Source organism: Salvia splendens, chromosome 11 (genome assembly GCF_004379255.2).
Source record: "Salvia splendens isolate huo1 chromosome 11, SspV2, whole genome shotgun sequence".
In the NCBI taxonomy this organism is placed as follows: domain Eukaryota; kingdom Viridiplantae; phylum Streptophyta; class Magnoliopsida; order Lamiales; family Lamiaceae; genus Salvia; species Salvia splendens.
Genome location: NC_056042.1, coordinates 14,102,314 through 14,169,960, shown reverse-complemented (window position 1 = coordinate 14,169,960; position 67,647 = coordinate 14,102,314). Strand labels below are relative to the sequence as shown.

The 67,647-nt window shown below is 36.4% G+C and overlaps 3 protein-coding genes, 2 long non-coding RNA genes and 1 pseudogene across 6 annotated transcripts; 3 read left to right on the top strand and 3 right to left on the bottom strand.

The window, feature by feature from the left end:
- Positions 1–7,057: 7,057 nt before the first annotated feature.
- Positions 7,058–9,682, top strand: LOC121754899 (protein IQ-DOMAIN 25-like). Its single transcript, XM_042150189.1, has 3 exons — positions 7,058–7,431; positions 8,415–8,603; positions 8,869–9,682. The coding sequence occupies exons 1-3, from the start codon at positions 7,093–7,095 to the stop codon at positions 9,508–9,510; spliced, it is 1,170 nt and encodes a 389-aa protein (XP_042006123.1). The 5' UTR covers positions 7,058–7,092; the 3' UTR covers positions 9,511–9,682.
- Positions 9,683–10,953: 1,271 nt separating this feature from the next.
- Positions 10,954–12,527, bottom strand: LOC121753661 (60S ribosomal protein L24-like). Its single transcript, XM_042148898.1, has 5 exons — positions 12,406–12,527; positions 11,790–11,865; positions 11,590–11,691; positions 11,362–11,510; positions 10,954–11,276 (listed from the first exon to the last, which is right to left on the bottom strand). Exons 1-5 carry the CDS (start codon positions 12,414–12,416, stop codon positions 11,123–11,125), a joined length of 492 nt encoding a protein of 163 aa, XP_042004832.1. The 5' UTR covers positions 12,417–12,527; the 3' UTR covers positions 10,954–11,122.
- A 4,240-nt stretch (positions 12,528–16,767) lies between these two features.
- LOC121756419 (replication factor C subunit 2-like) lies at positions 16,768–19,541 on the bottom strand. The gene is made up of 7 exons (XM_042151969.1): positions 19,201–19,541; positions 18,763–18,869; positions 18,564–18,665; positions 18,104–18,299; positions 17,599–17,727; positions 17,325–17,519; positions 16,768–17,149 (listed from the first exon to the last, which is right to left on the bottom strand). Exons 1-7 carry the CDS (start codon positions 19,453–19,455, stop codon positions 17,039–17,041), a joined length of 1,095 nt encoding a protein of 364 aa, XP_042007903.1. The 5' UTR covers positions 19,456–19,541; the 3' UTR covers positions 16,768–17,038.
- A 5,622-nt stretch (positions 19,542–25,163) lies between these two features.
- LOC121754472 lies at positions 25,164–30,163 on the bottom strand (annotated as a pseudogene).
- Positions 30,164–49,310: 19,147 nt separating this feature from the next.
- LOC121754930 lies at positions 49,311–52,351 on the top strand. Its single transcript, XR_006040588.1, has 3 exons — positions 49,311–49,625; positions 50,620–50,716; positions 52,183–52,351. It is a non-coding gene; the product is annotated as an uncharacterized LOC121754930 (long non-coding RNA).
- A 3,268-nt stretch (positions 52,352–55,619) lies between these two features.
- Positions 55,620–59,445, top strand: LOC121754890. 2 transcript variants are annotated; one of them, XR_006040580.1, is made up of 4 exons: positions 55,620–55,729; positions 56,724–56,820; positions 58,288–58,417; positions 58,587–59,445. It is a non-coding gene; the product is annotated as an uncharacterized LOC121754890 (long non-coding RNA). The 2 variants fall into 2 exon arrangements; XR_006040579.1 differs by lacking the exon at positions 58,587–59,445 and having other exon boundaries at positions 58,288–58,456.
- The last annotated feature ends 8,202 nt before the right edge of the window (positions 59,446–67,647 follow it).

Sequence of the window (67,647 nt, the reverse complement as noted above, 5' to 3'; positions counted from 1 at the left end):
CACCAAGCACATTTTATTTCTCCACAACTTGATCTTTCGATCCAAATAGATCGGGGTCTCTCCTCGTAGCTCAAGTCTGGATTCACGCGACCTCTCAAACGGATCACTGCTTTTGGGTCGAACATGTTTTTTCCGTACTGCGACACATGGAAACGTTGTGCACAATTTTCAAGGTTTGTTGGTAGCACAATCGATATGCAACCAGGGGCCACTCCTTCGAGATTTGTACGGTTCCGATAATAGCGGCTTTCAATTTCCCCTTGACTCCAATCGGGTTATCCATTTTGACGGGGATACTTTCAGGAAAACTTTGTCGCCAGCTTGGAATTGTAAGTCAGTTCATCGGACATCCGCGTATGATTTTTTTCCGTCTCGAGGTTCTTTTATCCTTTCACGAATTTGCCGAACGATTCCACCATTTCCTCAACTGCATCAGGTCCAAGTATTCTTCTCTCGCCAACTTCGTCCCAGTAGAGCGGCGATCTACACTTTCTTCCGTATAATGCCTCATACGGCGCCATGTTTATCGTTGCATGAAAGCTATTGTCGTAGGCGAACTCAATTAGTGGTAGTGCTGCCTCCCAACTTCCTCCTCGGTCGAGCACCACGGCTCTCAACATATCCTCGAGAGTTTGGATCGTTCTCTCGGACTGTCCATCGGTTTGTGGGTGAAACGCTGTACTGAAGTTCAATTTGGTTCCAAGCTCTTTTGTAGAGTTAATTTTAGTTAATTTAAACATTATAGTAATTGATATTAATATACATATTAGTATTATATTATAAGTAATTAAAAAAATTAATGTTAGTTTTAAATTATGAGTAACCAAAATACCCTATGTATATACAATTAACTTTGTCATCGAAATAAATTAGAGGTTCTGGTGCGATTGAAAATAAATATGAAAGAATTTGAAGGATTAAGTGTGAAATGGGAAGCCCTCAAAAAAAGGAATTCGATATTTGATAGGATATCAATCAACATGAGTCACATGACCAAATATTTGGAAAAGTTGTCTAAGACCATCATCTACACCCCATTGGAACTAAAGCCAATGGGTAACTTGGGTGAAATTTGAATCATTATTGAGAAATACTCCTATAATTATCAAAATCTCTTCATGCTAAAGCTCCCTCCTATTCAGTTCAGGGGATTGATTGATTCGAGGATGCTACTAGTGTGCATGAGATTTCCATTTCAAAAATTGTGTAAAGTGACAAAAGTATAGAATTAGTATAAACTGAAAAAACTGCTATTGTTCATCAATGATCATATTTAACTTTCTAACTTTAGGGTCTGGCAAACGTTATAGGGGAAAACTCTCCACAAAGCGAGCATCGTGTCAACTTCAAGAAGAAGTTCACCGGTGAGACGATAAAGAACAAAATGTGGGGAATTGTAGCTTCGACCACTGAAGAGCAATACTTGCAGCGCATGGATGACATGAAAGTCTATAACCTGCCCACGTGCCAGTATCTACTTGGTGTTGTACCGAAAGAGCATTGGGTAACAACTTATTTCTCTGAGCACACTAAGTGTGATATACTTCTGAACAACATGTGTGAGACATTCAATTCGATGATTGCTGAGTCCCATGAGAAGGCCATAATATCCATGCTAGAGGAGATTAGAACTGATCAAATGCAGCGGATCGAGTACTGTGGACAATGGATAAGGACGTAACCAGTCATTAAGGAAACCATTAAGTTGGAGTCCGGACATGTCTCTTCTTGGCGAGCAATATTGAACGGTGCCGAATCATTTCAGGTGTCGGATCCCGTCGGTCAATTTTTAGTCAATCTGAGACAGAAAAAATGCTCTTGCAGATTGTGGCAAATTAGGGGCATCCCGTGTGTGCATGCTATTGCGTGTATAATCAAAGACAATCAAGAGGTCGTCGATTATGTGGCCCCATGTTACTCGAGGGAGATGATGGTTAAACTCTACAAGAATGTGTTGTACCCAGTCAACGGAATGGAGAATTGGCCTCGAAGTACGGAGGTAACATTTGACATGCAGCCGCCTTGGACAAGAAGGCAACCTGGTAGGGTACTGATTGTGATATTTGATATATCTATCAGGCAAGATTTTAATGTTACCAACAAACAACAAACAACCACCTACATTAAATAGAGTATACATATATAGGCATATACCCTCCCTCAATCTCCCAAAAAAAGATTCTTGGTGTAGTAAGGGTAAACTTTCAAAGGAAAAACTTGAAAGCATTTTTGCGAGATTGAAAATCCAGATCATCTAAACAAATGGGGTGATTGTACGTGCAACAAGTGTACGAAGAAGGCACCAAAAAAACAACGTATGGAAAAGTGCTCCGCTAGCAAATTCCTTACAATGACAACCTCATTTGTTCACAAGAGGGCTAGAAATGGAGAAAAACGACAGCGAAAATACAAAATCAGAGTTGATAGCAACTGCAACGAAAGAGGATATTTGCACTGTTGATTTAAGCGATGACAACGGAGATACAAAAATGGAGTTGATGGCAACTGCGACTGCAATGAAAGAGGAGATCTGCACTGTTCATTTAAGCGACGACAATGAAGATACAAAATCAGAGTTGATGGCAACTGCGACTGCAACGAAATAAGAGATATGCAATGTTGATTTAGGCGATGACAACGACAATCAATTCATCATGAAATATGTATGTTTTATTTGTGTTGTTCAATGTACTGTGTTATGTGTGCTTTTCGCACTTACTACTTTGTGTGTTTTAACATTCTGATGTTTTGGAAAGCAGAATGTACTACTCAACCCACGAAGAGTAATGAAACAACAACCAACTATAAATTGCAAATTGGACTAACATTTCATTCAAAACATAGAATACAACAACGAACAACCCAATGTCGTCTATCGCTTAGTGTTGCCCACGGTTCCAAAACCGGCGGTTCCGGTTTATAGGAATTCGGAACCGGACCGTGAGGCTATTTCACGGTTCCGGTTCCGGTTTGAAAACCGGCGGTTTCACGGTTCGGTTTTTTTTCTATGTAATTTGAAATTTGGACTTATACAATAAATTAGAACAAGACAACGGATAATTTAAATTGAAATAAGACGAATAAGGTGAAAATGATATCAATTTTATTGAATTTGAGTTGTAACGGATAACTATACATTACAATTTACAATACATATACAAGTATACAACATACAACAATGTAATACAATTTACAAGTGTCGTCGGAATGTAAATAAATAAAACATGAAATGGGGGGATAATGGATGAATCTGAATTCAAAATCAAAATTAAAAAAAAAATGAATTTTGGAAAACCGTCGGAACCGCCGGTTTCACCACCAAAACTGCCGATTCGGTCAACAAACCTTCTGCCTCGTGTTCCGCACCGGAACCGAAAACCACTGGTTTTTGCGGTTAACCGCTGTTTTCGCGGTTAACCGCCGGTTTCCGGTCCAAAAACCGCCGGTTTTAGCCGACAAAATCGGCTGAAAAAGCTGCCCCCGCTGCCGCCTCGGTTTTCTCACCGGAACCGTGAAACCGCCGGTTAACCGGCGGTTCGGTGATGGTTCCGGTTCGAAAAATCTTGAACCAGAACCGGACCGCGATTCCAAATGCGACGGTTCCGATTCGAAAAAATTGACACGGATCCGGTTCGGTGGTTAACCGCCGGAACCGAAACCGGTGGGCATCTCTACTATCGCTGCCTACTTATTTAGAGTAACCAAAATTGCCAAAGTTGAAAAAATGAAAGAACAACAGCAAAAGAGGACAACAAATCTATTTTTCATACCACTGTTATCTTCCCGAAACTGCTCTTTTCCATTGTCTCCTAAAATTGCAGCGTTTTTTCTTCGTCGTTCGGCAAATTTCTTGCTTAACCCCTAGTAATAGGGTAGCACCAGCGGAAAAATGAGCACCCACCATTCTTTCGTTTTTCTCGCAAACAAAATACAACATTCCGTGCGACTGCCTCCTTGAATCCTTGACGATTTTAAGGGCTGCTCTTTCACGACATAAAAAAATTCACATATTCAATGCGTAACCAGTGACATCCATTTGTAGAAGCGGTAGACATGCTGAAAATATGCAAAAAATTTTGAAGAGAATAGAGGAAAAAGAATGGGGGGAACTGAAAATGTGTGAAAAGGAGTGAGATGAATGAATAAATAGAGGAAGTAACTCTCTTTTTCTCATCGGTAATAAACCTGCGAAAGTATATCCAATCACCCAAAAAGATTACCTAATTACAGCAGGCACAGACCCTTTCTTTTACATAATTGACCGAATTGCCCTTCAAGTGCTGGAGGGTAATTCCGGATGAAAAATATTGGCAATAGCAAAAAAATACTTGTTTATATATTAAGGCATTGTTTACGGACTTCAAAAGATATTATGAAATGTTATAGACCAAATTTGTTCATTTAGCATAGTTGGTGTACCAAAAAAAGATGTTCCTTGCTATTTAAGGGATTAATTGGTTTGAGGATGCTGTTAGGTTTGGTATACTGAAAAGCATGTTTCGAGCACGAATAGAATCTTGCTTGTATACGGAAAACTCTAAAATCCACTTTTAACCCGATTCAGTATTATTCGAGCAGTTCGCACGAATAGAATCACTATTATTATTACATTGTGTTTGCTTGTGCATTTATAAGATGTTTTATAAATATTTAAATGCATAAGAAGCAAACAAAGTCTAAGTCTTTTGCTTAGTAGACTGGTTGTGGGCGTCGTCTACTTTAAGGTAACAGGGTCAGTTCTATGCAATGCTTTGCAAAAGAGAAAGAAGAATTTCACAACCTAGATAGGCTTTGGCTACCTATCGTGAAATGTTGCAATGTCAGTCCGCATGTTTCTAAGCCTTACTGAAATAAGATGACATTGGTGTGGTATAGCACTGAACGAATCTAACAGCAAGACATGTCTATATGCTATCTACTGAAAGACGAGGTCTTGATAAATATTTATATCTTAATCAATGTATGTTAGCATTGAGCATACGATATTGATTATGCACTACTTTGACTTATCAAATGGTGCGGGTTTTTCGCAACCCAATAATCCTGATATATTGGGTAGATGTGATTAATGTCTAGCGGTGCTAGGATTGCTATTATGTTGAATCTCGCGCCTGGTGAGTCTGGCTTGATAAGGTCCTCAAGAGGAGCTCGAACAATGTTTTATTATTCGGGAAACTGGCCAGTTGGAATTTAATTATTCCATGAATAATAAATAATCGTTTCTTGCTAAGTCCACTCTTGAAATTAATAAGATGTTAATTAATTAAGTCCATAGCAGAAATTAATTAATTAATGGCATTTATATCTTAAGCGCGAGAAATAATCATTTAAACGAGGAAGCCCGGATTACTTATAATTTCGGATTTGGATGGGCAGTGCAATATTATTTCTGTAGTGGTTACTAATAATATTCAAATATAAGTTTGCATTAAATTGTGGGTTCAGTGTACTTAGTAAAAAGCTAATTGGGGAAGGCCATATCCAAAACCTTCCATAAATCCCTAATCTGGCCCATCATAACTCTATATAAAGGAGACTAGACATAAGACATAATTATTGTGGGACATGCCTACGCGGAGTTGGTGGCGGCCGCCCCAACCGGTGGACGTTGTTGGACACGCACCACGCCCTCATGCAGTGCGAGGACCCTGGCAAAGCCGAACACCTCAAGTGGATGATCGATGATCTGCGCCGCAAGTTGGGAATGAAGGATTAGTAATGTAGGATTTAGTGAACTTATTTTTTTTCTAACTTTTTGTAAAAAAAAATTAATTAGTAATGTAGGATTTGCCTTTAATCGTAGTGTTTTTTTTATAATTTTGCATGACATATTTGAAAACATAAAAAATTAATTAACAAAATAGTAGTGAAAACTATAGGGCGGACTTTAGGGCGTCCCACTGCAGGTAGAATGGTAGGAGGATGAATGTTGATGTGGCGGAGCATATGGCGCCCTATAAGGCGGACTTTAGGGCGCCCCATCGTGGATGCTCTAATAGTAACTTTCAAAAGCAATGTATTAAATCAAACATTTGTCAATAGATAATTGTCCTATTCAATTAAAATTTTGATGAAATATAAACTTGAAACTTGTATTAAATCAAACATTTGTCAATAGATAATTGTCCTATTCAATTAAAATTTTGATGAAATATAAACTTGAAACTTTTGGTCATAAAGTGCTTTTGAAAATTTTATATTTGCTTGAACAACTGATCTCAATATAACACAATATTGGATGTGGGTCACGATATGAAAAAAAAATACCACTACTTATTTTTCGGGAAAATAATGCACTCATTGAAAAATGAATTATACTGAAAAAAACTAAAACTGATTCATCCAAGAGCACTTCTTTTATTAATTAATCAAATCAATTCATTAGGAGTAAATTGGACATCTAACATAAAACGTGACTATTGTTTCATACTACTCCCCGGTACACAAAAATATATTCTTATATTTCATTTTGTTCATCCTTTAAAATTAGTCTTATGCTAAAATAAAAAGTTACTTTTAATTTATTACTAACTTTATCCAGAATTTTTCTCTATTTTATTTATTTTATCTTTTTTCTCTCATATTTATCAATTTTACATTAAAATTTGTATTGTCCACCGATAAAATTATTTTTAATGAAAGCATATTTTTTATAATAATCGTTACTTAGTCATCTTCATTTGAATAGATTTATATTAAAAACAACTTGCCCATTATATATAAATTTTAATAGTTTAATTAAGGACAGAATAATGGGAGGCAGGTAGAATAACTCAGTTTCTTATTTACATGATTAATAAACTTAAACTTTAATTATTTTAAAAACGAGTACTAATATTTATGCTATATCATTAATTTAATTTGATACAAACATTTACTAAGAGGTAATTAAAAAGGAGTAAGCAATAGCTGTAACAATACTAAAATATGAAAAGTAGTTAAAAATAATAAATAGAGGTAATCATTCCTAATTAGGTACAAACTTCCACAGCACCCAACAATAACTTATTTTCCTAATCCCATGTTTAGTAGTTATATCAATCCTTGACCATTTCACTTCACTCTTCCTCTCTCTCTCTCTAAAACTGCTCCATGCTTCACCCTTCACTCATCTCCAACACAATGGGCAAAGCTATCAAATGGTTTAGAGGTATGTGGGGCTTGAATAAGCCCGACCCGAACGGCGGCCCGCCCCCGAAGAAGAGATGGAGCTTTCCCAAGGGAAAACTCCGCCGTCGATCCCATGCGATCGACGACGAAGCGACGAGTAGGCAGGCAGTCGCCGTGGCCGCTGCCACCGCCGCCATAGCCGAGGCTGCCGTGGCCGCGGTGGCCCACCTCACCAGCGCCGCCGCGTATGGTCCACAAAACGGCGCCGTTTGGGAGGAGCGGGCGGCCGTTGTGATTCAATCTCATTTCCGTGGCTATCTCGTAATTTTTCCTTCCTCTCTCTTTTTCCATGTTGTTGTATGCAATATTGTTTCATCTTTAACGTAGTCATTTTTCTTTAAACGACGCCGTCTAAGGTGGTGAAAAAGGTAGACATATTACTAGTATGATTTATGGGCTTCTTTTTGTCTTGCTATAATTCGAAATTATTTAATTTTTTTTTGCATATGTTTGAATCATGTTCTAAATTCCATTTTACGTTGCCTTTTGGAATTAAAACAAAATAGCAAATTCTTTTCTACTTCAGCATACACTAATTTTGATGGACAATCTAAAATTAAAAAAAAACATCAAAGAGTATGTTTATTCTCTCAAAAGATGTGAGTCTCATTTTTCACTAATAACACATCAATGTTTTTTTCTCTGTCGTTCTTTTGTATTTTATCAATTTTGTGTTAAAACATGTATTTGTTCACAGTTTAAACTAATTTTTATAAGAAAGTACTCACTCCGTCCCACCACAAGTGATCAACTTCCATTTTAGATTGTCCCACCACAAATAATCAATGTCCTTTTTTAACAAAAGATGAAATTTTAGCCCTCTTTTACTTTATTCAATTTCTCTTTATCTCTTTTACTTTTTCCTTTTTCATACTTTATTCTCTCCACTTTAACATAATATTTATCATTTTCTTAAATCTCGGACGGAGGGAGTACGTAAATTTTTTGATGATGTGGCTAGTAGTTTTAAAAAGCAAAATGGTAGTCCTAGTTTGATGGTTAAGGTTGCTACAGTAGTTTGAAGAAAGTTACACAGCAACAGAAGTTGAAAAAGTTGCCAAAAATTTATCTTTTGAGATACCTTTTCTCATCCCATTGGATTACTTTATCTTCACTTCATTCCAAAGGTTGAGATGTCTTGTTAAACATTTGATTAGTTTGGTCCTCTAACTCTAACAACCTCAAATGTAATCGTGAGCCATTCACTCATTTTCAACAAATATTCTTACTGATCCCGTCTGCAGTCGAGAAGAGCTCTACGGGCGCTCAAGGCGTTGGTTAAGCTCCAAGCACTCGTTAGAGGCCACTTTTTGCGTAAGCATAATGCTGAAACGTTACGACAGCTTCAGGCACTTATGCGCGCCCAAGCCAGAGCACGGGCTGGCCGACTCTCCACTGAGGAGAGCACCAAGCCCTCCCACTTCAACCACACTGTAAGATATTGAATTAGAATGTAAGCATGTACTCCCTTCGTTCAACTGAGTCATTTCATTTCCTGCACTCATTTTGGAAAATTGATAGTAATAAATAGTTAAAAGTGGAGAGAGAAAAATGTAGAGACCAGTCCACTTTAACTATTTGTAATTTTTTTTACAAAACGAGTGCAGAAAATAAAATGATTGTACTAGTATGGAACGAAGGAAGTACTGAATATGTAAAAAGTTGTCAAATGTAAGCCTATATTGAATACTGGTTCAGGAGAAGGCGGATCACGCGACTCATGAATCCCCTGCCCGAGCCAAAATGCAGAGGAACAACACCAACCTCGTGTATGATTCAGACAAGTCGCCCTCGCCCTGGATGGAGAGGAGGAAAGGCGAGAAGGCGAAGGCGCCATGGGACTTCACTAGGATCGCCCGTGTGGATGAGGAGAAAGGAGACAAGGTTCTAGAAGTTGACACGGGGAAGGCAAGCACGAGCCCTATAGGCAGAGCCATCATCCACTCCTCTCACCCGAGCCACATATCCGACCAGCACACCACATGGTTAAGTCCGTCCCTAAGCCCTCTCACGGTAGGCCTAAATGCCAACGGAAGCCCCTTCTACACGGCCAACAACAGCCCGGCCTACTCATCATCGGTGGAAGGGGGGAGCTCCAAGAGGGGGCTGTTCGCGCCTGCCAAGAGCAGCCTGAGCAATTGCACGGAGCATCCGAGCTACATGGCTTACACAGAGTCCTCGAAGGCAAAGGCAAGGTCTCTCAGTGCACCGAAGCAGAGGCCACGGTCGGAGAGGTCTAGCTCCCAGTGGGAGAGATCGAAATCGGTGAATAGGCATAGAGATGGGCAGAAGGTGCAGTTGAGTAATGTGTATCCGGGGTCGAGGCGTCTGGACCGGTAAGGGATGCTGGAGAGGGACATTTCAGGGTTTAGTGGTGGGCTTCGGCACAGGTACTAAGCTAACTACATTTGTTTTGGATGTTGGTCATGTAAATTGTGGATAATAAGAGAGAAGAGAAGTATGTATTTTTGCAAATATTGTGTGGGTGAATGGTGAATTTCATGTTATGTTATACTCATACTATTATTTAAAACAGCTACAAGTCTAAAACGAACTTCTATTAGCATTGACATTGAAAATGGATGATAGAATGCTTCTAACAGGTAAATCAGGGTCTAAATGTGAAATTGTGATACTGATTACAACAGGATTTCATGATATAGAAATACTCATAACCATTTTGAACTTCAACCCAACAACCAACAGGATTTCAGGATTTGTGGTGCAAGATCTTGTCCCAGTCTGCGTAAGATAAAATAACATCTTTCAAACATCAATATCTCTAAGGTAATCTAAGGTAATGTTCGGTTTGCTAAATAAAATAATACCAAGATATAATCTAGGATTAAGTTCTGAGACTATTTTAGTTATGATTAATTATATCATGATTATCCATCTTGAATTGAATTGTGGGATTCAATCTCATAAAGCAAACACATTACACATATAATCTCAATATACAATCTTTCGAACCAACCGCCCCTAAAAGAACTACACACCACTCCCACCTCAAAGCATGCCAAAAAAATCGTTGTATTCCGTTTCATTCTAATGTACTACAACAATAACAAAAAAAGATTAAACATAGTACTTTGCTCTTTTTCCATCAGTATGAGATTTTAAAGGACCTTGATAAGAGAATAAAATATGTATTACAATATTTTTTTTTATTAAAAATGAAAATCAATCATTTATAATAGCACAATTAAAAACGGAAAATCAACAATTTATAATGGGGTAGAAAAATCATAAAAAATAACTGCTAAAATTGATTATTGTCATAAATAGAAATAATTGTTCTTGTAATTAAAATTTATCGTTAATAAAGTTATTATAATGTAATATTATCATCGCAAAAATCATACTCCATTTAATATAAAGTGGGTATATTAAAACTAAAACGTAGAAGTAATTACTTTTACCTTTTTATAGACCGGGTAAGGTCGAGTCCATGTTCGGTCACAAAGTGGGAGTGCACATGAGTCTGGCTCATAAATAATTCCGTTTATAATGATAAATATCAATGAGAAAAGAGAACATATTAATGCAATATATTATGGTCCGGTTCTTAATAAAAGTAAAAAATTTGTATTTAGTAGTACAATTTTTTTTTTACTTTTAGGTGCTTGATTATTAATTTTTATCCCTTATGCAATTTTATCACCGATGGATAAAGAATTAGTCACCTAGCAGTAGCACTAAAACATATATTCATGAAAAAATGCATCCCCATTGAACAGGAATCAGTAGCCTTAATGTATCAAAATATGAAAATATAAAATCTCAGATGAAAATGTATGCTATTTCTAGTGAAAACAAAGTTGAATAGCCTTACAAGAGAATGTCCAGTGAAAAGAAATAAGTTGTAGATCAAAACCAAAACCAGCACACAATGGCAATGGCTTATAACCATTTGTGTTCCTTATGCATAACATATAAAAGCAAAAACCTTTCAACGCTTGCCGCCGCCACCTCCAATCTTAGGGCCCTTGGGTCCTGCTCCCTTGGGCACATTGGCCTTGCCGGAACCCTTTTGCTTGGACTGAACTTCAGCCTTCTTTGCCTTCTTTTCATCTTTTGTTTTCTTAATCCTCTCCTTAATTTCACTGATACAAACTAATGTAATCACAAACCTACTCTCACTCAAGTAAGAGGAGTGATATTTTATCATTTGGAATTAAAGTTTCATACCGTAGAGCAGCCTCACGCGCAGCATCACGGACCTCTGGCTTCTCGGCCCGTTTCTTCTGAATGACCTCCAAGGTCGCACCAACAATGGACCTTGAGTAGGGCTTCTTGTTTGTACGGCGCCTCTTCTTCACAGTTTCAGCAGCAGCATCCTATGCCAATAAAGAAAGTATTTAGAGTCGAGAATAACTGCAAAACAACTGTGTTGGGTGATAGATCAATCAAAAGTACCTTCTTGTGTTGCTTTCTGTACATGGCAGTCCAAGTAAGCTTAGCAGGCCTCAGGCGATTGTGGAAGTACCTCTTGCATTTTGAGTTAACAAACAGGAAAACCTACAACAGTTGTTGGAAATTGGATTCACAAAACCTAACCATATGAATTACAACAAATGAGAGGGTAAAAGAAAGTACTGGCTATGGTTTTATCCCACCTGTGAGTCTGATCTAATAAACCTAATGCCCCTTCCAGGATAAATCTTGGCACCACTAAAACGGCAAAGCTCCGTCCTGATAACCAAGAACAGTAGCAACTAAATCAATACGCTTTACAATACACACACATCTACAAAATCCAATATACACACAAACAAAATTGAAGAATCAAACAGATGAATTCTTCAATATTCAAGTGCGCTCAAATTTATCATCAAAACCAAGGTTTTACAGCAGAATTCAAACAACATACATACGGGTAGAACAAATTATCTAAAAAAATTGACTCGGAAACAAGTTTTGTTAGCTCCAATGAGTAAAACACTGGATTAAATAGTGCGAGACTGAGACCAGAGGCAATTTTCCAGCAACTATCCAGAAGTGAAAATTTCAATACAATCGGGAATTGAAATGCATAGAGCACGAATCCAAATATGATGCATCCGACGACCTCTAAATCTACGACAAAGAATTTAACGAAGCAAATCCAACCTAAACAAACATCTAAAGGTTCAATAAGTTCCACTGCCGAAATTCGATTCAGTGAAGCAAGGATGCTCAATAGCGTATAAACAACAGTTAATCAGCAGATATCAGGAAAAGATTGCGACTTACTTGAGAACCATGGGTGCAGAATGGTAGAGAGCTCGGCGCGGAAGGTCAGTTTGTGAGGTTCCAGTAACCCTAACCCCCAATCACAGCAATATAAGGCGTTGCTTCGAAATGGGCCTAGGGTTGGTTTATGCCCTCTTTCATATTGCAGTCGCAAGCCCAATTATCTATACTAATTAATGTTAATTTATCAAAAATATTAGGCCATCCGCAATGGGCGGACGATGGCACGCCCGATGGCGCGCATCGTCCGCGCCATCGATCGTCCGCGCCCATTGCGGATACGGACGATAGGTCGCGGACGATCGTCGCGGCCGATACTAAGGGCGCGGAGGATGGCGCGCCCGATGCCTATCGTCCGCGCCATCGTCCGCCCCATTGTGGCGTACACGGACGATGGCTGCGGACGATAGCATCGGGCGCGCCATCGTCCTCCCCATTGTGGCGTACACGGACGATAGGTCGCGGACGATGGCACGCGGTTTGGTTGTTTTATAAATAGAGTTCATTCGTTTTACATTTCATTTCACAATTTCACTTTCGAAACTTACATTTACATAATTACTACGAAATGGCTTCAAGTCCAAATAGTCCTATGTTTAGTGGAGATGCGCGTTGGCGACAGCGTCGATGGCGAGGACGTTGTTGGAGACGCACAAGGCCCTCAAGAAGTGTACCGACCCCGACGAAGCCGAATACCTCCGGGCATTGATAGATGAACTGCGTCGGAAGTTGGGAATTGCACCGACTTAGTTTTTTTTTTTGTAAGTTGAACGGTGTAACTTCTTTTTTTATTAATGTGTCCCCGTTTGTTATTTCGACCTTTTTTATTTACTCGTTATTAATTGTTAGTTGAAAACATTTAAATCAATTAACAAATAAATAAAATGATGATGTGGCGCGCCATAGGGCGCGCCTTAGGGCGCGCCTTAGGGCGCCCCACTGCAGGTGGGGAGGTAGGAGGATAAAACTGCTGACGTGGCGCGCCATAGGGCGCGCCTTAGGGCGCCCCATTGCTAATGCCCTTACTCCATCTTCTTTTTTTAATACTACTCCATCTTACTTCCGTATGTACGAATTCATTATTAAACATATGAGTATGATATAATTACTCTTAATATCTACTTTAATACTTGTTAAACAATATAATTACTCTTAATATCTACTTTAATACTTGTTAACAATATAATTACTCATAGTCTCTACTTTAATTCTTGTTAATTGAATCACTTCTTTTTTCATAAAAATTAAGAAGAAATATTTTAATATTAAATGGATGGAGAATAAAATAAAATAGATAAAAATAAATACAGTAAATTAGAGTATTACTTTTTGCTAAACATAGAGATAACTTATTATTTTAAAACTTTCAATATGGATGTTTTGTTTTTAGCTAAAAAGAGAAATGATTTATATAACTTAGGACAACCTAAAAAGGAATACGACTCAAGTAACTTGGGACAGAGGGAGTATGTGTTAATTTTTCAATTATTAGATGACCAATTATTTAGGGATAGTGAATTGGGACTTGATACTTTATTTTATTTTTTTCAATCTAAACTGCATTTTAAGAACTTGCTATAGGTGATTTGTGAATTATATTTAGTTTATTTGTTTTGAAATTAGATAGCTATTAATTTGGATTGTTATTCGGAGTATTAATTATATGAATTTCAGAATGGAAACCAATTACTGTCCAAATTGAATTTAAATATAAAAGTTTGTCGTTCAAAATCGTTGGACTCTAGGTCTCTGACGCAAGATGAGTAGCGAAAGAATTGTCCAAATTGCCCTTTGAAGGCCTTATGGGCATTTATGTCCGGAAAAAGGTCAAAATACCTCAAATGATATTAACTTGTAGTTAACGGACCTAAAATGATATTTTCAAAGTTCACGAACCTAAAATGATACTTTGACAAAGTTCGTGGACCTAAAAAGATGTTCCCTCTATTATTAATATATACCATACTTTATTTGAATATTATGATATTACTTTCTAGTGCTAATTAATACTCCCTCCGTTCCATTAAATATGCAACATTTGCTTTTCGGCACGGGATTTTATGTAGTGTTGTTTTGTGAGTTAATGAAGAGAGAGTAAAGTAAGAGAGAAGAAAAAGTAGAGAGAGTATTGTTTCCATTTTAGAAACGTTTCATTTTTAATGGGACAGACTGAAAAGGAAAACGTTTCATTTCTAATGGGACATGGGGAGTACTTTTATTTAGTAACATTCTCAATTATTTAGATAAAACTAAGATAAATATTTTATTTTAATGAATCTCATAATTTTATTAAACTGAAAATTTAAGTTAATCATGCTTATAATTGATGGACCTTAAAAGATATTATGAAATGTTACGAACCAAATTTGCTCAATTAGGATAGTTGATATACCTAAAAAAGATGTTCCCTGAATTCAAAAATACAATCATTCTATTAGCATTATGTACACTGTACTTAAGGTATTATGTACATTGCACTTGTTGCATTACATCAGTGTAGCATATACTCCCTCCCTCCGTCCTAAGTTAATTGAGTCATATTCCATTTTGTGTTGTCCCAAGTTATATGAGTTATTTCTCTTTTTTACTAAAAACAAAACATCTAATCATATATATTTTATTCTTTCTTTTACTCTCTCCTCTTTCTTAGTTCATTCTCTCTTCTACTTTATTTTACTTTATATAACTCACTTAACACAAATTTTTTAAATCTCGTGCAAAAAAGAAACGCCTCAAGTAATGTGGGACGGAGGGAGTATGGTATAAAACCAAATTGCTTGCAAATTCAAAAACACACACATTTTATTGCCATTACGTACATTTTATTTAGAGCATTATATGCATTACATTTGGGCATTAAACCATGTAACATAGTGTATTAAAACACAATTGATTGCAAATTCAAAAACACGGTTAAACAGAGTACCATTTTTCGACATTATGCACATTGAACTTATTGCATTATTTACATTGACTGACTAGGTGGTGTTCGGTTTCCAAGATAAAATAATACCAAGATAAAATCTAGGATTGAGTTGTGAGATTATTTTAGTCATAGGGGGTTCCCTATGACTAATTATCCCATGATTATCCATCTAGAATTGAATTGTAGGGTTGAATCTCATGAACCAAACACACTACAAATTTAATCTCGGATATAATCTTGCAAACCGAACGCCCCCTTAGGGTATCAAAGTAATGCAATGAAGAACATTATACTTCAGGTCAATACGGAGTAATAAAAATATTCAAATTACATTTTCGTTCAATTTTTTCATCAAAACGTAAGCAATAAATTTCGTTCAAATTCTCGTAAAATTACCTATAATTTGATATGATACATGGAAAAAAAATTAATCGATAAAATTATATACTACCTCAATCCCAAGGTAGTTGAGACAATTTTTTTGGGCACAAGATTTAAGAAATTGATTTATTAAAGATTAGAGTGGAAAGAGTAAAGTAAGAAATGGAAAAAAAGTAAGAGACGAAGAAAGAGTAAAGTAAGAGGGAGAATAAAGTTTTTACCAAAAAAAGAAATGACTCAATTACGTTGGGCCAAAATAAAAAAAGAATACGACTCAACTACCTTAGACGAAAGGAGTAAAATTTAAGTTTTTTATTTTTAAAGATTTTTAAGGATTATCATTGATTACTTAATTTACCCTTCATACATTGAATAAACTGTACTCCCTCCGTCCCACTTTGCTTTTCGGCACGAGATTTTATGTAGAGTTGAATTGTGTCATTTAAAAAATAGAGAGAATGATGTTTCTAATTTAAAAAATGTGTCGTTTAGAGTGAAACATCTCAAAAAGGAAAATGTGTTACTATTTACGCGGTTGATCATGCTAAATTAATGACTCTAATTTAACCTTAGTCTAAACATCAAAATAAATTTTGATATGCTTCATTGCCAAAAGATGGAAAAACTATTTTTTATCATGAAAATATAAAAATATAAAGTCAACAGTAAGCAAACTAAATATGAAATGGAATTTTCATCCATCATTCATCTAAACCCCTATTGTTGGACTCAATGAATTCTTATTACACTCAAATCGATTATTTTGATACTCCATATTGGATCTAAGTTCATCTCCAATCATTCACACTGAATTCAAAGAAATCATCATACCCCAATAAAATACAAAATGCACATCAACACAAAAACAAAGTTAGATACAAGTAACATTGCACAGCAAATTTCCAAACGAAAATCTAAAATCATTAAACAATAAAATATCAACCTCCACTTCAATTACTAGTCCATTCATATGAATGTTGTTAGTAGCGTTTAAGAATAATTCTGATGCATGTATAATTTGTAATCCTAGGTATAAAAAAGTAAGAGCAGAACAATTATGAGTACCACATTTTAAAGCTCCAATATGGGGAAACATCCTAATCATCTCAAAACATATTTCCAGCGACCATACAACTCTCCTCCCCATCACTACAAGAGTACAAGGTAAACATTTTACTTCAGCAAAAGTTACTGGCATTGTGCGCAAACTTGCACAAGGATACAATACACAAGTGTTTCGATAAGCACATCTCAGAATCTACAGTGACACAGAAATTGGTAAGAATTCAATTGGGGAAGGATGACACGCACCCAACTAGCAACTAACTAAGCTGCCTTGGCTGTTTCGCGGGCCAATGCAAGCTTCGCGAGCAAACCAGACATTTGAAGATATGAACCAACTCCATCACAGATCCTCATATGAGCAAATCCTGTCTCCTGTAAAACCAACACAGGAGATTTCAGTTTACAGGAATGTGCTTGTTCAATTCTAACTTTATTGGCTTGCTCTTAATTCTCTGTGGTTTCTATAAGGATGAAAAATAGTCCAAGAATGAGAAACTTGGGTATCTTCCAAGGACTTAAAGTGAAATGCAGATTGCATCATACAAACCTTCATAAATTCCAACTTCAGATACTCAGGCATATCATAGTTCTTTATGATTCGGAATAGAGTGGTAATGATATCAGTTGGTGAATAGCCCAAATCATAGAGCTGCTTCAATCCAGCACAAGCATCGTCGAATTTCCCATCAATCACTTGGCGTACCATATTTTTGACATGCAAGGGATGGGGCTGATCACAAACCTGGAGGCAACACAATGGAGTTTTAGTACTGTTTAACGTTTGAGATAAATGTAAAATCATTACTAACTTATGAACTGACCTTGAAAACATTTTCTTGATTAACAAACCCAAATCCACTATTTGTGGCTTGCAAGTTGTTCAATGCTTGCCTCATATCACCATCAGCAGTGAAAATAATTGCTTCAAGACCTTCTGGAACATAAGGTACCTATAGCAATATAAATAGTGTGTTAAGTACCAAATAGATCTGAATGCTCATCCCATGTTTCTTGAAAAAATTGCTCCTATTTCAAAATTTCAAATTACTCAATATTTGATCTTAGATACACTTCATATAGAAAATACTCGTTCGTTAGACATCACACAACACAATTGAAGGTATCAGATGAAAGGTCCCTACATAAACTCAGTTCACACATCAATAAACTGCCAGGCAACCAAAATGGTGCAGTCATTGTAACTCTCTATGTCCAAAGGGGAAAATAACCCTGCAGCAAAAGCATTTAGTTGAAGAGATGTTGAGCAATCTAACTAACTTGGGAATTTCCACATGAACGTCAGCAGAAAACAGTGTCAGATCTAACCTTTTCTGCTGCAACCACCACCATGAGACGTCCAAGGATCTCTTGATCGGATAATCTAGAAAATCGAACAAGAGCACATCGACTCTGAATAGGCTCAATAATCTTTGATGAAGTGTTGCAAGCTAGCCCAAAACGTGTAGAATTAGAATATATTTCCATCGTCCTTCTCAAAGCTTGTTGAGCTCCTGAAGTCATGCTATCACCCAATACAGAAAATTAGATTCAAAAACAAAACACAATAAAATAAAACCTCAATAAAAATGAGCGCAAGAAAAACAAAGTTGAATAAGTCGGGATCTATACAAGAGTCGTGCTCTCATGTACAAGATCCATACCGAGTCTAGAAACTAAGTCAGTTTAGTACTACATATGACCAAAAAGCAAATGAAGAAAAGCAAAAGATGCCACTGAAATTCCCTTAAAGAGAGACAGAAACTCAAATCATTATAAGAATAATCACCTGTCAGCTTCGTCCAAAATTATAATCTTGTGCCTTCCAGGGGGCAATGTAACTTTCTTCTGGGCAAACATCTTTATTTTGTTTCTCACAACATCAATTCCTCTGGCCAGAGCCAGATTCATGAATAAAAGCATAAGAAAAGCCAACAATTGAATGAATCCCAGTCATGTTAACAAGACACAAGAAAATACGTAAATACCTATCGTCTGATGCGTTTAGCTCCAAGACCGCCTCTCTATAATTTGGCCCGAGGAGCTCATGAGCAAGAGCCAATATGCTAGTAGTCTTACCAGTTCCAGGAGGACCCTGAAAGAACCAATCAAGGCTGATTGCTTAGAAAAAAACCCCAGAAGATGTCCTAATTTTCATATTTCAGAGGTGTATAGAATCAATTCATATACATATCCAAATAGAAAATTGAAGAGCTTTGTTCTAATCAATTCATATACAGCTAAAAATTGAAGAGCTTATGCAAATTGAAAACATTACAGAACTAGGTTATCAGGAGGTACAAACACCCAAGCACTTGGTACGATGAGTAATTTGCTACTTCCATTCTGGATACTCGATTGGACTTAAAACATAAAATTAAACCGAAAATGAAGAACATTTGTGGGAGAGAGAGTAGAATGCTGACAGCCAAAATGAGATTGGGCATGTTGCCATCGCGGGCGATGACTTGGAGGCGGGCGACGGCGTCTTGATTGCCGACGATATCAGACACCTTAGTGGGGCGAAACTTCTCCACCCATGGGATCTCAGGCCCCGACGACGATGAAGATGCTGACGCCATTGCAGAGCCTTCATTCAGCCACAAAACCCTCGCTACGCGGGACTGCTTAAATCCTATGGAAAGATGATTCGAAGCAAATCCAGAAATTCCGCCACGCATCACAACTAAGCGGACGAAGCAGGTAGGCGGGCAGCAATGCAGTGAGGCAGGTAAAGGGGATAGAAGAGGATGTGGTGCGCGGCGGAGGCAACGTGGGTGAGGCGGTAAGGGTGTCCACGTAATAGCCCAGCAATAGCCCAGACATAGCCCAGCCACAAACTCCTACTGCCACGTCATTAATACTAAAAATCCTCCTGCCACATCAGAAATAACCCAGCCATAGCCTAGCCATATCATAAATAGCCCAGCCACATCAATAGTCACATCACTAATAACACAATATACGGAATTTAATTTACGAGACATATACGAGAAACATTAATAATACTATTTTAATTTTAAAAAAAGTACAATATATTAAAAAAGTACAATAAATTTAGAAAAGTACTAAAATTTTAAAAAGTACATTAATAATAAAATTTACATTAGGGTTCAGTACATTTTACAAAATTACATAAATAAACTAAATCCGAGCAGTCCTCCGCGCCCATAACTCTTCAATTAAATCCTTTGGAGTCGAATATGAGCTTCCGTTTAACGCATGTCGGCATGTGCTTGGAGGAGGCCGGCTTCATCGTGAGGTACCCCACTCCGTGCGTTGGGGACGGCCACGCCGTGGCTTGGTTTTCGGAGGCTGCAATGGTTCGCCTAGCGACCGCCTAGCGCCGGCGCTCGGCTAGGCGGTGCGCTAGGCGCCATTGTGGATAACCTAAGAGGGAGAGATGGGAATGGCAGCAGCGAGGCAGATCGGTGAGTGCAGCGGCGGACGGCGGTGATGTAAAGGCGTCAATTTAGGGTTTAGTCTATTAGGGAGGCAATATTGTAGTAAGTATTACTTTAACTTTAGATTGGGCTTTTTGTATTAAATTCAATAATTTGGGCTTTTAACAGTATAAAAAATTCAATTTAGACTTTTAACAAAATTTAATTTGGACTTTTAATATGTTGCTGTCTATAAATTAACTTCATTTGTATTTAAGTATATTAGTTTGGGTAAATATACTAAATATTATTAAAATTAGTATGCGTAGTTATATTAAGATGATTTTGATTTATTCTACTTGGATATTATTGTATATAACTTGAGTCCGATTTCTTTTTTTATGATTCTTAAAATATATATATTTATGAATATTATCATATATTAAATTTAATTTTGGTAAAAATGATTTTATTAATTATGAAAAAACTTTTATTTTGGTATTCATTTGCTCATGTTGGCTTAATTTAATATGTGCATATGAAAGTTATGACAACATAAGTTTAGTAAGTACTATTAATTTACTCCCTCGGTCCTTAATAATGTGTAACCATTTTACCCGACACGTGTTTAAAGAAATGTAATAAAAAGTGAGTTGAAAAAATTAGTGGAATGTGGATCCTACTTTTATATTAGTTTTATAATAAAATGTGAGTGAGAAAGAGTTAGTGGAAAGTTGAGTCCAACCAAAAATAGTAAAAGTAAAAGGTGATAAATTTTTGGGAGGACAAAAATGGTTTGACATATTTTCAGGAACAGAGGGAGTATATTTTAAAAAATAAACATATTCAGATGAACAAATGATAATATAGTGTTGTGTAGGATAATAATTAGAAATAAATATCATATATACAAAACAAATACTTTAGATGAAAAGTCATACTCCATCTGTTCCGCGGTAGTTGAGTCATTTCATTTTCTGCACTCATTTTAGAAAAATGATACTCCCCCCGTCCCATTAAATATGCAACATTTGCTTTCCGGCACAGGATTTTATGTAGTCTTGTTTTGTGAGTTAATGAAGAGAGAGTAAAGTAAGAGAGAAGAAAAAGTAGAGAGAATATTGTTTCTATTTTTAGAAACGTTTCATTTTTATTGGGACGAACCAAAAAGGAAAATGTTTCATTTCTAATGGGACAGAGGGAGTAATAATTAGTCAAAGTGGAGAAAAAGTAAAGTAAGAAAGAGAATGGTATAGGTAAGACTCTTATCTACCTTATTATGTCACCTAATTAACTCTCTCTCAATTTTAATTATTTATTATCATTTTTGCAAAACGAGTGCAGAAAATGAAATGACTCAATTTAATTGTGTTATAAATATTTTTCTAAGTATATTACTCCATCCGTTCCATAATAGTAGATTCATTTTGTCATTTTGATACGTTCCATAGTAGTGGAATCATTTCATTTTTTAGTAAAAGTTAACACATTTCATCTCACTTGCTTTTCTCTCTCTCTTACTTTCTTCACTCTACTTTTTCCTTTCTTATACTTTATTATCTTTTTCTTTAATACATTACACACCTATTTCTTAATCTCCATGCCAAAAAGAAGTGTCTTCACTATGTGGCATTGTTAAACTATTTATTTATTTATAATATTTTTTCCTCTTTGATCCTTAATCACATCCTAAGTGCATATCTTATTATAATTAAGTACTCCTAACGTCCCAACTAAATTGAGACAAAACTTTTGAGCACGGAAATTAAGAAATTGTATTGAAAAGTAAGAGAGATGAATAAAATAAGAGAAATAAAGAGAGAGTAAAGTAGGTGATGGAATAAAGTAAGAGTGATTAGATATTTTGTTTGGATAAAATAAAATATATTTTCAAATTATATTTTCAGATATGACGTGTTCCATAAAAATTGAAAAAATTTATGCAAATTTATAACTACAAATAATTTATCTCAAGGATGTAATTTGATCGGTAAAAATTATTTTATATATCTCCAATATCAAAAAGGCCAAATGCATCCTTAGTTGTATGAATAAGAATATCCAGATTCATAATATGACATCTCCTGAAGTCCTACATTAGTTGATGTTCTCTAAAAACTCGAAAAGTACTCACTATTTGAAAAATATACGGTCATATAATTCAATGCTTGGATTTTTCCTCTTTGATATTTAGTCGCACATTTCCCTTTATTTGTATAATACTTTATTCTAACTAACCCATACTCTTTGATCATTATTCACACATCTCCCTTTTGTTATTTGTTTTATTTTACTTTTACTCCACACATCTCTTTTTGTTACTCCTATTATTTATAATGTTCTTAGGTGTTTATAATATTGTGAATACTTATTGTAATTAACACATATTCTTAACCTTATGCATCATTATATTCTTATTATCCTCTTTTTTTAAATATACTTACTTTATAATTTATTTTCATTATTTGAAAATCGCGTGTCCCGTGCATAGCACGGGTGATACTAGTTGAGTAAAAACTGATAGATAATGACCTTCTGTGTTAATTATTGACCATCAGAATCGTCTAATCTTAGGGCCACGCTTTGAGCTGCATTTCTATATTGAGATGCACTTTTGTCTTTATAATTTTCCTTTGGAACAACACGTATCATAAAAACATGAATATTTGGAACGACACAAATTTTAATGCGCAATTAGTAAATTAGAATAGACAGAATATATATATATATATATATAGGGTTGTCTTATATACAAAACAATCTAAAGTGTATAACCTAGAACTACATTTCATCCATTGGATGAGGAAAAAGGATGGTCAAGATCAAATTTCATACACAATCACAATGCATCGGTTATAACCACCCCACTAATCATGTTTTCAATTCAAATTTGGCCTTGGTTCTACATTTAAGATTGGTTCTACATTTAAGAATGGTTCTATCTTGATCACAACCCTATATATATATATATATATATAGGGTAGTGATCTATGGCAAACACCTCTTAACCATATAACTAGAGAACAAATAATAGCCAGAAGATCAAAAAAATCAAGGGCTCATGTTAATTTTTGAATTTAATGAGATATTAGCTCCCTCAATCACAAATTTACTCCATAATAACAAGTCAGGGGTATTATTGTCATTGCAGATCGAATTAAATCCAAAATCAAATTCGTCTCGTCTTAATCTCTCTCCTCCTCCTCCTCCTCCTCTGTTTAGCATCTGTTTGAGAATTTTATATAGTTGAACCAGCACGCACGACTCAAGACTTCATTGACCACTCCTTCACTCATCCAACATTCTTCACCAACCAATTCCCCATTTTATACTTCCAATTTCCAAATCCAATCACTCAATCCTCACAAGATGAACGATCTATTCTCCGGATCCTTCTCCCGCTTCCGTGGCGGCGCCGATCTGTCCCCGCCGCCGAGCCACAACATCGAGCTCTCCGGCAGCGGCGGCGCCGTCAATTTGTATATTAATAAAAATCAGTGGATAAATAGAGTAATTTTGTCTTGAGATTTGGTTTCCCTGATTTTGTAGCTGGAGTTCTCTGCAATTGATAAACAACTTCTCAAACTCTTCTTTTTCTTGTCTGCATCTTCATGTCACAAAAATACAAAGTTGATATAAAAGAATATACATATATTTTTGCACGAGAACTGAAGTAAGAGTGATGTGTTTTGTGAATAAGAGTGAAGTAAAATCTGAGTAAGAGTGATGTGTTTTGTGAACAAGAGTGAAGTAAAATCTGAGTAAGAGTGATGTGTTTTGTGAACAAGAGTGAAGTAAAATCTGAGTAAGAGTGATGTGTTTTATGAACAAGAGTGAAGTAAAATTGTGTTTTATGAACAAGAGTGAAGTAAAATCTGAGTAAGAGTGATGTGTTTTGTGAACAAGAGTGAAGTAAAATCTGAGTAAGAGTGATGTGTTTTGTGAACAAGAGTGAAGTAAAATCTGAGTAAGAGTGATGTGTTTTGTGAACAAGAGTGAAGTAAAATCGAGTAAGAGTGTGATGTGTTTTGTTAACAGAAGAGTGAAGTAAAATCAGAACAAGAGAAAGGTGTAGTGTTGTTTGAAACAAAGTGAGAGTTAAAATCTGAGGTGAAGAGTATGGTGTGTGTGTGAACAAGATGAAAGGTAAATCGAGGAGTAAGAAAGGATGATGTTTTGTGAACAAGAGTGAAGTAAATCTGATAAGTGATGTGTTATTGGAAAAGAGTGAAGTAAATCTGAGTCTAAGAGTGATTGTGTTTTGTGAAACAAGAGTGAAGTAAAATCTGAAATAGAGTTGTGGTTTTGTGAACAAGCAGTGTGAAGTAAAATCTGAGTTAGAGTGATGTGGTTGTAAAACAAGAAGTGAAGTAAAAATCTGAGATAAGAGTGATTGTTTTATGAACAAGAGAAGTGAAGTGTAAAATCTGAGTAAGAGTGATAGTGTTTGTGAACATGGAGCCCGTCATCGATGGTGAAGGTTAAACCATCCGAAGTAAGAGGGGTGATGTGTTTTCGTGAACAAGAGTGACAAGTAAAAATCTCGAGTGAAGAGTGCCACTGTGTTTTGTATTAAAAACAGAGTGATTCTTTTGTAATTGATATAAAATCCGTACTACTTCAAACAGAGGTTTCCAGCATAATTAAGCACCGGTAATTGTTAGCGCAGAGATTGTAAGCAATTTGCGCAATCAAAAACATTGGTGCACTAAACAATTGCTAAAATTGCAGCCTCCTGTTCGTGCAAAATGTATTCTCACGACTAAATTTAATTTATCATACCAGGACCGAAAGTAGAATTTTTATGGAAAATTGATTAAGTTTATCAGGAAACAAATTCCATGAATTGTTTTCTTCTCCATGTGCACCAGAAACACAATAAGTCAACATTAAAAGCGTTTAACATAATACTATTATAAATCATCATCGCATCACCTCAATTAAGAACTGATTTAATGATATGCCTTGATTATTTTAGGGGGCTGTCATGATGATGTGCTAGTAACTTAAAGGATCGAGAGGAAACTCCAATACCTGTTGACTTGAACATTTCCATCAAAAACAGCCTGTCCTAGCGAATGTGCTACAATAACCTTGTGAAGTTGCCGTGAGAAACCTCGTGGATGGTCCAAGACAGCTTACTATGCAAGTCTTGCAGCTGATCATCGATTGACAAGTGAAATGATGATAATTCTGTTACAGTATCTGGCCCTTCTTGCTGCACATGGACATTGTGCGGCTCAGTCTTCCACCAGTGCTGACTTCAATTAGCTCATAGACACTTTTAGATCCCTGCATTCACCAAGCTTGAAAAGTGAACCCAACCAGAAAGGAGCAACTGAACAGTTATGGATGACTATATCAAGCAACTCTACTAGCTGCATAACAATAATTATTACTTGATTAAATATCTACTTCAAGATGACAAAAATGCTCTAGTTGGGAATTTTTAACAGGCAATGACTAAGGCTGGCAGCATGTATGATATACCAGTACATGGGCATCGTAAAAGCTTCTTAAAGCATTATGTACAAAACACACATTTCTGTTGTGACTACACAAGGTACACTTCTGCTGATTATAAACATTATTCTTGAAAATTTCACAATCCCTCCATCCCAGCCTAAGTGAGAAGTTTCTATTTTGGCACACGAATTTAGGTAGTGGTGTTTAGTGAATGAAATTGTAATAGTAAAGCAGGAGAGAGGAAGAGTAAGAAATAGAAAGAGAGGATAAAGTATGGGAGATAAGAGGATAAAGTAAGAGAAAGTGAGTTAATTATTGCCAAAAAGGAAACGTCTCACTTAGGTTGCGACTAAAAAGGAAATGGTCTTACTTAGGCCACGATGGAGGGAGCATTCGATTTTACATTTTAGAAACACTATTAAGTAAATGATTTGTGATAGTTCTCTGTCACCTCTTTTCACCAAATTCAAGAAGCACAAGAGAATGTTCATTTACATAATCTTGGCATATGAGTTTAGTATAAAAATATTTTTATTTTATTCCACCTCCAAAGGATGCCAAACTAAAAAGATGGATAAAACATTTCATTTAATTTCCATGCATAACTAAGATATTTTAACCAAGATGTTTTTACAGGAAAATACAAAGTCACTAATCCTTGCATCACTTATTTAGCATGCTGATAAGCCATTGAAAGAAATTCTCTTCCATTTTACTGTATTATCCTGCTAATCTCTAGAAGTCATCAGTTGAAAGATTTCCTTAGGCTTATCTTCTTCTTTTATACTTTTGTCTTTTGCTTTCGTTCATTGGTAATATTAATCAACACGATATAATAGGACTAATTAATGATTTAAGAGTTTAGTAATTGAAGTTCACTACAAATCTTAAGCAGGATAGCCCAGGCCTATCATCAATGATACATGCAGGATAAGCAACTTCATACCCTATATGAGGAATGGATGATATGTGGCAGCTTATAAAAATGAAGAATGATTTCAAATGGCAAACTTTTGAAACTGCAATAGAAAATAATTTCAGTGATTTCCCAACTCCCAAGTCCATACTTGAAGCTATTATATAATTTCATTAATTTGTATTTAGACACAGTGACACACTTACGTTTGCATAAAAATTTCAAACTTCTAAAAAGTGAACAGTGTAGCATACAAATCTTGAGAAATGACACTTATATGATAGCTGTTAAAGTTAACAGTGTGTCATTTGTCAATTGTCTGTCCTCAACTGCCACAACATTAGTCTAAGAAGTAAGAAAAATATTATGAGTAATTCCCTGAGTATGCTTGCCTAGCAAATTTGTAGTGGAAACAAAAGAAAATCTTGAAAGGTTCTATCTTCAAGATAACAAGCATCTGTCCTATGCATACAAAAATTATCACCATCATCAATAACTAAAAGAGGAATCAGATACTAAGATTTTCTTCCCTTTTCAACTATTTTGACAAAATAAGGGATTCTATTATTTTCTTTTCGAGAAAGGGCAGTGTTGTTAGGGGCGTGGGGCGCTCTGGGGCGATTCTATAAAATCTGGGGCGCGGGGCAACGGAGCGACGGGCGGAGAGACCCACGAATCGGGGCGACCGATACTTAAAAAATAGAATTAGTACCACTGCATTATTTTTAATATATAGTTATATAGGTATTTGCTGTTTCTTATACTAATTTGTAGTGCATGCAACTGATTTTTTGTATAAATTTCTTAGTAGTATAAGTGTATAGTGTAACAGTATGTGTCTTTAGGCCTTAAGGCCATCCGCAACGCTGTCTCTTATCCGTCTCTTAACCGTCTCATCTCTTAACTATTCATGGGTCCTACTGTACTTTTCACCCCATCTCTTAACTAAGAGACAACACCTGCAACCCTCCATCTCTTAACAATCTCTTAACCATCTCATCCCTTAACTATTCATTCAATTTCATTTTTTATTTTTATTTCCAACAAATTCATTAATAAAAACACACTTCATTAAATAAAATAAAATTACAACTTAAAATTCTAAAAAATAAAAAACACATTAATAAATCCTAAAAAAAATAAAAAATGCATAATTTAAAATCTTCCGCTCACCCTCTCTAAATTCAAAATCTCAAAACTCAAAGAAGCATAAGAAGATATCATCAGTTGCGACGTCTTATTCCGTGGGATTAAAGCTCAAGGCAACAAAAATTCGCAGCGATAGACTTGGGGAGGTGAAAGATTTTATTTCGAATTTGGGAGAGAGCTCCGACGAACTTTTAGTATGTGGATTCCAACGATACTTGAAAATTCAGGTGTTTGATTTTTTTATTCGACACATTTGTTCAAACGGATCCATGAATGAATTAAATTTGGGAGAAGAATAATGTTTTGAGATGAAGAATGTAGAGTGTTTGAGTGAGAATAGAGATTTTTTTTATAGTGGATTAATTTGTGGGAATGATTTGATATTTATTGAAGTGATTGTGGGCTTAAAAAAATTAAAAATTTGCAAAAAACGGCTATAAACGGCTAGTATATTTTTCAGATTTTTAAAAAAATTTAATTTTTCCTGAATTTTTAAAAAATAAACAAAAAAAACATCTTTCGGATAAAAACGACGCCCACTCGCGGGCCGGCGAGTGGGCGTCACTGACGAACCGGAGCTCACCTCGTGGCGCTGGAGCGTGGCGAGCTGTCTCGCCAGCCGTCCCTCCAGGACGAGCCGCTCACCGAGACGTGACCGAGACGGATAAGAGACGCATTACGGATGCTCTAACTAAGAGAGAAATACATGTTCGAAATTTCCTAGAAGCATAGTACTATAAATAAAATATAATATTACCAGTAGGCACCTATAAGGAAGAGTGTAGTAAATGCTTTCTTCAAGAGAGAAACAGAGAGATGACTTATTTTATTTATTTAGTAGACTTAAAAAGTTGCAGCACTGCCACTAATTGATTACTTAAGACACTTAAAAAGCTGTGCTTAAATTGTAACGTTAAAATATGAGTGATCCCTTCATCTTACTCATCCCTTCTTCCCTCTTTATTAAATACGCCGGAATTCTAAGCATGAAACAGCCGACGCCCCACCATCGCCCCGCTTGCGCTTCAGCCGCCCCAACCCGCCCCAGTCTCGCCCCATGAATATCGTTTGGCCCAGGGTGGCTGGGGCGACTACAGCCGCGCCCTGACCGCCCAAGCGCGATTTTCACAACACTGGAAATTTAGGTAAATTGAATGATTGAGACTAAGAGTGGCTAAGAAATTCGAAATCCTAGTGTAGGCATGCTAATTTCTAAAATAAGATAATGTTCCCCCTCTTTATCATGCAATGAAATTAACATGATTTACATCTACAGTTCTACACTATTCACTTGCTGCTAGAGATAGAATTCAAGTAATAACATCTTCTACCATTTCTGATTCATTCATTTCTTCCTAATCAGTATCACTCAGAAGGAGGCCATTCGGCAGTTTCCACATGAGAATGCGAACAAACAAAGCATTGGAAGTAACAAAATGTACAGCAATTCGCAATCAAGTAAGATAAAGCTCAAGAAGTAGATGCAAAAAACTACCTACCTGGCAAACTGAAGTCCACTTAACATGTGCAGCACCTAATGACTGTGTTTGGATGTACGAGTGGCAGACCTTAGCCCCGTCGCTAACAACGACCTCCATAACTGAATTCGTCCAATAACACCTGTCATCCCCATCTCCACCAACATACTCCTCGACTATACCAATATCCCCACCTTTCTCAACCAAAACCAGCACTCTCGGGTTCGAAATTGGCAGAGATTTCGAGCCCTTATAGCTCCTATTCATCGAAAAGAATCTCAAATGCAACGGTTTCTCAACCTTGCAGCCCTCAGGCACATACACAAGAACCACATCAGGAGCACCCACACCATTGAGAGACCAAAACAAGTCCCCTTGAAAATTGGAGACGTATTTCGACACCTTCTCCATCAACCCCTTCGAATTAAGATCCGACAGCCTCCCAACAAACACCCCATCGGGCAATTCGGATAAATTCGACAACGATTCCACAAATAGCCGTCGATTATTGCAATATTAGGGGAAATCGAATCGGCGAAACCGCTTAGCGCGTCCAAATTCTGCGTAGGCGCTAGGGTTACGGGATGAATTTGGGAATTCCTGATGAAGGAAGTGTCGGTGAACCTAAAGGGCTCGTCTTTTCTAGAAGGCCAGGGCGTAGTGAGGAGGGATTGGGAGGAGATGTCCCTGAGCTTCTGGAGCGGCGGAGGAGGGGAGGAGGAGGAGGAGGCGATAGAGTCCTCGAGAGTCTCTGCTAGGCGGAGAACGTGGGGGTCTGAGAGGGTAGCGAGGGTTGGGGGTTGGGAGAAGAGTTTGGTAGAGGTGGCTCGCGGAGGTCGGGAACAGGGGCGCGGCGGCGGGCATGGCTTTGGGAGGTAAGAGTTGAGAGCTGAGATAGACATTGGCTCCGCCGTCTGAATAGCAGTGATTCGCCGCAGCTGGTTTTGACCACTGAAAACTGGTAGCCACTAGAAACTTAATAATTTCGGTATATTCGAACTAGAAAATTTTCAGTCATAATAATCTACGTGTGTGTTGGTTTGATAGACAAAATAATACTAAGATACAATATAGAATAAGTTGAGATGGACTTTGTATAGAATTAGATTAGTATTGAATTCCATTTTGGTATTTGGTTATCTTGTATCATCTTAATAAGATGTTTGGTACGTAAGACTAAAAATAAGATTATTTACAAATAAATTTGGTTCAACCAATTAATTTAATAAATATAAAATTATTAACTGACTGAACAATTCAATTTGTTTGAGCCCAAGTCACGTACTAATATATTTCTAGCCCTACTTGTGTTGACGTGAAAACCGTCGAACCCTCTCCTCAACAATCGGTTATTAGCCATGCCTTGGAAATTGGAACAAATAAGCCAAATCCCAACAGAATACAACTCCTCAATTTACATAAATCTGCCCACAACTCCACGACCCCACATCTTCCATTCAGTTTCGAAAAGAGGGGAAGAAAGGGAGTTGCTCTGCGTTCCTTTTCGGATCAGCGATGGAGTCTCGCGGCGGCGTGATTTCGGGTGGAGCAGCAGCGGCGTGATTGGACAGACGGAGGAGCTGCGAAGTGATGAAGTGGAGACGACGCCGACGGTCTCACACCGGAGACGACAGCGACTGGATGGCGCGGTGCAGAGCTAGGAGAGGAGATGACAGAGACGGAGGCGCTGATGGATTCGGACGGCGACGACTCCTACTCCGATAAGCAGCCTCACAACCAACAACAACAGCGGCGAGCGGACTGCGCAGCCCACGACGGCGGTGGAGGAAGCATGACGACGCTGTGCAATTGAAACGGGAAAAGATGGAGAGTTCACGGTTGCGACGACGGCTGCACGGCGGACAGCGGCTGTCTCGATCTGGAGCAGCGGCGGCTGGACTTCGGCAGTCACAGAGTGAAGAGGAGACGACAGTGCTTGATGCAGCAGCTCGCATCGGCGGACAGCAGCTCGCGTGGCGAAGAACGGTGGCAGCGGCAATGCCGAGTTTTGCCGGAGAGAAGAAGCGAGGGAGAAAAGAAAGTTGCTGCTCAAATTTGGAGATTTGTTCCTCTAAATGTTAAGTTAGAAGAGAGGGAAACGGAAAGAGAGGTGGAAGAGAAGAAGAAGGAAAATAATTTGGAAAACTTCAAAATCCATGGATTTCACGTAAGGTGAGAATGAGTTCAAGTTTTGGGCCCTTTTTTTATTTAAATGTTTGGGCCATGTGAATTAATTTATAGATATGGGCCTATTGTTTTAGTGAAGGAGATGATTGGAGTTAATCTAGTTTTTGGGCCGGAGTACATTAAATCAATAGGTGACTCTATGTTTGGGCCATTTGAATTAAGGCTTTAAACGAACGGGTGGGCTTTCTTTTACTAAAATTCTTTTATGTTTCGAAATATGATTGTGGAGCTATAAGGGTGGTTTAAAGTGTTATGTCATGCCATGATTGTTTTGATGTTGAGATTGTTGCCTGATGCCTAGTTCGTTTGAGCTTGCTCAGTTAGGCTATAAGACTATGTTGAGATTGTGCTTGATGCCTAGTTTGTGAGTTCGCTCCATTAGGCTATAGGGCTATGATAAACGAATTCGGGTCTGAGTAGGCTGTGTACATATAGTGGATCGTGAGCCGTCCTTGCTAGTCGGCCGGTCTCGTGGGCGAATAGTGTGGCCACACTTTCGTCGCACTATGGTAAGAGGATGTGATTGATTGATGAGAAAGTGGGGAGATTGTTTTGTCTGGCCAGACTATGAAAATGTTTTTGTGTTCTCGATGATATTTCTTAACTACATATAAAACTCGAGTTCACTGGTTTGGATGACATAAATGTTATAAAATGTTTTCGGCATGAGCCCATTGAGTACAACAAGTACTCAGCCCTGCATGTGTTTTCCCTATGTGCAGGTTGAGCGGGATGTTGCGATGGATGTTGAGTGAGCTTCAGGAATTCCAGAATGAGTCGTGTCTTCATACATGGGCGTCATCCTATGACTCTCCTTTGATACTTGTTTTTCCGCTGCCGTGTTTCGAATCATTCTTGTTAAAGTCTTTCATTTTTTCCCACACTACGGTATGACATTATTTACCTTGAGATATTAATCCGTTGTTTAACTACTCGATAGACCAAAATATTTCCTTTTGAAGTTAATTGGGTTTTCATATTCAATCTCGTCCTTTATTGTTGTCTTTCATTGCGTCCCCTTTTCTTCTCCGCTCCTTAGTCCCTCCCCTCGTCACATTTTCCCCGTCTTCACTATCCTTAGTAAAGGCGGTTGTGACAAGTTTTTAGTGGACGAGATCATTCACTAAAAAGGGAATGATTTAATTAAAGAGGAAGTCCCGGAATACTCGTAATTTCGGTTTGGACGGGCAGTCAATATTATATTTATAGGAGGCCAAGATTAAATCCCATGATTAAATATGTATCATGTTTGGTTCATAAGATTGAACCCTACAACTTAATCCTAGGTGGATAGTCTCATGATAATTAGTCATAGCCTCCCCCTCCAATTAAAATAATCCCACAACTTAATCCTAGATGGATAGTCTCATAATATTAGTCATGACAACCGAACGCCACCATAGTGGATGATAATAATATTTCAAGTTTGATCTTAAATTAAATTAGTTTAATTTAATTAGCGAAACCTGAACTATAGCCCAACTCAATCCTCCACTAATCTATAATTTGTCCCAAAATAATAACTTAATATAAAAGGGATAAGAGGAGAAGACGGATTACAGAGAGATTGAAAAATAACGATTTCTAGGGTTATTCAACCTAGAGATTTCTGCCTTCAATTCTTCTCCAGCTTTTGAGGATTTGACGAGCTTTGTCCACACAAAGGTTAAATTCGAGTTAAAGAAAACAAATCAGAAGATTCGTGGTTGAGATCAATTGAAGAATGTGATAGAATTCAACTCTTGAGTTCTTACGGTAAGTTGTATTTAATTGCATATATTCAGTATAATATGTGATTATATGCTTAGGAACATATTTCTAGTTTACAATCTGATAAAAACACATTTAGATATAAATTTTCCAATCAAACTAAATATATTTAATTGTGTTTTACCAAAATTGAAAAACCTCCGCTGTGAAAACCATCACATTACTCATTATAAGGAAGATAAAATTTGTCTTCGAGAATTAGCTGTGGAGATGAAGCTACAGTGGTGGTTTCTAACCTTTCTTGCTGAATACTTGGCGAATTAGTCGTGGCTGGTGTAATTTGAAAGCTTATCTTTTATTCAAGAACAACTATTTGTCTTGGCCATTTGCTGAGATATGTACAAATGTTTCTAACTTTCATATATTCTGTGAAATGAACTATATTTAACTTCTTCGCTTGTGTCAAACAATGAAAATTGATGCTTCCTTGTGCACCGTCTCAGAGCTCTTTTCGGAAGACGGTCGAGTCTTCCCTTTTTTTTGTTACATTCTCAAGTACCTGAACTTATGAAGTCTCGTTTCTGTAGTGGACCAATTTGTTAACATCCCGCCGAGCCATTTTTTATTAACACAATGACACCGGGCTTTTATTGGATAAGTGAATATATAACCTACAAAAAAGGGCTAATCCAACCAATCTTGCTTGCACAATAGAAAGCGTCACGGGTTTATCTCTCCATCGACTCAAATTCGCCAAAGGTGTGCGTTCATGAGCCCATGCTAAAGTTTCAATCAATTCTTGCCAATATCCCCATCAGGTGTTATATGTCTATCTTGTTGGGGTTTGTATACTAAAAGACAAGCGTACATGCCTTTGTACAGTCAGCTTGTGCATGTATACAACAAACGCCACGTCCACTTGTTTATCTAATAATGAGAATAAATAATATAATATAATGGTTTATTTATTGAAAATATAATAAATAAGTCTAAGGCTTCTTACTAAGAAGATCAAGTAGGGAAATTCGATGAATCTCCTCATGAGTTTTCCAGTAGGGGACTTGGCCAGATCTAGTAAGAAGAAAAATGTATTCACAACCTAGATAGGATTTGGCTACCTATTGGTATGGTTGCGGTGTTTGTGATAATTCTTTCTTACCTAAGATGAGATTAGTAACACCGGGGTGGTAAAGCATTGAAATGATCTAATACGAAGTGTATTCTTTATTGCTATCTACTGAAAGAATACATTTCAGAAATTTTAGTATTTCTAGTCTATGAAATTAATATCAATATTGTTTATTTAATCAGACGCCACTTTGACTTATCAATATGGGAGAGTTTGCACGTAACTCAAACATGATATCTTGGGTGGTAGTAATTGAATAACAAGAAGGTATTGGAATATTATTTCATAGAATTCGTGTGCCCAGTATGGTATGATTAAATCTCCAAGAGGTGTTTAAAAAAGGAATTTATTATTCAGAAAACTGCGCGGTTGGAATTTATTTCCACGAATAATAAATAAAGTTTCAAACTAGAAAACTCTTTGGAGAATTAATTTAATTCAAGTCACGTAGCAGACAAAAGAATTAAATTGAAGGATTAAGATAATCTTAAAAGCGGGAAATATTATAAAATAAAATGGACCCAAGTTATTTGTAATTTGGTGATTTAGATGGGAGTGCAATATTATTCTTTAGTGGAACAAAATAATATTCTATTGATAATATATTAAATCATGGGTCATTTGATTTAATTAGATATTTATCTTTTAATTAGATATTTATCTAATGGGTGAGCCAACATCTATTTCTTTCCAAGGATCCCATCCTAGCCCAATAAGTCCAAGCTTATAAATAGTGAAGAGATGGGAAACCCTAGCATGCACAACACCACACAACTCACTCCCTCCTAAACCCTAGCCGCCGTCGCCGGCTTCTCGCTCTCTCTTGCCTCGGTTTTCATGCCCTAGCACGTGGGAGATTAAGGTTTTGGTTTTTGTTCTTGTTCTATCCTAATTCATAGGATTAGATCAAGACAATCTCGGGTTTGTGTTGGTTTTTCCCTAGATCTCATATCACTTTTATTTGATTCTTCAAGATCCGCCCACACAGATGAATAATCAAGGACGTGTGAATAGTATGAAAGATTCGTGGTCGATAAATCAAGGATCTCCAGGTGGTGCAGCTAGCAACGTCAATCCTATGATGAATCAAGAGGTAACAATCGAATCTACATCAAATTGCATGTCACGTGTTTATTTGATGTGTTCATCTATAGACCTACAATAATTGCATGAAATTGGAATCTAATGCATAATCACCTAAATAGATCTGTAAGGACCTGTTTGTTTTTCGTGTCTTCCGCTGCGGTAGTCCCAACATGTCTCGCATTCCTGTATTTGTATCCATACACAAACAAATGTACACAAGATTGCTTGCTTGCTCTGTATTGATCGTATATTCACCCACGATTTCTGTCGGTAAATACTGGCAAGAAAGTACAAAAAAAATTGCAGGAGAGCATGTTAATATATATTTATTCAAAGTGATAGCATATGTACAATAATATTCATTTTACTTGATTATCTTTAGCACAAAAGCTGATATAGCTTTATTTGCACAAATTGATTTCTCAGGTGGTGCTGATACCCACTCTCCTACATACCTAATTTTAGAGGAGATAATAGAATTATATCGGTTGATTCATATGTTTCTAATCGAACTGCTTGTGCACGAGAGACAGAGGAAAAGGAAACAAAAGCGTAGCACATTAATTCTTCCATATACAATGCTTGGCAGAATCCTGAACAAGTAAAACACATTAATCGCGCTTAGTGGGTGATACGGATATCGATTACATGTCAAACTTTAGAATGGACAAAAACACATTTTGTAAGTTATGTTCACTGCTACGCCAAGTAAGGGTGCTACATGATGGAAAATATGTAAAGGTGGAAGAGAAAGTAGCCATTTTCTTAGCCATTAACAAATAAAATAGGATTGTTCATTTTGATTTTTGGAGGTCTGGACAAACGGTATCACAATATGTCCATAAAGTTTTACACTCTATTTTGAAATTGCATGATATATTGTTGGTAAAATCGGATCCGGTACAGGAAGATTGCACGGACACATGGTGGAATTGTTTAAGGTAATACATAATATGGTTATGTGGTTTGTGTTCCTATTCTTAATTTGCTTTGAAGTGATTAGTATTCTTTATATTGTGGATGCCAATGTCTTCGTAGGGTTGCCTTGGTGTATTGGACGGAACCTACATTAATGTACTTGTCAGTAATGAGAATAAGCTGAGACACAGGACACGGAAGGGCCATATTGCTACCAATGCATTGGCAGTTTGTGATACAAATTTAAAGTTTACCTATTTTTGCTCGGGTAGAAGGGATCAGCCGCAGACTCAAGGGTATTGGGGACGTGAGGATGGCCTTAGAGTACCGAGAGGTGAACCATCTGTTTAAGTTTAAGTGATTGGTTTTTTATATTTAAAATCTTTAAACTAACCATTTGTGTAATTCTTTTAACAATTTTTTTAGGAAACTATTATTTGCTTGATATTGGATACGCCAATTCCGAAGGCTTCCTAGCACCATTCAAATGAGTGAGATACCATTTGAAAGAATTGGGTCATGGGACTAAGAGACCTCAGAATGCACATGAATTGTTCAACATGAGGCATTAAAAAGCACGCAACATTATTGAGCATATCTTCAGTATAATGAAGATGCGATGGGGAATATTAAGATCAGCTAGTTATTATCTGATAAAGGTTCAACATCGAATTACCATGGCGTGTTTTACATAATTTTATTTGTAATTACATGGAGACAGATCCCTTCGAAGAACAAATAGGAACATAATTGTCATACTTGGACTACGAGTCGAGGACAATGGCGGACATGTGGATTATGTATATATCGTTGAATCAACTATGAAATGGAATCAGAAGCATAATGAAATTGCACAAGCAATGTGGCGAGGTGCAGCACGATGCCGTTGATGATGTCACAAATGAGGCATGAGGCCGAGTTAGCTGCCAACGATGATGATCTCATTGCGTTCAATAGTATGGATTTGGTTTTTCACTGGCAACAACTTGTTGCAAGCAACAACCTGATGCTCACCTTGAGCAACAACCTGATGCTCAACATGTTCAACCAGTTGTTCAACCCGTTCATGCTCAACATGTTGTTCAACCCGTTCAACCGGTTGAACAACCTCTTCAACCGGTAGCTGCCGTGGGTGAATCATTTCTTCCCGGCGAATATCCGTGATACGACCCCACGTAGAGGCCCCACGACGAGGTCCATGGCTAGGCGACTACGGGAGGGCTCTCTACTTTTGTGCAAAAGGCCCTGCTGGAGGAGTCCATGAAGAACGGGGGAGCCCGCGATGAGAAACTTGCTGAAATTTGAAGGATGAAGCATTCCACCCGACCGGGTGGGATTTGTCGCACCAAACCACCCGGCCTGGTACAACTCTCTGGAAGAGCTGCAGCCAAACTTTCCCACCCGGCCGGGTACCCATGTTGCCACCCAACCGGGTGCGTCGTCAAAGGCATGAAAGGGTCAGAGCTTTCCACCCGACCTGGTGACTTTTGGGTCACTTCGTCCACCCGGTCGGGTGACTCAATGAAGGTAGGGTGGGTCCAGAAACTTTCACCCGGCCGGGTGATTTAGCACCTTAATATCCACCCGGCCGGGTAGAGTGACGCAAGATAGATTGTGTGGGCCTTTTTCTTGGGAATTGGGCCTAAACTATAAATACTCATTTTTCCCATTTTATTCCTTAGTTTTTGCTAAAATCAAATACTTGTGAGATTTGTTCCTCTTGAAGAGGGTTTCTATCTAATTCCTAGATTTAGGTTTCTTGGTTCATCAATTCCTAGTGAAGTATGGATCAAGTAGATGTATGCTTATTATGGTTGCCTTGAAGATCTAGCCATGAATACATGTTAGTTATGTTGTAAGTGTTTTAGCTTACTTCATCAATGACTTTGTATTCCATTTTCCACCTTATCCAATGTTAATCCTTCTTTTTCATCTTAGATTCATTAGTTCTTGTTGGATCTATGATTTGCCTATGTTTACCTTGATTAATTGAAAATCTACTTCACAAAAAATAATTGATCAAACATCTATTATTGGATTTTTCCTTGGGTTAATGGATCATGAATTACATGGATCCTTATCAATCCGCTGGAACCAGAATCCTGGGAGGATGGGATTGGCGGCGGCACTGGTGACTGGGCTGGCCATTGGGGTGTTTGGCACAATGTTGTTTCGCCGTTGGGAGAAGAAAGAACCAAAGCCTTGATTTCGTCAGCTTAGTTGGTATATACTAGTATTCTACCTACAATTTAGTTATTCAGTAGTTCTAGTTTTCTTTCTAGTGCACACTTTATTTTGTGGAGTTTCTGTAGAACTTATGCGTGCACTTGTATTGTTGTTAATGGTGCTGTAGAATTATCATTTCTCCCTCTGGAATGGAAGCGACTGTTGATATGAAATAGGATTTCTCTCTGGAAATGATGTTATGTTTACTACTGACTTTGTGTTATGTTTCCTAAAAAAATCATATAAGTTTTGCATAATTATTTTACTTAATTATGTGAAACTACAGTCGTGTCTCTTTGTCAGTATAATGAAGGCAGGATGTTAAAACTACTACAAGTTTGAGATTACGATAAGAAGACCATATGAAGAAAGCTTCAGAGCTTGGTTTTTAGTGTGTGGTTGAACTGTCATGGTTGTAGGTTTCTAGTGATGAGATAGATAAATTAGGGACAACTTTTGTGTTTCTTCGTACTTTAGATGTAGTAGATGGATTGAAATTTAGTTATGTCGTACTTTAATGCTATGTTACTGCATGTACCTTTTGACAATCAAATGTTTTCAGTGTGATCAAGTGTTTTGTTCATGTTATAATGTGAGTTGAGTTTTCATTCAATTTCTGATTCATTTCATCATATGATTATTGCTGTGAAAAAGGTAAAATATACCCTCTATGATTACCATAAGGCACAAGTAGTTTGATGTGAAGTTGGCCTTGTGCGGATATGGGGCTATAGGTCCATATCTTGGACCTGTTTATGATCAACTTCCTTGAATATGTAAGTAGTGGACTATTCTTAGAGACAGATGTTGGTACTGTCTATTTGTATAATTATCTGAGTTGAAATTCTGGGGAAATTTGTAACATAGAGAAACCACTTGCACATATTTCAAATGGAGGAATCTTATAATTATAAACACATTTTATCTATAGAAAATAGGGATGTATTCAGATTCATAAGTTAAATAGTGTTCAAAATAGTCCAATGGATCTTGTGATCTAACAGTTAGATTAATGTCACATGTCATCTAATAATGTAGATTATTAGTCTAATAATGTAGCTTTGCTAATAATGTACTATTTTATAAAAATAATGTAGCATTTTAGTCTAATAATATAGTTTGGCTAATAATGTAACATATGTTGGTTTTGCAGCGGAAATCTATTTAGTTTGATTGAACAATTTACATCTACACATGCTTTCATCCGATTGTAAACTAGAAACACGTTCAAACAAGCATATAATCACAGATCATACTGAAAGTATATGCAATTAAATACAACGATTTACCGTATGAATTCAAGTAATTGAATTCGAACTCCTTCATCAATCGTCTCTACCACAGATCTTCTGGTCTGTTCCCTTTAACTCGGAATTGACCTTTGTGTGGGCAAAGCTTGTCAAACCCTCAAAAGCTGGAGAAGAATTTGAAGACAGAAATCTCTACGGAAGAGAAAACGCAAAGAACGATTTTTTTTACGCTAGAAATCAATTAATCTGCCTTCTCTTCTTCTCCCTTTTATAATAAGTTAATTATTTTTTTTTGGGCCAGACCAGGGATCTGTGGAGGATTGGATTGGGCCACAGTTCAGGCTTTCACTAATTAAATTAAAATCAATTTAATTCAAGCCCAAACTTAAATATTATTATCATCCACTATAGATATAATATTGACTGCCCGTCCAAACCGAAATTACGAGTATTCCGGGACTTCCTCTTTAATTAAATCATTTCCCGTATTAAAGATATAAATATCCATTAATTAATATCAAGTCTGCTATCTGACTATTATTAATTAATTTCTTTTTTCAAGAGTGGTCTAGTTTAGAAACATTATTTATTATTCATGGAATAAATTCCAACTGGCCAGTTTTCTTAATAATAAAACCTTTTTCTAAACACCTCTTGAGGATATTATCATACTGGTCTCTCCCAGCACACGATTAATTGCAATAACAATACTAGCACCACTTAGACATTAATGATCATTACCCAATCTATCAGGATTCTTGGGCAACGAAATTCCCTCACCATTTGATAAGTCAAAGTAGTTTTCAATTAATATCGTATGTTCAATGTTATGTCAACAATGATTAAGAAACGACAATCACCGAGACCTCGTCTTTCAGTAAATAGCCAAGAAAGACTTATCTCACTGTTTGATCCTTTCAGTGCTATACCACACCGACGTCGTTCATTTCCTTAGGTAAGGAAACTTTCGGACTGACGTCGCAACCTTTCACGATAGGTAGTCAAAGCCTATCTAGGTTGTGAAACAGTTTTTCTTCTGCATGAACTGACAAGTTACCTACTGTGAACACCGCTCACAACTCGTCTACTATGCAGAAGACTTAGACTCATTTTGCTTAAACTATTTATTTAAATGGAAAACGCATTTCAACATCTCATAAATACATAAGCAATACATAAGCAAAATACATTGTAACAAAATATTATTTCTCATAAAATGGTAACAAATGGATAAAAGAGTTATTACATATACAAGAATTCGAAAGATGCTTTCAGTATACTAAACTCTAACAACATCTTAGTCTAATAATGTAACCATTCAATATAAGGATCAAAGAGCTGAGATTTACTTTTATTTTTGACAAAATTTCACTTATTGACCATAGTACGCTCCCATAGGAAATATATGGCTTTCATTTGAGGATGTCATGCTTTTGTATATCAGTTCAGTCAACTAATTACATATGAAGATGGACATAAGTATAGAAGAAAAACAGTTTTGATGAGATGGTTTAATGCAATGTTTTTAAGTCGGTGAATCGAACCGCGTCGCCATAGGACCGATATATCGACTCAGTCGATATATCGGTCGACTTAGTCGATATATCGATAGTAAGTCGGGCGACTCACCAGACAAGTCGTCCAGGTCCCTCAAGACCGATATATATCGATATATCGGGCGACTTGCCCTTTTACACATGTAAAATATGCAATATATACTTCAAATTACAACAGGAAAAAACACAGCATTATATTGTTCAATGATTTAGTCATGTTCAACGATTTGCATGATAACAACTAACAAGCAATTAAGCAAACTCAAAGCACAACATCATCCACTTGGAAAGCCCCTGCAGCTGAACCTCCACCACCCTCTTCATCATCTTCGTAATCAGATCCACTCTCATCTCCCATTTCATCATCCTCTTCACTTGACACTTCATCTTCAACTGGAATTGCAGCTGTCCTAGGTTGCTTAGTCCTTTTACTTGCAGCAGCAGCAGCATGTTTAGATCCACTCTTCCTTTTCATTGCAGCAGCCCTAGGCAGATTACGACCTCCTAGACCTTGAGTTGCACCAGTAGCTTCATCCACGTTTTGCCAAGTTAGATAATTACCGGAAGAGGAACTGGAGCATTACCGGAACTAGAGTTCATCCTGAATGAGGAGAGGCGGCGGATGAGGCAGGCCGGAGGCGTGTCCAGGAGAGGCGGCGGTGTCCAGGGAGCGTCGGCGGCGGCTGCAGTTCTGGAGGAGGAGGACGTGGGGAGGGGGTGTGGGTAGGGCTGGCAATTTTTGACACGACACGATAATCCGACACGAATCCGCACGAAATAATTGGGTTTGGATCAAGTCTTATTGGATACGGGTCATTATTGGGTTGACCCAATAAGAACACGAAAAATTCGGGTCGGGTGCGGGTCGGGTGCGGGTCGGATGCGGGTAACCTGTTAAAAATTAATATTTTATTATTTTATTATTTTTATTTTTTATTAGATTTAATTTAGTAACTTTTACTTAGGAAAATAATAAAAAAATAGATTAGGGTTTAGAAATTAGAATTACCTCCCAAAGCGGTCCGTGTCGCTATCGTGTTGTTATCGTGTCGGGTCGCTATCGTGTTGCTATTGTGTCGCTATCGTGTCGCTATCGTGTTGCTATCGTATTCAGGTCGATATCGTGTTGCTATCGTGTCGGGTCAACCCAAAGCGGTTCGTGTCGCTATCGTGTTTGGGTCGTGTCCGGGTCGTGTCCGGGTTTGGAGGTGGCGGGTCGGATTCGTGTTCGGGTTTGGGGTTTCCTTAACAGGTTGGGTTCGGGTTTGGCCTTATTGGGTTGGGTCGTTATCGGGTCAACCCGATAACGACCCAATCCGCACGATTTGCCACCCCTAGGTGTGGGGGATGTATAAAGAAACCCTAATGGGCAGAATAGACACCTACCTGTCCGCCTGGCCCAATCTGGAGTGAAGCCCATTAAGTCGTCCTCGACTCGATCAGGCGACTAATCGGTCGAGTCGCGCGATATATCGGACGACTCGAATGTTAGTCGCCTAAGTCGCATCTGGGTGTGTATCGACCCTTGGCCTACCGATACAGGCGATATATCGCGATATATCGCGATATATCGGACGACTTACAAACATTGGTTTAATGGCTAAAACATGAAATGTCTCTGCTGAGCTACACAGACAGCATCAAATCAAAAGGTTGATTTTGATCAAAAGAGTGAGCTCAATATCTCTGCAACATGACTGGCCATGCTGAACAATGACGACATATTTCTGCCCAAACCTAAACAACCTGGTTTTTTCATATAAAGAGAAATTCTAGACTCAACTAGTTAAAGCACATGAAATTCTACAAACAGAATCACCACTAGTGTGCTAGTAGCTTAAATTAAACCTCCCACTCATAAACATAAAAATTTCATATCTACGAACCAAGAACTATTTGTAATAATAACCTATGCAACAACACCAAATCTTAGTGAAGTAGCTAAAATCAACAAGCAAAAAGAAAATAAAATAGGCAGTCTAGATCTTGTTCAATGAAGAATTCAATGGAAATAAAAGTCAAGGCATACCATAACAAAAATCTCATACACAATTTATATGATAACAAAAATCCAAGGTCAACCCAAAACATGTTAACAACTAAAATTGTCATCTCTCATCACAGCTAAAGTCTTCATATTTTGGGGTGTCATAACATACGTGTTAGGTCGTTATTGGGTCAACTTGTTAATGACCTGACCCAAAAAGGACAAACACAAACACGACCTATTAAGAAAACCCAAAACCCGAACACGAACCCAACCTACTATCCTCAAACCTGAACACGACACGAATTCAACACGAACCCATTAATGATACGAACTACATTAGGTCAACACGACACGATAACAACATGATCTGACAACACGGTTAGAACTTGAAAACACGGTACGAACCTGATAACAACTGTTTTTGATTAACAAAAGTTACAAAACCTTGAATCTGGTCATTAAGAGTCAAATTAAAATCATAAAACCTTATTACAAAATCTGATGTGATGAAAAATAACATCAATAGATTCATAGCAACAAAATCCAACAAAAAAAATATCATTTTTAAAATACTAAAAATTAATAATATTATTTCTTAACTGGTAACACGAACACAACACGAAATTTTCGTGTTCTTAACTAGTCGACCCGATACATGAACCCAATAAGGTTTGACCTAAATTCGTGTCGGATTATCGTGTCGTGCCAAAAATTGCCAGCCCTATTTCTATTATTCAATGATTACAAACCAATTTCATTTTTTTCTGAAAAATAATGAGAATGCAGGGAATGTAGTCAGGGCGTTCAAATTCAGGCAAGGCAATGACGATATCAAGATGCTCCTGTTTCTCAAGTAGGATGTGAATTGCCTCAAATTTATCTCTTTGGGATAGGCCTCGTATGCCTCCCAAAATCTTGAAAATCTTTGTTCGTTTGTTGCTTAGGTCAATCTGGTACCCAATCCTTAATGACACACTGCTTAGGCTTTCAGTTGTGTCAGAGTGCATCTTACTAAGTAGCTGGAAGGTAGGATTTGTTTAATCATCTCCCTTTCGCTTCCGACTACTCCACTTTAAACCCTTTGTTACCTTCTCCTGGCAAACTGAAACAATATCATCCTCGTCCCATGAGAAATCATCCTTCGGTGATATCATCCGTTTCCAAGTTGATACTATGCTCTCCAGAAGTATTTGTGTTTCCTATGGCTACCTGTGCATCTCACTCATTCACTGCTTTTTTATGCCCTCAACAATGTATCCATTGCTTATTCCTAGTTAATCTTGCATTAGAATCAACATGAAATGAAGACAAGTAAACATGTTATTGCAAGTGCATATTAGTAAAATTTTCACCGATATTTAACATTTTTTGTTCTAACAATACAAGTAGTCCTTTTCATTGAAAAAAGCAATAATATAATTAAACTTATGACTATGAATAATAGATTTCCTTGAATGTGTGTAAAAATGATGTATGTAACCATCACCGGAATCTAATGTAGCTTTTGTGTATTTATCAATGAAAAATGCAGCCTATAAAAAGGTGAGTTATGTGTATATTTATCAATCAGAAATGTAGCTTTATTGAGATGCAAGGGTGTCTGTAACGGTCACCAAAATCTAATACTTCATGTTATGAAAATTACCTTTATAATGTGTTCCCATTAGTCATTGTTGATGTCTATTAATTTGAAGTTAAATCCAGCACTGCTCAAACTCGGAATAGTTATCAAGGAGGAGTCGTTTCTCTTCCACGCTATCAACTTCGAACTAATATGGAGATTTCCTGAGGTGTGTATCTAGGAACTCACGACGCAAGGCTTCCTCAAGCTTCTGTGCATACCCCACTTTAAATCCGTTGTCCGACTTCCATCTGAATGCGACAAGTTCCTTCAATGAGGATAGAAGTATTTCTTCAACCCAGACAGACCAAACGCGCCTCCTTTTGGATTTTAACCGACTTCGAATGAGCAGACTCAACACTACTTGAGATTGATTTAGAAAGGGATGCAATTATCAGAAATAATAATATATAATTGTATGGGTGTATTAAGGTCCTCACACCTCCTTAGTGTTAAGCATCAAACAAATCACAGTCCTTGGATCCTTGGATTGGATGGTTATGATAAGCTACATTATTAGACTAAGATGTTACATTATTAGCCAAGCTATATTATTAGACTAAAATGCTACATTATTTTGCTAAAATAGTACTCCATCTGTCCCATAATAGATGTCACAATTTTTTTTTAGTTTGTCCCCACAAAAGATGTCACATTTCCATTTTTAGAAAAAAATTCTCTCTCGCATTAATATAAAAATTATATTTTCTCTCTCCATCTAACACACAAAATAAAATTTCCTAAAATCTCGTGCCGTCCCACAAGTGTGACATCTTTTGTGGGACGAAGGGAGTACATTATTAGCTAAGTTACATTATTAAACTAATAATCTATTAGATGAGATGTGACATTAATCTGACTATTAGATCACAAGATCCAATGGACTACAAGTGTTTTTTAACAATATTTACCTTATGAATAATAAATACATCCCTATAATTGTATATTGACATCAGTATTCATTTCATAAATGTTATTCTTATAAGTACATTCTTAGATATAATGAAATTATTATAAAACCCCATTTAAAAGCTTAATATGGAGTATTTAATAATTTAAAAGAATAATGAAAGTATTAATTTAACCATGGATGTCAGAATTTAAGTTGGAGAAGGAAGCAACCCCTAGCATCACCCAATGGCTTTCATCACCATTTAACAGAAAATAATAGAGTTAAGTATATTAAGACCGTAACAAGGTAATATCAAGTCAACCTCATTTTTTCATAATCACTCCACGTAATCAAAATGCATAATTAATCAAAACAGAGTTAAGTATATTATGAATGCAGCGATGAATCTTAGTAAAGTAGACTCAAATGAACGACGCCCTAAGGAATCTATCGAGTGACATGGATTATTGGAAAGTCTTCTCAAAATGTATAGTTGCTTCAGGACTCTAAGTGCTGGTCATTTAGTTCATCGGTTCAAATGTATCTATGGAGATCATAGAACAGATCTTCTCCATCTGAATTCAAAATAGAAAGTGGCTTCTATCATTCCTCCACCTAAACGTATACCCACAATTACAAAATCAAAGTTCAAGAAGTTGGACTACGCCACTGTTCGGTGTAAGTATGTTTTAGATTTCAATCAGTTCGAGTTTCTTTACAAACTCAACATATGGTCAAAATACGAATTTGGTCCAAAACGTTCACTTTTTAAAAAACAGATCATTAACAAATGAATTCCTTTTCGGAGTGGTCCTTTTTTGACGGTTCCGTCAAAAAACTAATGGTCATGCCACTGTGCAATTAGCGTTGACAGTTAGTTTTTTTACGGAACCATCAAAAAAGGACTACTTCGACAAAGATTTCATCAGTTATGAACCTGTTTTTAAAAAAATGAATGTTTTGGACCAAATTCATATTTTGGTGATATGTTTAGGACCACCTTACTCTTAAAACAACTAAATATAATTTAGCTTAAAGTGAGCTTACTTGAAACGCCCTCTTCTCCCCTTGGAAAAATCATCTGCCTCGAGTCCCTATAACCCTAATTAAATCTTGCCTCACCTTCTCCCTACAATCTATTGCACTTCATCAGTTTTATAATTCAAAGCAAGAGAGAGAGCTCACAAACGTGGGGTTTGTTTTTGACAAAACAATACATATAGATTAGTAAACATAAAATCTTCAGGTACAATACTAAATTTGAATGCAGAAAACTTCTTCCCAAAATTTGAACAGAAAAGGTATTGCAAATTCATCAAATAGTGGGGATTAGTTGTTTTAATAAGTTGCTACGACTTTTCCCAACCAATTTTTCCGAAACCAAAAGTAATTACCTTAGAAGCATAAAAGTAATTGGCGGAAACAACAATAAAAATCAATATTTACCTTGCTTGATCGAAGGGAAAAGTCGTTGCAACAAGAGAAATGAGTGGGGAAGAGGCATCGAAGAGAGGAGCTGCAAATTCTGCAAACCCTAATTTTTTGTGAGTGAGAGAGAAATGGTGTATGTGCTTTAGGATGTTTTTGGAATAAAATTTAATTTAATAGAGTTAGATTAGTAATTTTAGTTCTTTATCTTGATTTTATGTTAGTTACCAAACAAGATCATTAAATTATTTATCCTGAATTTTATATTAATCCTTATCTTAAGGCCCATCTTACTTTAGTTATCTTGAGTTATTTTAACATGTCTGCCATACTGACACTTACTCATCCAAAAAAATATATTGAGTGCAATAATTTAATGCACAATTAATTGAAAAATAGATAGGAAAAGAAAAAAATATTACCAACTAAATTTAGTGGACAAACAAAAATGAAAAAAATATACTATTTGTCATTAACATTGTATTGTTTGAATAATTGAATGAACAGTTACATAGAGATTTCTATGATGATCAATCAAGAAAAATGAAAAAGGAGTATAAATTGTAGAGCGGAAGCAACCTTGATCCATATTGAATTTAATGACGGAACTACTTTACAACGGTTATGGATATTCTAAATAATCAGAGACGTTATTCACAAATAGTGACCAATATAAAATATAAGAGCTTATATTTTCTATTCGTTCCATGAAAAATTAAAAAAACACATATGGTATGTACAACTTCTAAGACTTCGAATCGAACATACAAAGAAACTTAATGAAAAACTGTCCAACAAATTCATATAACAATGTAGTGGACTGACGAGGTTCAAATTAAACAATCAATGAATGTCGTAGAAGAAGAAATCAGTGCGTCATCGGTCAAGCTAACCTTATTATTCTAGCTTACACCTCTTGACAAACTGGAGAAATCAGATTAAAAAAAAAGTGGCCCAGAATAGACATACCGAGGGCAGCTTCTCGAGCAAATCGAACCTAATACACGTTCAAGCGTTGCCTGACCAGTAGAGGCAAAATTGCGATGAAGAGGAGGCGCTATCAATTGTGGTGGCTTCTCAATACATTTATTGCTAGGGTTAGATGGGGATAATATGTTTTGAATTATATGCTATTCTTAACTTATTTAAGCACCAAACCAAACGCCGTAATTTAAACTATAAAAACCATATATGTCAAACCAAACAATAGTTACATTTCTTGAATGCCATGAAAAGGGAAACCCTAACAAGAGCCTTCCCTTTTTCCTGACACCATAAACGTCAAACCAAACCATTTTAAAGGAGCTGAACATGGTTTGGAATCATCTACTCAAGAAAAAAATAAACAAGTTGCTTTGGTGCACCTTATTCACTCAGAAATCCAAAAACAATCATCCTAAATTCTAGACTGCTAAAACTTGCAGCTTTGCATGTAAATGATAAGAAAAAAACGAGCACACAACCTTTGCCTAACGTTCATCATATGATAACCTTGGGAGTGATTAGCAACACAAAATCAATAGAGGTTCAAAAGCAGTTTATTTTGCTTCTCAAATAATTAGCTAGATAGCAAGCAGTCTATTGCTTATTTCAAAATGTAGTAGGTGAAGGAGAAATTATGTTTATAAATTGGTATTGTGAAAGTCATCATTTCCAACACAGAAACCGATCCGAATACTAGAGCCAATGTCTCTCAATAATCCACCTCGGAAAATTTTCTTGTACAAAGAAAATTGGACTCATACTCTTGATGAAAGCTTACTTCAAACCATCAGGAAGAGCACAACCTGTAGGGGATTGTCATCCCCAAGCCTTTCTTCCACATTGTCGCTGTAACATCCCGAATTATAGGGCTTGACGAAACGTTTGGATACGTGATGAGGAATAGTAGTTAAGTTAAACTATAAGGTAGAAATTTAATACGAAATGTCGATTATGCGATTTTCGGCAATTTCTTTTACCCACGTAAAATCGTAAATCGAAGCTAAGGGCTAATAATTTTACAAATTATAAAATTATGGCCTAGCATAATTGTAAATAATGTGAGGAATTATTTTGGGCCATTAGAAGGTAATAAAAAAAATTCTATCGCATATTTTTTCAGTTTTTAGCGAAAACAATCGGCGAAACTTTTGAAGATATAGACGGGAATAATTTTACCTTAAACTAGAATCTAAATGCTAAATGAGGGTATAAAGAAATCCTAAATGTGATATCATATGGTAGGAAAATAAAATATTGGAAGATTAAAAGAATAATTAAAAATATTTTACATAATAAACTAAATCTAGAAGATTCTAATCAATTATATATTAATCTAGACTTCATCTTCCACTCATTTTCTTCAAAAAAAACCGTGCATATCAGCCCCCATAGGAGAAGTAGACCTCATGCTTTCATCTCCCTCTATTTTGCAAATCGTTCGGTGAAATCGAATTCTAGACGCGTACTCCCCGATGACTTGAGGTAAACCTTCTTTTCTATACCACTTTTGTTGCTATTTGAGTGATGATTTGGAGGGTGTGTGGGCTGTGATTTTCATGCTTCATATGTGTGAGTGGAGGTGTGGTCTTTGTTTAATTCTTTCGATAGATACGAGTTTGTATACATCGATAACGTTGGGTTACACCCTTGGATTTAAATGTATCGAACCCTAACCCAAATTTCCATCATGATCGAAACCCTAGGATATAATTGAGGTGTTTGGCCTGTTGTGGATTTGAATTTGGTTGGGAAAAGTGTTTAACGTCGTGAATAAACGTCGTTTGATTCGATAATCGGAATGAAATCCAATTATGGTAGAAATTGTGAAATAATCGAACAAAGTTGGCTATAACTAAATAGTTTTGATATTATATAGAGTAAATGGTTGTTGATTTATGGTTAATGGGATGATTAAACATAAATGGAAATAGAATTTGATACAAAAGTATGAGTCAGATTTACTCCTCTGTTTTTCAGCCCCATATTCCGAATTGTTTTGAATATTTAGGACTGTGAAAAGTTTGGTTTATCAATTTTTATAATAACTCTGATGAGTCTAGAGAGTCCCTGATTTTTATGGAGAATTTAGGAGTTCGTTTACTATGTGTATAAATTGTTATAACAATACAGCTACGAACTGTCAAAATTCTGGTACTTTGTCATATTTTGGTATGTGTTATCCGAAATATTTAGGGCATGTAAGGTCGATGAAAACTTGATTTCATAATTTCTAAATTAACTATAAGGTGTTTAGTTGTTCTCTGAATTTTATGATTAATTAAAGAGTACAAATACCATTTACAAAAATTGTTTAGAAAATGCTGCCAGAAATTGTCTGATTTTGGTAGTCTGTGGGAAAACAAGAATATCTCTTAAACTATTGGGAATCCTTGAGTGAATCATGTTGGATTATAAATTGACTTCTTTGGGTAAATATGAGTTATTAATAGTTACGCTATTTATATTACGCATAAAGGCGAAGGAACCTATAGTGCATTTTGGAGACAAAGGAGTGAACCTAGAAGGTAGAGAAGTATCAAGGTGAAATATGCTTATGTTCATAAGCCTAAGAGGTAGGATATTCTTACTATGAATTTTACTTCTCTGGTTTGAACTGTGTGAACTAATGTATAATAATATGTTATTCTATGTGATAATTATATATATGTCATTAGAAGACACAAATGGAATTATTATGATATTTATAAACATGATATGAAAGTTCTACAAAGAAATTGTATAAATATAATTATATGATGATGATAGAAATAATATGGTGTGAAATGTGATAATATGCGTTGAAGTGTGTATGAATCACACTTTTAATTTTACATATATTATGTGGTTGATTGCTATATGTTGATTGTGGTGAATATTTGGGTTATATGGTGTGAACTAAATATGGTTATGCGCTATTTGATATTGATGGTGGAATACGATATGGATATGTGATTGATGCAACAGATATGTTTTATATGTTATATTCGAATTATTTGGTAGGATAAGATATGGATATGTGATTGATGAAATTGATATGTTTTGCATATGATATTGGAATTATATGAATCATTCGACTAAAGAGGATCTGTGACGGTCTTGCCCTGGATCTGAAATCACAGTGGACATATTGGGACCTTCGGGTCACATCACAGTGGGACCTTCGGGTCAAATCACAGTGGGACCTTCGGGTCAAATCATATTGGGACCTTCGGGTCAAATCACAGTGGGACCTTCGGGTCAAATCATATTGGGACCTACGGGTCAATCATATTGGGACCTTCGGGTCAATCATATTGGAAATCCCGGGCAGATACCAGGCCTGATCCGTCACAGAATAATAAAAAGGAATAGAGAGGCATATGTATATGGATATGAAATTGTTTATGATATAGGTTGTATATTATTTCTGATTATATGTATTTCGGTATATGAGTACCTTGGCGATCGTTATATGTGTTTGAAATGGGTTAACATTTGCGATTTGTCTGCGTTGGTGTGTGGATAAGAATGTGACATAAAGTTATAAATGACTGAATGACTTTGGATATGGAAATAGGACGTATGACAGATTATGGGAAGTAATATGCTTATAAGATAAGAATAAGTGTGAATAAATAATAATTAGCTAATTGAATAAATTAAGGAATTATATGGAAACATGTATTTTGTAAGTAAGTATATGAAGAATTATGGTGCAATTTGATAGTATTGTTATGAGATATTATCTGGAAAACACGGTGAACGTATAGATGTTGTAATAAAGTGATATATGGTAATACAAGAAAAGAATCATGATATATGATGTCTTAAGAAATGACAACATGTGGAAGGTGATACGGAAATTAATATGTGTTGACGGGTAAAAGATTAATATAGTAAATTATGAAAGTGGGAAGTGCTAAGAATGAATGGTTATAAGTAAAAGATAAATAATGTAAAAGTCTCAATACAGTTTAGATTAGAAAATTGATTTTTATAGTTTGGATATATCTACTGAGCTGTGGAAAGCTCACTCCTATCATCTTTTACCCCCCTGCAGGTTAGAGTTGATAGTATGTCAGTGTGGTTGGGCAGCTTTGCAATTTTTGGCGGGTCACTGGTGATCAACATGGTTAAAAGTCGTGGCATGTTGTATAATAGTTCAATCTTTGATCTTTCGCTGGATAAATGTTAAGTTTTTAATTGTAATAGTTTTTAATTGCTCTTTTTAAGCTAAAAAGAAAATAGGAAAATTTCAGTACGTGTTGTCGATACTGAAACGTGACACCACGTATTCGGTGGGTTTACCTACCGGGTAAGGGGTGTTACAAGTTGGTATCAGAGCAAAGGTTTAGGCGGTTCTGGAAAGAAGTGATTCAGTAAAGTGTGTAGAAACATGCCACATAGGAGTAAATGTCTGTTAGTACCAGTGACTCGATGCAGTTGCCTATTTATAAAGAGGAAAGAAGTTAGTAAAGTACGAGACATAGTTTCCCGTGTGACCGAGAAAGATGTTATATGAGACTGGCCACCTCATATAGTTCGACTCTCGGTAACGTTATTTTGTGTAAAAGACTTAAAAAGTGCAGGGAGGGTGTGTTTGAAAATAGTGATGAAAAGTGTGTCCTAATGAAAGAAATGAGATTTGCTTCAATTGTATTATTCGATAATATGTCAAAATAAGATGTTGGTATGTTATGTTGAGAATTGTAGGAAATGAGTGTTAATATATGAAATATGATGTGATCGAAAATATGATACGCGATATATGGTGTGATGGGAGGAACTGATATATGATATACGGTGATAGGAGGATTCGATCGGACCTCAAGTGGGGCTATATGATGTGATTGAGATGATATATGTTATGCTTGAGTTCTGTATGGTATTATACGATGCAATTTGGTAGCTTTATGATATGATTGGTTTGCTGTACGATACGATTAGTAGTTTCTGTTGTAATTGTAAATGATGTTGGGATGTTTTGTAAATGCTGAAATTAAATAGTTGAGCACGTAATGAGGATATGGATGTGATATGTGATATTGATGTGATGTGTGGATGTCATGTGGAATACTTGATGATTGTGTGAATACTGATGACTGTTGACATGTTATGTGATTGATATTGCATACTATTGGATTATGGGCACTTGTTGGTTATAAGGAAAATGAGAAATAAATGATGGGATCTGAATCTGTGTGCCGTTGAATGGGTTATATGTGCGCTCGAGATCGAGCTATGTGATGTGTATGGAAGTATGAATTCTGTATAGATTATATGTGTGCTCGGAATTGGGCAATAGGAAATATGATGTGATGCGATAAAGATATAAGCTAAGTAATTGTACATGATATAAGATATGTGATACAAAATGTGATCAGATTAGAATGTGAACTCCGTAAGAACTATGTGTGCACTCGAAGACGAGCTAAGCGAATATGGAAATTTAAATGAGGATTTAGAAATGAAATGGAAAATGAAAATAGGTGCTCTAAGTGAGCTATAATATATATGAAATGATATGTCTAAAAATGTGAGTTTAAATGAAATAAATATATGAGCTTGAAATTGAGCGATATGAGGAAGAAGGGTACTATGCTTGAAAGTATGGAATCCAATGAATCATATGTGTGTTGTAAGAATGTGAAATGTATTGATGACCAATATATGATGAAATTTGAAAATGAAATGTGGTATATGGTGCGACGGGAGTATTCGATCAGCCCATGCGGGTGTACTTCGCTTAACCCATATACCTGTGTGTTATCACTAAGCACTTGAGACAAATGAGTGCAAATATTTGAGGTGATCGGTATGTATTTCTATATATGATTATGTGCGAACTAGCACATGTGATAAAATGTGTTATAATATGTGGACATATGAAACGTATATGATAACCGTGATATGTGACATGTGATTTGATGTGTCTTGATATATGTGTGACTTGGGAATGGAAATGTGATGATATATGGTCTGATATGCCTGGATATATGGTCCGTGTATTCAGATCTTGTTATATGAGTTTTTATTGAGTTTTGATACTAGTACTAAGAGTTCAAGATTTAATGTTGTGATGATGAATATTGAGATGTGAATGTGTGGAACTATATAATGTTTTGGATGAAGTGATATATGTGACTGCGTGCTCTAAATGGACTATACGGTGCTAGAAAGTGAGCTATATGCATATAATGTGATATGATGGAAAATTTGTGCGCTGCATGAGATAGATGAATGTGTTTGAAACTAAGTCATATGAGGTGAAATCTGATATGATTGAAAGAAAGAGATTCATATGAATTATATATTTGAAAATGAAAGTAGAATGCAAAAAAAGGCTTATGCTCGATATATGATGGAATTTGAAAACAAATATGGTTGTTGATGAATACTGACTTGATATTTGAACTTTGTTGTGATTTGTTGGTTTGATAAAAAAAAGAGGTAATAAGCGAAAATAAGTATAATGGAAGTGATATGTAGTGCAAGGCGAACTAAAATAAATGTATGTGATACAATTCAGAGAAATGTATGTAACTATGATGTGAATAAATGGTTGTGATAAGATAGAAAGCATGACGTGCTAAATGACTGATAAAAGATAATAATAATATTATTACGTGATTGTGAAATGTGGCTGTGTTAAGATTGTGATATATTCTTTGAATTAACTCACAATAATTTGTGTGGTATGCTATTATCAGGTTGTGCATTTTTACTACTATATTCTATAAATTTTATGAAGTGGCATAGGATTGTGACTTCGGTAAGTTCCAGGAAGTCAAAGTAAGATTGGATAAAGTTACATGTGATTATAAGAGATTGAATGATGTTATACGAAAATACGAAGGTTGTGCGAAATTAAAAGATAATATGAGATTAGATGATATGATACGATAAATGTTTATAGCTATTTAAATCAAGTGAAATTTCGAGGACGAAATTCTTTTAAGGGGGGAAGAGTTGTAACATCCCGAATTATAGGGCTTGACGAAACGTTTGGATATGTGATGAGGAATAGTAGTTAAGTTAAACTATAAGGTAGAAATTTAATACGAAATGTCGATTATGCGATTTTCGGCAATTTCTTTTACCCACGTAAAATCGTAAATCGAAGCTAAGGGCTAATAATTTTATAAATTATAAAATTATGGCCTAGCATAATTGTAAATAATGTGAGGAATTATTTTGGGCCATTAGAAGGTAATAAAAAAAAATTCTATCGCATATTTTTTCAGTTTTTAGCGAAAACAATCGGCGAAACTTTTGAAGATATAGACGGGAATAATTTTACCTTAAACTAGAATCTAAATGCTAAATGAGGGTATAAAGAAATCCTAAATGTGATATCATATGGTAGGAAAATAAAATATTGGAAGATTAAAAGAATAATTAAAAATATTTTACATAATAAACTAAATCTAGAAGATTCTAATCAATTATATATTAATCTAGACTTCATCTTCCACTCATTTTCTTCAAAAAAAAACCGTGCATATCAGCCCCCATAGGAGAAGTAGACCTCAAGCTTTCATCTCCCTCTATTTTGCAAATCGTTCGGTGAAATCGAATTCTAGACGCGTACTCCCCGATGACTTGAGGTAAACCTTCTTTTCTATACCACTTTTGTTGCTATTTGAGTGATGATTTGGAGGGTGTGTGGGCTGTGATTTTCATGCTTCATATTTGTGAGTGGAGGTGTGGTCTTTGTTTAATTCTTTCGATAGATACGAGTTTGTAGACGTCGATAACGTTGGGTTACACCCTTGGATTTAAATGTATCGAACCCTAACCCAAATTTCCATCATGATCGAAACCCTAGGATATAATTGAGGTGTTTGGCCTGTTGTGGATTTGAATTTGGTTGGGAAAAGTGTTTAACGTCGTGAATAAACGTCGTTTGATTCGATAATCAGAATGAAATCCAATTATGGTAGAAATTGTGAAATAATCGAACAAAGTTGGCTATAACTAAATAGTTTTGATATTATATAGAGTAAATGGTTGTTGATTTATGGTTAATGGGATGATTAAACATAAATGGAAATAGAATTTGATACAAAAGTATGAGTCAGATTTACTCCTCTGTTTTTCAGCCCCATATTCCGAATTGTTTTGAATATTTAGGACTGTGAAAAGTTTGGTTTATCAATTTTTATAATAACTCTGATGAGTCTAGAGAGTCCCTGATTTTTATGGAGAATTTAGGAGTTCGTTTACTATGTGTATAAATTGTTATAACAATACAGCTACGAACTGTCAAAATTCTGGTACTTTGTCATATTTTGGTATGTGTTATCCGAAATATTTAGGGCATGTAAGGTCGATGAAAACTTGATTTCATAATTTCTAAATTAACTATAAGGTGTTTAGTTGTTCTCTGAATTTTATGATTAATTAAAGAGTACAAATACCATTTACAAAAATTGTTTAGAAAATGCTGCCAGAAATTGTCTGATTTTGGTAGTCTGTGGGAAAACAAGAATATCTCTTAAACTATTGGGAATCCTTGAGTGAATCATGTTGGATTATAAATTGACTTCTTTGGGTAAATATGAGTTATTAATAGTTACGCTATTTATATTACGCATAAAGGCGAAGGAACCTATAGTGCATTTTGGAGACAAAGGAGTGAACCTAGAAGGTAGAGAAGTATCAAGGTGAAATATGCTTATGTTCATAAGCCTAAGAGGTAGGATATTCTTACTATGAATTTTACTTCTCTGGTTTGAACTGTGTGAACTAAATGTATAATAATATGTTATTCTATGTGATAATTATATATATGTCATTAGAAGACACAAATGGAATTATTATGATATTTATAAACATGATATGAAAGTTCTACAAAGAAATTGTATAAATATAATTATATGATGATGATAGAAATAATATGGTGTGAAATGTGATAATATGCGTTGAAGTGTGTATGAATCACACTTTTAATTTTACATATATTATGTGGTTGATTGCTATATGTTGATTGTGGTGAATATTTGGGTTATATGGTGTGAACTAAATATGGTTATGCGCTATTTGATATTGATGGTGGAATACGATATGGATATGTGATTGATGCAACAGATATGTTTTATATGTTATATTCGAATTATTTGGTAGGATAAGATATGGATATGTGATTGATGAAATTGATATGTTTTGCATATGATATTGGAATTATATGAATCATTCGACTAAAGAGGATCTGTGACGGTCTTGCCCTGGATCTGAAATCACAGTGGACATATTGGGACCTTCGGGTCACATCACAGTGGGACCTTCGGGTCAAATCACAGTGGGACCTTCGGGTCAAATCATATTGGGACCTTCGGGTCAAATCACAGTGGGACCTTCGGGTCAAATCATATTGGGACCTACGGGTCAATCATATTGGGACCTTCGGGTCAATCATATTGGAAATCCCGGGCAGATACCAGGCCTGATCCGTCACAGAATAATAAAAAGGAATAGAGAGGCATATGTATATGGATATGAAATTGTTTATGATATAGGTTGTATATTATTTCTGATTATATGTATTTCGGTATATGAGTACCTTGGCGATCGTTATATGTGTTTGAAATGGGTTAACATTTGCGATTTGTCTGCGTTGGTGTGTGGATAAGAATGTGACATAAAGTTATAAATGACTGAATGACTTTGGATATGGAAATAGGACGTATGACAGATTATGGGAAGTAATATGCTTATAAGATAAGAATAAGTGTGAATAAATAATAATTAGCTAATTGAATAAATTAAGGAATTATATGGAAACATGTATTTTGTAAGTAAGTATATGAAGAATTATGGTGCAATTTGATAGTATTGTTATGAGATATTATCTGGAAAACACGGTGAACGTATAGATGTTGTAATAAAGTGATATATGGTAATACAAGAAAAGAATCATGATATATGATGTCTTAAGAAATGACAACATGTGGAAGGTGATACGGAAATTAATATGTGTTGACGGGTAAAAGATTAATATAGTAAATTATGAAAGTGGGAAGTGCTAAGAATGAATGGTTATAAGTAAAAGATAAATAATGTAAAAGTCTCAATACAGTTTAGATTAGAAAATTGATTTTTATAGTTTGGATATATCTACTGAGCTGTGGAAAGCTCACTCCTATCATCTTTTACCCCCCTGCAGGTTAGAGTTGATAGTATGTCAGTGTGGTTGGGCAGCTTTGCAATTTTTGGCGGGTCACTGGTGATCAACATGGTTAAAAGTCGTGGCATGTTGTATAATAGTTCAATCTTTGATCTTTCGCTGGATAAATGTTAAGTTTTTAATTGTAATAGTTTTTAATTGCTCTTTTTAAGCTAAAAAGAAAATAGCAAATTTTCAGTACGTGTTGTCGATACTGAAACGTGACACCACGTATTCGGTGGGTTTACCTACCGGGTAAGGGGTGTTACAGTCGCTGACGATATTTCTTACAACCTCAGGGTGGACATGCCGTGGGATGTTCTCTACAATCAACTATTGTTCCTGGAGAGACGATACTTGTCATTCTCTGCGCTGGTGAAGGAGAATGGTACGTTTTGGGAAGTGACGAATAATGTCGTTGAGGCAATCGACGAAATTTGGACCTCTATTTTTTAGTATTTTCTTTAATCTGTTGCTACTACACCATCAAGCAAAATTTTGTTGGTGTTTAACGTGAATGCGTGAATGAAGAAAAATAAACTAGCTGGAGTGTACCATCAATCAACCAACTATCTATCAAGTTCGGGCTGAAGGAGCTTAAACAAGAATAAGACAAGGAGGTTATCATCCTCTCGGACACAACTATTAATATGGTTGCAATTGTGCCCATCGTTTCAGACGGCCAGTCAGACACTGATGAAACTGTGGTCTCCCCTGTTTGGGCCAAAGAACCAAAATCGCGTCGAATATTGTTCGATGAAGACCAAAACAACGGAGAAGGCAAGAGGCATCTAACGAGGTAACTAAGTACTACTACACCAAGCACCCGAATGAGAATCTGGAGAAGAGAGAGCCACCCGCACTCCCGCGTGAAGTTCGTGGTTGCCCTCCAATGTCGAATGTGAAAGGATATGAGCTAGATTAGATTAATATGGATTAAATAATTATAGTTGAGCTATAATTATAATAGTCCATAAGCCCTATAATCATGGAACCCTAGTGACTCACCCTATATAATGGTTATTTATTCTCCATTGTGGGAGAGAAAAAATAGCATAACATCAGAGAGAAAATACGTAAAGCTTTGTAGAGAGAATTCCTAGCTTTCTTCTACGGAGCGATTGTACCGATGAATTGTTCTTGCATCGGATCAGAATACACGTGGACCTCGATAGTAGTGGATTCAACTTGCAGGACACAATCGTAGAAGAAAACAACACAACAAGTAAGATTTAGTTTCGTTATGTATTACGTGCTCAACTTACAATATAATTATGAATCTAGATCTGTTATTATTGTCTACAATTTCTGCTGCGCTCATTAGATGAATACAAGAATTCCTAACTGTGGTATGGGTTTGATTCATAATTAATTTTGTTTCCTAATTAATTTTTGGATGATTTTGGAAATCAAAATTGTGAAATTGGATTTCAAAATTCTTTATCTTCTTCAATCCGGCCCCGCCGCCGCCAAACACGACATAATCGAATCCATCACATCCGACGCCACCCTCATGTGTCGCCGCCCGCGCGTCCCGCCCCGGCGAAGATCCGGCGGAGGAAGGGGCGTAGTAATAAACCGGAGAAGCCGAAGACGGAATAAAGCTATCGTAGTTGGTGGAGAATTTACCGATTCATCTGGAAAGCCTCTCTCGCAGACATGAGGGGCAGATTCCTGGGCGTGGAATTTCGTCTGGATGATTTGCGCAGACGATTTCCACAACTACACACAAATTCAATCAATCAGGGGAGAGAGAGAGAGATGGGTTGGTCCGAAGCTGAAATTCTTTCATCGTCTTCACCGGGCAGCAGCCGTAGTCTTCGGACAGTGGCAGTTTGCTTTCCGGGCAGCCAAGGCAGCGAGCGAAGGGCTGGACAGCAGCAATGCTGCAGTCACAGCTGCTCCTTCTCAACGTGCTCCAGCAGGCAGCAGCTCCGGCGGCAGGCAACGAACAGCAACTGCGTCGTCCTGCGGCGGCGGAGGAGCTGTCCTCGTCGGACAGCAGCTGTGTTGTCGCCGGGCAGCAGCTGCACAACCACTAGACAGCAGCGGCGCTGGATCCCGGTGTCCGCGGTGGTAATGCAGCCTTCGAGAAGGCTCCGGAAGAAGCCGTCGCCGGCAGCTCCAGTGGCCATGGCTTACTAATTGGTGCAGATAGTTTTCTTCGTTTTGGGGAACGGAATCAGATCCTTCAGCCATGGATATGGCGCCGTCGAAGTGGTGATGGGCGGCGGAGTTGGTGGAGTGAATACGGCGTGAAGGCAGCGCCATGGAGGGGCGTCTGTTCTTTTCCTAGAACACTAGCGGGGTTTTGAAGATCCTGTCGGATCCGAATCGTGGTTGGTCACTGTAAACCACATTATTAATTTAGAATTAATAATATTAATCAAACCAATAAATTATTTACTATCATTATTTTGAATAATAATAATAAATGTGTTTGAATATTATTTTAGAATCAATATTAAATATCTGTTTATATTATTTGGAATTATATAGATTAGATGATAAATTTATTAATTGAATTAATGGATTAATGAGCAAGAATTTGTTAATTTTATTATTTTGGAATAATAAATAATATATGTGATTGATGATGATTTGGAGTTATTACTTGATTTACAAATTTATTAATTTAGAATTAATATAGATTGGATTAATTTCGTTAATTAGATTAACAAATTGGACATAGTTATCATTTGGAAATGATAATATATACTCCACAGCACAATATTAATTTGGAATTAATATTAAACATGTATAATTATATTAATTTAGAATTAATATATTTTAAATCCACATTTAATTAGAGAATAAAATTTGATTTTATTTGTTGAGCATTATTTGATATCCTATGTGATAAGCATGTTATTTGATTTATACTTGTTTTATTTAACTATATTAGTTAGAGACCGTGTTATATTATGTCTGGGTAGGCGGCGCCCAGTATGTGTAGTCCGTGTTATACTATGTCTGGGTAGCGACGCCCAGTATTTGTAGTCCGTGTTATACTATGTCTGGTAGGCGGCGTCCAGTAATTGTTTAAGATTTTAAAATTAGATATTAAATTGACATAGTATCACAAAATTATTCTCCACAAAATATAAGTCTTGTTTTGAAACAAACACGTCGTCTATCACAATTGTTTGATGCTCCTAGCCTTTTTGACCACGAGTTTTGCGCCATCCCGTTTACTCTAAATCCACAAGGTTAAGGCTCATTCATAGAGGCATAGTTGGCATCGTGTGATGGGGTTGACTTGCTTAACTTATTTTGAGTAGCCTTCGCAACCAAAATAATTTATGGACGTATATTAATTAGATTAATAAACCAAGAATTGTAAAATTGTTGTTACAATTGGCTTGGAGGACTACCTGGTGATATTATTGTAGTCATCAGCCCTCGCAGAGGCTACAACTATATAGACTTGGATCTTGGACCACTAAAATTTATATTTGATATAAATTCGTATTTTATGTTTGGGGGCATAATATATGTTAAAATTAGTGGGAGCTAATCAATACAATAAACCCTTATTTGATTAGTGATGCGAATGTGATCTTTGTATGCTTTTCTAATTTGCTTTTCATTTTTTTTTCTGTTCAGATAATATGTCAAACTTATCTTATGAGTGTATGATGGAAACAAACAAATTTGACTGGGTCAATATCACGGTGTGCAGAGAGACTGCCCAAACTCAAGGCACAAGGTGCAATGAGTGGGAGCACAAGGTGCAATGAGTGGGAGCTTAGCTATGATTGTCATTGAGATAAAATATGTCTATGAATAACTCACAATCCTAGGTATTAGATACCGCTTGTGGTTCACACATTTGTAATAATGTGCAAGGTTTAATTGACAACAGGAAAGTGAGGCCTAGGAAGTAGACCTACGTATTGAAAATGGAGCAAAGGTTGCTGCCGAACGCGTGAGAACTATAGATTAGATCTTCCCTCAGGACATAGACTAGATTTACATAATTGTTTATTTTGTTCCAGTTATTTCAAAGAATATTAAACCACTTTCCACTAATTCAGAAAAAGAAAAGAGTGGTTGCACAGGCCGGGCTACACAGTGACCGCGTGTAGCAACACTTAAGGCAGTACGCCCCCCCCCCAAAAAAAATTTCCAACCTTAGAACCCACTTTCTAGCCATAATATACCCGATATACACCCTGCCCTGGAATTGTGTTGTGCAGGCATACGGCAAGAAGCAACTGGCCAACAGGACAACCAAGAAGAAAACCAAGTGGAAGAAATAGAAGGCAAGGAGAAAATGCCAGGAAGAGAATTCAGGCCCAAAAAGATAAGAAGGAATAAAGGGTGGCGAAGCCACAGAAAAATGAGAAAAAATGCGAAGAAATATCCGAAATACTTGACCACAAAAAGAATGAGAAGGAATAAGGGTGGCGAAGTCACAAGACGCTACTGACCAGTTGGGAAGCAACTTCGGAAAAAGTCCAGCCAAGCAGAAGTGGCAGCCGAAAGTCTGAGCGCACACAGTTCCCCGCATTAGAATAAAGTAATAATTTTTTAACCTTAGAGCCTTAGGAACAACCACCCCAAACATTATAACCCAATAGCCCCGTTACAAGCCTAAAAGACCTTCAGTAGCCGCATGTGAGATCTAAGTCTGAAGCATCTGTGGTTCAGCGCTATGAGAGAATACAGTCCTAACATCCCCAGTGAGGAGTGAGCGACTAAGAGAATCCAGTGTTAAGCCGAGAGTGTGGGTGATCTTGACAAGCGGATGTACTGACTGGGAAGGAAAGGGGGGCCAGCAGAAATTCAAGGCTGTCTAAGGCCGGATTGCACCTAATCCCAAGGGGAGGGATGGTTGAAAATATAGCCCAGTTACTGTATTTACTGTGTTAATGTGTTTAAGTGTTTTTAGTTCTGTTTATGTGTATGTGTCCGTGCTTATGTGTTTTTCTTTGCGCCATAGTTTAGGGTCAAGGTTAGGATAGAGTCGGTCAGGGGAGTAACCAAGCTAGAATTCGACTTACTTGTATTGTTGTTCTTCACGCTTGAGGACAACCATGTGGTAAGTGTGAGCAGTTTGATAAGTCGTATTCTAGGCCTTGGTTACTGGTCAGTATAATGTGCATAATTGGAATATATCTGCAAAACAGTTGCTAAAGAGTGCAGGGAAGTGTTCCAGCCAGTATGGGAATGTTAGGAGAATTCAGATGAAAAGGGCATCGGGATGTTGCTATCCTGACCAGTATGCATGCTAAAAAGGCTCGAGATGGAGAAGAAGCATAGCTGGGAAGATTAGCCGCAAGCAAGGGGGCAAAAGAGTCACTTCATGTTTGAAGTCTACCCTAAAAATCAAGGGCAGGCATCCCTATAAAAGGAAGCCACTTGGAGAGAGAATCATCATCAATTAGTTCATGAACTCCTACGCGTAGTTAACAATCTCTCTTCGGTAGATCAATCCTTCAGCATTATCCTTCATATTCTCGTTCCTCGTCGACAGCCATGGTCACCTGAAGCTCATCAGTTCGCCGGAGTTCCACATCCTCTCGTTCCAGCCAGCGTGTTTCGTAGTGTTAGCAGTTTCATCGCCCGGAGTGGCAAACAATCTTTAATTGCTTTCTTAGTTAATCTTTACGTGTTTCCTTACGTTGGACCTGTTGCACTTTCAATTTCCGTTTGCTTTTGAAGAATTTCATTTAGATCCAAACACCTTTTATGCAATGAAGTTGTCTTTGAGCATCGTTTTCTGGTGAATCTGTTTCATTCTGCCTAGGTAGCTTAAATCCAGTAGTTACGGTAATTTCCAGTGTTGAATCGCATGTTTTCATTTCTGTAGTTAATCTGCCTGAGTTTGCAAGTCTAGATAGCTGTTAGATTTTAGATCTGAAATGGTTAAATGTGAAAGCTTAGTTTACGTAGTTTCTGCCACCTTGCATGTCACCCAGTAAGCATGATTTCAGTTTCGCTAGATTAATATTTTGATTTGGAGTTTTTAATTTTGGATCTGAGCTGCGAAGTTGGTTAATCTGTGTTTCTCGTTCATGAAATCTGAGATTGTTGATCTGAGTTTATTCATGTTGAAGAAGATAACATCCAATCCAAGTTCGGGACCACTTTTACTTTTTAGTTACTTTTGCTTTTGTCTTTACTTTTCTACCTTTTCAGCTGGTACCCTACAGATCTGTCAGTCCAGTCACCTAACTACCTCTTTTCCTCTGATATTCCGTTTAACTTTTTATAGTAATCCCGTACCTTACACATATTTTCAGAGACATAATGTCCCCTACTCTCACGTACACAGCTGCTTATCAAACGTCTCTCACACCCTCCTAATCAGTAGAGTAACATCTTAACTTCCAGCCTAGATAAAGTCTCAACCCAAAGCGTGTAGCTAACCAAACCTCTCCAGAATTTCACCACAATTTCCAAAGCGCATTCATCTCTGTGGGATTCGACCCTTACGTCCACTATACTAGTCAGTAGAAGTGGGTTGAGGATTATTGATACAAGATCAGGCATAGCTGGGTTCCATCCTGATCAGTAGGATACATCATGTGCTCGATACGACACCTGACACAAACCTGCTCTTTCAATGATGTACGGATTTATGATGGAATGGTCTTTGCTATGAAATGTTTAACATTCAGAATGAACTATTATGCTGTTGGAATGAAACTTTATCAGTCTTTGAAATGAGCTATTTTATGTTATTAAAATCATTATCTCTGTTAATCTTCACAAACATTTTAGTTAATAATGTTAATATTAATTTTGTGTTTATAGTGATTAACTGAATTTATTTAATATTTTACCTTTTTTTTTATCTCAGTGTCATACATCCCTGAATGTCCTTCCCAAATGAAGCCACATATTGGGCCGATTTTTCATACCCTGGATGATCATACTATGTTCTATAATAAATAGACACCTGTAAACATGGATCTCAAACGGTTTGGAGATCTGGTTACATGGCTATACGTTGTGTAGTAGAGAAGATGAGAAGCGAGTGAATCATAAACAGTCCGACACTAAACGTAGACGTTCCTCTAGATAGTATCTTTGAAAGGCTAAAGTCGCTTTTAAGTTTTGTAAAGGTACTGGTTATGTTGTTAAACAGTTTAAAGAGCGACATAATCACAATATGGTTCAATTACGTCATAAGCGGTTTATGAGACTCAATTGCAATATCGACCTAGTGCATCATAAATTCATATCGGATTGTGCAAGTGCAAATATCGGTCCCACGTTGATCTAAGAGCATATGTGGATGGTGTTGATGCACAAATGGTGAATGATATGATGCAGAAGGAGATATGTTTTTTCTTTCACATAAAATGTTTTTGTTCTTGTATAAATTTTATTCATCTTATTCCATGTTTTCTACGTCCTTAAGTATACAATTCCATAATAATCTTTATCTTATTCATTCATATCATTTGTAATCACGTATTAGTTATGTATATAATCATATCAAATAATGCGATCAAAATATACCAGTTTTCTTAATTTGTTTATATATACTAAAAGAAGTATTTTAGGCTATTCGATTTATGGTTTGGGCGTGAACTTATCTACAGGTTATGAATAGTTTTCCAGCCAATATGATCTCTTATTGCTATTTTGTTTATTTCTGTTTTGTTTAATGTGGTTCTTTTTTTTAGTTTGTTGATATTGTAATCGTTTCATCATGTAATCACAGTACTTTATCTTATAATCATCTAAAAATTGCACTCGACAATATACCAGTTTTGATTAATTTTGAGCTAATAATAAAAGAAGTATTTAGGCTATTCGATTTATGGTTTGGGTGGATGAACTTATCTACAGTTCGATGAATAGTTTTCCAGCCAATATGATCTCTTATTGCTATTTTGTTTATTTCTGTTTTGTTTAATGTGGTTCTTTTTTTTAGTTTTTGTACTTATTCAATTCAGTTTAATGTGTTCTGCTATGTGCAATATACCATTTTTAGTAAATCATTATTCTGAACGGTTTTGTTTATCTGATATAGTTTATTTATGCTCTTGTTGAACCAAAGTAGTGTATCCAATATTTTATGCAGAGAATTACTGAAGACCAAATGAAAAGAATCTTCTATTGTGGTTTAATATCTGTTCACAAATTATGCAGATAATTAAAATCCGTGGAAATATAGGGCCAATTTCAAATTTATGGTCGTATCTCTTTAAAAGCTTCCTTTCTCGATTTCTTGCCTTTTTTTGTCCAGCAGTATGAGATGAATAACTTCCTTTCTCGGTTTCTTCCCTTTTCCTCCAACTTTGTTGAGTCTTTCACCTTCCCTGCCAAACTCTTCATCAGGGGAACTTCCCATGTTTCTCTTCGATCCTAAAATAAGGATTATGGTTAGTATGCTTAATCAACAGAATGTATTACAATTATAATTTAATAAAACACCTGAAGTAGGACCATTGTTGCCACTGACGTTGTTGTCTTCTGAAGTAAAACCATTGTTCCCATCATTGCTTATATTGCCCTTAACATTCTGTAATCTGTCGTTGCTCCGTTTAGACTTCCCTTCTTCATTAGCTCGTTCACTATCAAATTCTAGAGCTTCTGAAAGTATCAGATAATATACATTACTGTAAAACCACTTCATTTCCAAACCACATATACATTTCATCAAACCAACATTTTTCAGTTTTAAATGAAATTATTCCAGTTAAATAATCAGAGTATGAAATTATCTCATCTAATAACCATCTTTCTTCATTTTATAAAGAAATCAATTCACCCCATAAACAGGAACATTTTTTACAACAAATACTTCAGGTTTATAGTATAGTTTATTCATCTTTATAAGAAATCACCTCAAACAAAACTTCGCTACATTTCTACACTGCCAAAGATATAATCAAAGATATGAAATTACATCATCTAATAACCAACTTTCTTCATTTTATAATTACATAATTTCACCCATAAACAGAGATATTAATAAAACATGTAACTAAATTTCATACAAGAGATGCTTTATCTTATGATATAATTTGTTCATCATTATAAAAAATCTCTGCATCTAAAATTTGGTCTAACAATGTATTGACTGACTCACCTTATGTTTGTGGTGTAGTTATCGTATGCTGGTTTGGACCTGCTATCATTTCCATCACATACTAACTGCGAGCCACCAGTCTTCATCATTTCTAACATACAAAACACATTATTCAATTGAATGCTCAGATTTCACACTCTGTGCATAAAAAAAATAGGAAATGTGTCATAATTCAAACCTTTCAGTATGCTGACCGGCGTACAAGAACCAACTAATTTATTAAACTTCTCTTGTGAATCAGTTCTAAATTCTTCTTTGTTACTATCAACACTAATCTCCTTAGGATGCGCCTATTTGTTTTCTCTATG

Bases quoted from the DNA above. Each gene is read 5' to 3' on its own strand.
- LOC121753661 (XM_042148898.1), bottom strand. The intron at 11,692-11,789 runs GTGGGATAAAAC...CAACTGTTGTAG, and splicing joins TTATTAGATCAGACTCACAG to GTTTTCCTGTTTGTTAACTC. The intron at 11,511-11,589 runs GTACTTTTGATT...TTATTGGCATAG, and splicing joins ACAGAAAGCAACACAAGAAG to GATGCTGCTGCTGAAACTGT.
- LOC121756419 (XM_042151969.1), bottom strand. From the start codon at position 19,455: ATGCGTGGCGGAATTTCTGGATTTGCTTCGAATCATCTTTCCATAGGA. The intron at 18,300-18,563 runs GTGATTATTCTT...ATTGGGTGATAG, and splicing joins ATTTTGGACGAAGCTGACAG to CATGACTTCAGGAGCTCAAC. The intron at 17,728-18,103 runs GTTAGATCTGAC...ATATTGCTATAG, and splicing joins TGGTGGTTGCAGCAGAAAAG to GTACCTTATGTTCCAGAAGG.
- LOC121754899 (XM_042150189.1), top strand. From the start codon at position 7,093: ATGCTTCACCCTTCACTCATCTCCAACACAATGGGCAAAGCTATCAAA. The intron at 7,432-8,414 runs GTAATTTTTCCT...TCCCGTCTGCAG, and splicing joins CTCATTTCCGTGGCTATCTC to TCGAGAAGAGCTCTACGGGC. The intron at 8,604-8,868 runs GTAAGATATTGA...ATACTGGTTCAG, and splicing joins CCTCCCACTTCAACCACACT to GAGAAGGCGGATCACGCGAC.